The 71354-nt window shown below is 37.4% G+C and overlaps 5 protein-coding genes across 20 annotated transcripts; 2 read left to right on the forward strand and 3 right to left on the reverse strand.

Annotated features, from left to right (window-relative positions):
• The first annotated feature begins 23650 nt into the window (after nt 1-23650).
• Nucleotides 23651-25183, forward strand: LOC114298584 (EPIDERMAL PATTERNING FACTOR-like protein 2). The gene is made up of 3 exons (XM_028243188.2): nt 23651-24249; nt 24535-24569; nt 24668-25183. The coding sequence occupies exons 1-3, from the start codon at nt 24141-24143 to the stop codon at nt 24944-24946; spliced, it is 423 nt and encodes a 140-aa protein (XP_028098989.2). The 5' UTR covers nt 23651-24140; the 3' UTR covers nt 24947-25183.
• A 1364-nt stretch (nt 25184-26547) lies between these two features.
• LOC114298585 (uncharacterized) lies at nt 26548-34559 on the reverse strand. Of its 15 annotated transcripts, XR_014328253.1 has the most exons (5): nt 34300-34483; nt 34039-34102; nt 32949-33000; nt 30114-30217; nt 29605-30026 (listed from the first exon to the last, which is right to left on the reverse strand). XR_014328253.1 is itself a non-coding variant. In XM_082867365.1 (4 exons), exons 1-4 carry the CDS (start codon nt 34368-34370, stop codon nt 26750-26752), a joined length of 252 nt encoding a protein of 83 aa, XP_082723491.1. In that variant the 5' UTR covers nt 34371-34506; the 3' UTR covers nt 26548-26749. The 15 variants fall into 15 exon arrangements, 7 of the variants coding, with proteins under 7 accessions (XP_082723491.1, XP_028098997.1, XP_082723490.1 ...); XM_082867365.1 differs by lacking the exons at nt 29605-30026; nt 34039-34102 and adding an exon at nt 26548-26774 and having other exon boundaries at nt 34300-34506; XM_028243196.2 differs by lacking the exons at nt 29605-30026; nt 34039-34102 and adding an exon at nt 26548-26774 and having other exon boundaries at nt 32949-33003; nt 34300-34506.
• A 1596-nt stretch (nt 34560-36155) lies between these two features.
• On the forward strand, nt 36156-40056 carry LOC114298588 (uncharacterized). The gene is made up of 2 exons (XM_028243198.2): nt 36156-36607; nt 37737-40056. The coding sequence occupies exon 2, from the start codon at nt 37782-37784 to the stop codon at nt 39789-39791; it is 2010 nt and encodes a 669-aa protein (XP_028098999.1). The 5' UTR covers nt 36156-36607; nt 37737-37781; the 3' UTR covers nt 39792-40056.
• A 797-nt stretch (nt 40057-40853) lies between these two features.
• Nucleotides 40854-45391, reverse strand: LOC114298589 (cytochrome c oxidase subunit 6a, mitochondrial). 2 transcript variants are annotated; one of them, XM_028243200.2, is made up of 4 exons: nt 45179-45391; nt 43393-43499; nt 42604-42646; nt 40854-41167 (listed from the first exon to the last, which is right to left on the reverse strand). In XM_028243200.2, the coding sequence occupies exons 1-4, from the start codon at nt 45288-45290 to the stop codon at nt 41130-41132; spliced, it is 300 nt and encodes a 99-aa protein (XP_028099001.2). In that variant the 5' UTR covers nt 45291-45391; the 3' UTR covers nt 40854-41129. The 2 variants fall into 2 exon arrangements, with proteins under 2 accessions (XP_028099001.2, XP_028099000.2); XM_028243199.2 differs by having other exon boundaries at nt 40854-41200; nt 45179-45367.
• Nucleotides 45392-49536: 4145 nt separating this feature from the next.
• Nucleotides 49537-52884, reverse strand: LOC114298609 (uncharacterized). Its single transcript, XM_028243221.2, has 4 exons — nt 52577-52884; nt 51400-51856; nt 50879-51087; nt 49537-50759 (listed from the first exon to the last, which is right to left on the reverse strand). Exons 1-4 carry the CDS (start codon nt 52649-52651, stop codon nt 49938-49940), a joined length of 1563 nt encoding a protein of 520 aa, XP_028099022.2. The 5' UTR covers nt 52652-52884; the 3' UTR covers nt 49537-49937.
• Between the last annotated feature and the right edge of the window lie 18470 nt (nt 52885-71354).

A 71354-nucleotide genomic window follows, 5' to 3' on the forward strand; every position in this document is an offset into this window, starting at 1 on the left:
AGTTCACCTATCTTTCATTCATTTCCACTTTGTCCTTGCTCGGTTTACCGAAAAGCGCAATATTTAACGAAATGCAAGCCTCGGAACATCGTAGAATCATTTTTCAAAAAATGTTTTGAAAGAAATGATTTTAAGGTCTAAAATATTTTCGTTAAAATCATTTTGGTCCAAAAGGGGTATAAGGTTGGGATTTGAGGCTCTTCTTGCTAAAGAAACCGAACCTTTGCACTACACAACTTTCACCACCAAGTAAGCAATCAGTGGTGCCCAAGTCTTAAGGGCAGTCAAAAATGGGATGTCTACAGGAGGCAAACAGATAGTACATAGTACATGCAGAGGGACACGTGGCACCTTCAGCCTGGTGGCTCAAGGCAGAATATTCTATGTGATCCTTTAGGACACATGTCTTCTCTCTATTTGGCCACTTGGTGTCCTCTTGGCACCAAGGAAAAGCCTATAAATATGACCCATTTTCCAAGGTTCAAGAGTAGGAATTTTGGGGATTTGAGGGAGATGCTGCCCAATTTGGTACTGCCATACACTCATTCTTGAGCCACTTGCTTCGCCCTTATCCAGCTACACACTCTCCAACTCCCATACAGTTGCTGTTACTCATTCTCCAGCCACTTCCGCCATTATTGGACCATTAGCATAGTTTTGCCTCTCTAATCACCTTCCTAACCTCGAACCCCCCTACATTTCTGGCAACTCCACTAGGGAGGCTGCTTTGTTGATGGTTCATACCCGAAGTGGCTTACACACTTCGCTAGAAAAAATGACAGAAGATGAAGTTCAGCAACTCTCACGGCAACAAGGCTCTTCTAATGGCGGAGTAGCACATGCGGAAAACCATGACCACAGTGTCGTGGTTGAGGCAGTTCAGTCATTCCAGAATATGCAAAGGGAGATCCTAGCAGCTTTGCAAACTCTAACTGAGGTTATTATGGCCATGGCTTCTAAACTAGCTCCAGTGCACGCACTCCCACCTGTAGCAATTCCAAACCCAGCGCCTAACTTGTTCCCTGAGGTTCAAGCTCCGATCCAGGTGTCTCTGGTGGTACCTCAGGCGAACAGTACAGTCGCCGGTTCAGCTACCCAGAAGCAGACTGGACCATTTCAACCCACTCCCTTTGTTACTCTAGCCGATGTACAAGCTATGCTCGAGAAGCCCCTATACTCTCAAGAGATATTAACCATGCCCTACCTAACTTGGTATACAGAAAACAAGGCAATGCCAGAGAACACGTGGTCAGGTTCATTGAAACTCTTGGTGTCCATGGCAATGACCACTCTCTGCGCCTTTGGGAGTTATCCAAATCACTTATTGAAAGAGCTTACAGTTGGTATGTGAACTTGGCTCCCAACTCGATCAAGAGTTGGGAGGAGATGGTGAACAAGTTCCACACGAAGTTCTTCCAAGTCCAGAAGAAAGTTACAACCCTCACACTCGGGCGAGACGTCCAAAAAGAAGGCGAAGATATAATGAACTATGTTAAGTGGTTCCAAGACAAGGCGATTGACTGTCATGAACCAGTGGATGAAGCTCACTTAGTCAGCATATGTGTGGAGGGTGCCATACGCAACTACAAGATATTTTTGGTGAACCATAATCTGTCTACCTTTTCAGCCTTGATCGAGACAGCTAGAAATCTCAGTACCACTAGTCCTTTACACAGATCTTGTGACAGCCACCGCTACTCCTGCAGTAGTAGAGTTTCTGCAGTAACCTCCACAGGAGGGAGCCACTCGCAAGCAAAGGCTTCGTCCTCTCAAAAGAGAAAGAGTTATGAAAACAAGAATCCATATCCTTGCAGCCTTGAGAATGTTAAGGCCTTGGTTAAAGAATGGGTCGCTGATGGTGAACTTACTTTACCTCCAATTGATGTTACTCTAACCAAAAAGGACAAAGAAAGCCCAGATTACTGTGTCTATCACAGAACCACCAGACATCCTACCAGGGACTGTTGGACATTAAAAAATATCTTCAAAAAGAAAGTTGACGCGAATGAGCTGAGGTTCAAAGATGTCGGTAATTATGACGTACGAAAGGACCCTTATCCTAACCACAAGGAGAAGGGGAAGAATGTACACATGATCAGCTACCTTGTGCCTGTGTGCGATCAAGTGCACATGGCATCCTACTATGATGAGTTAGAAGAAATTGCAACTGGCCAGCTCCCTGAAACAACACCTGTAGAGGCGAAATTTGCAGAGGATACTCATGCTTAAGCGTTGCAAAATTCTTTGACCAATTAGGGTTGAGCCAAGCCACCAAGATGGAAGCAACAAAGGCTCTCATCAGCATCTCTAAACTGCACCATGCTGAAGTTGCTGAGGCCAAGGAATATGTGCCTCGGCGCATCCAGGAAAATTATGGGGCTATTACCTTTTCAGAAGCAGACAAAGCATACCCATTTCCCCATAACCATCCTCTTTTTGTCACAGCTTATATCAATGATGTAGAGTTCAAGCGTGTTTTCCTCGATGGTGGGGCATCCATAAACATCATTACCGCTGACACCTTCGCAAAGGCTGGCATCCCGGAATCTAGAATGGTTTGCCAACCCATTACTGTAACCAGTTTTGGTGGTGAGAAAAAAGTCACTAAGGGCAATGTTGTGGTGGACTTAGCAGTTGGCGAGATTCGTTCTGCGACTAAATTCCATGTGATTGAAGCAGATACAAATTACCACATGATACTTGGCAGAGCTTGGATGCACCGATATGGGGCTATCTCGTCCAGCTATCACCAATGTATGTAGGCAAAGTTAGGAAAGCGCACAGTTACCATAAACGCGTCTGAAAAGCCATTCAAAGTGTAAGAGGCACAGTATTCGGATGTAGTTTTCTTTACTGAGTTGTCAACGGATGAAGCTCCAAGGACTGGTAAAATTGTAGGAGTAAAATTGCCGAAATGGGAAGACATTCGAGATACAGAGGCTGCTCTGGAAAATAGTGGATAGAAAAGGAGCAGCAGATTTACAAGTCCTCTGCCCAAGATTGTCAAGGTGCGCGAGGGTGGAAAGACAGTTTACTACCTATGATGGTCTTGGGAGCCAAACTTCATACCCTGGGAGGATGGCCCCGAGAGAAATAAATGTGACGGAAGTGAGTCCCAAGAAGGATTGGTGGAGACGCCTAAGCCCACCCTTGAATGCATGCAAGATAAGCCCAAACCCCAACAGGAGGTACTCATTGAGGTCAACCTCAGTGACTTACCTAGGCAGAGCAAGCCGGTGTTTGTCAGTGATACAATGGCTCCAGCAGCTAAGGCAAAATTGATAACACTACTAAAGAAATACAGTAATGTCTTTGCTTGGACATATGATGAGATGCCTGGCCTTGACCCGTCCCTCGTCACTCATCATCTAGACAATTTTCCCAACTCTAAACCGATGAAACAGCACGCTCGAAAGTATCACCCTGATCTTGAAGCAAAGATTAAAGCAGAGGTATAAAAGTTGCAAAGGGCCAAGTTCATTAAGCCTATACAGTACCCAACTTGGCTAGCAAATATTGTTCCTGTGCAGAAGAAGAACGGTCAAATCAGGGTCTACGTAGACTTTCGTGACCTAAATAAGGCCTGCCCGAAAAAGTTTACTGCTGAGGAAACCCGCCACCTCTGTAACTTGGAAAAAGTTTTTCAGCGTTGCTGCAAATTTTTCCTCAAGATGAACCCTCTCAAGTGTGCCTTTGGAGTTACTGCTGGCAAATTCCTTGGCTTCCTTGTACACCAGCAGGGGATCGAAGTAGATGGGGATAAGGTCAAGTCAATTATGGAAATACCGTCGCCACGCTCTCAATAGGCTTTGAAGAAATTCCTAGGCAAGGTGTCATACCTCAGGAGGTTTATTCCAGCCTTTGCTGAGATAACCTTTTCGTTTGGGACACTACTGAAAGGGAATCACAAGTTTGAATGGTTGCAAGAACACCAATGGGCATTTGATACGATGAAGAAAGCACTTACCTCACCACTTACAATGATTGCCCCATAGCCTAAAAAACCTCTACTATTGTACATGACCTCTACTCATCGGTCTATTGGAGCCCTACTTGTCCAAGACATAGATGGAATTGAGAAGCTAGTCTATTACATCAGTTGCAAAGTCAATGGTGCCAAGTCGCGATATACTCCAATTGAGTGGCATTGTTTAGCCTTAATCTTCACAGCGTAGAAGCTGCACGACTACTTCTTGGCACACCCGATCCAGGTTGTAACCCGGAGTGATCCAGTCTGCTAATTACTGAGCAAGCCTGCTCTGACTGGGAGAATGGCAAGATGGCTTTTGGCTCTAGCAGAATATGATATCGCTTGTGTCACTCCTAAGGCTATTAAGAGCCAAGCACTCATAGACCTACTGGTACAGTTCCTTTCTGGTGAACATGAACCTGCAGAGGTACCTCTACCATGTGAGTTCCATGTCTCAGCAGCTGCAATTAAGACTTATTGGGACTTAAAGTTTGACGGAGCTTCTAGAGCTAGAAAAGGTGGAGCTGGTGTCACACTAACCAGTCAAGAATGAGAGAAGTTCCATCTATCATATAAGCTTGATTTTGAGTGTTTAAACAACGAGGCCGAATATGAAGCGTTGATACTGGGCCTGATAGCTACCTAAAAGAAGGGCCTTCGCAAGTTGAGAATCTGGGGCGACTCCAAGTTAGTTATTAAGCAAACAATGGGTGATTTCGCCTTGAAGGAGCCTCTATTAGCCCCATATCGCACTGTAGTCCAAAAGTTGCTTGCTCAGTTTAATGATGTCCAAATCCAGCATACCCCTCGAGCACATAACTGTTTTCCCGATGCCTTGGCTACACTGGGGGCAAAGGTGGAGATACCAGACTATAGTATAGCCATCGTCATCGAGAAAAGGACAATACTAGCGGTGCTAACTAAAGAACATACAGAGCAAGATACTGAGGGGTGGAAAGCAGATATAATCCAGCAACTGAAAACTGGCCAGAGAACAATTAGACCAGCAAAACTTGCACTATTTCTGCTCCTCAGAGGAGAGTTGTATTTTCGCTGTCCCAATAACTTGTTGGCAAGATGCGTTGGTAGGCAAGAAGCAACTGACAAACTTAAGCAGATCCATGCAAAGTCTTATGGAGATGGAGATATCAGCCTATACCGACGGGTACAGATGCAGGGTACTACTAGCCAGAGATGGAAAAGGAAAGTTGTTGAATTGCAGAGGCAATGCGCAAAATGTCAGTCCCATCCTAAGGAAGAGGAAGCCCATTTCTTAAGTAGTGAAGAATGGAAACAGCCATATATCGATTACCTTGGGAATGGCACACTGCCTGAAAACAAAGTCGATGTAATCAGGGTCAAAAGGTGAGCCCTCCGCTTCTTCCTTGACCAGGGTAAGCTGTATCGAAGAAGCTTCGAAGGGGAACCTTTAGCATGCTTATCAAAAGATAAGGCAAACGAGGTGCTGAGGGAAGCCCACAAAACAGAGCATCAAGGAGGACAGCGGTTATATGGACATCTCATTTACCTCGGCTACTACTGGCCAACAATGGAAGAAGATGCTAAAAACTTTGTGAGGAGATGCCAGTCTTGTCAGAAGTTTGGGAATTTGATACATGCACCAGCGGTTGAACTGCACAACATCTAGACTCCTTATCCGTTCCATACTTGGTAGGCGCTATACCAATGAGGAAGGCAGATGGGGCAGGGGTAACCAACTTTATCAGAGAGAACATAATCTGCAAGTTTGGCATACTCAAAATGATGTTGTTTGACAATGGAACTCCTTTTGTAAATCGTCATGTGGGAAAACTGCTGGAGGCCTACCAAATTAAGCATCATAAGTCTAGTCCACACTATCCCTAAGGGAATGGACAAGCTGAGGCGGCCAACAAAACCCTTATTCGAATACCGAGTAAGATGATGGATAAAGCATAAGGCACATGGTCTGAACAACTCCCCGTAGCACTTTGGGAGTATAGAACGTCAAAGAGGAAGCCAACTCAGGCAACCCCATTTTCCCTAATATATGGGTCCGAAGCTATGTTACCAGTTGAGTTGGCAGTACCCTCAGCAAGAATGGCTATGTCAGCACACTTAGTTCCAGATAGCAGGAACAACGACATAGAGGCAGCTGAACAAAGAAAAGATCGGGCCTCATAGGCAATGGAAAAGTATCATCAATCCATAACCCGTGCCTACAATCAATCTGTTCAACACAAAAAGTTTAAAGAATGGGGACTTAGTATGGAAAACAGTGGATGCAATCATGCGGGGGCAGCCAATTCCCAAGTTCTCACCCAGATGGGAATGCCCCTACAAAGTTGCTGAGGCAAGTAGCAGCGGGTACTACAAGTTGACAAGAGTAAATGATGGATTCAAAACTAGCTCTGTCAACACCAAGTATGTCAAAGAATATTTTCTTTAATTTCTTTTGAAAAGAGTTGTAAGTTTTTTTGTTAATACTTCTAAAGCAAAGTGTAAAAAAAGGGTCGTACACTTAGTAAACATGTTACTCTCATATACACTTAGTGTGAGGAAAGTTTTCCATACTTAGTGAAAGTTTATCCTTGTAAAAGCTTAGTGGCAATGAAATTTTACACTTGTAGAGAGCTTGCCTTATCTTTAAAAGCAATGTGAAAGCAATGTAAGGGAAGCAATGAAATGAAACTCAAGAGTACTACCAAGCATCCATACTTTTCATTAAAGTCAAACTTCCAGAACATGATTACAGTGTTTGAAAAAGAAGTTATGACAGAGAAAAAGAAAAGAACAGGCGCACCAAGTGTGATGTAACAACAAAATAAAGAAAAACAGAAGAAATCATAACAAAGTTACAAAAGTTACATCAAATCAAACCCTTCAAGAGGGAGTCCATCAGAGTCACATCTTGAGGCAACTGGGCAGCCAATGCAAAGTCCTTCTCTCTGAACCGAGCTAGGTTTTGTCGGTGCTGCTCCAGGGCACCCTCACACTTCTTAATAGTCTCCTCCAGGGATGCGATAATCGCCACATTGTCGGCATGCTCGAGGAACCTGTCAACCATCTGGAGCCTGGTCCTTATCTATGATAGGTTAAAACCACTCCTCTCAAAACCACTCAGATTGGCCTCGGCACCCTCTACGAACTTGCTGGGAGTGGTCAGGATCTGCTTGGTAGTAAGATCACGAACAAAGCCAACGAGTGATTCCAGCAGTGCCGTCTGAACTATTGATACGGGGACATTAAAGGTGGTAAAAGTGTCCAGATGCAGTGTTTGGATATGAGCAATGGTTGAAGCAGCTTCAGAGGAAACCCAGTAACTTAGGAAGGATACTTTCTCTGGGGGCCTGGGGGGCTCCTTCACATCACCGCCAACTTCAATCATTGGAGGGAGACTGGTGGAGCGACCAAAGGTTTGAGAGCGACGTACTTCCCCTGAAGAAGATTGCCCTACGGCAACAGAGTGGGTAGACGTTGGCTAGCGACCGAGCGAACTGGCCTCACGAGAAAGGCCAAAACTGCTTGCACCATCGCGTCACTCCGAAAAGAGGTCGTCCATCTGATAATCTCCAACATTCAAATCTGGAACCGCAGTGGTATCCATCCCAGTATAAAAATCACGGGACATCCCAAGGTCAGCTGGCACCTCTGGAAAATGAGTGGGGTACAAGTTTGCCAGCTATTCAGAGCTCGCCGAAGCAACTGGATCAGAGGCCCCAGCAGCAGTAATAACAGTGTGGGCGGCTAAAGTGACAGCTACCTCTGCAAGTTTGTCCAAGTTTAGAGGGGTCACAGCAGGGACATTAGAAGTAGCCGCTACACTTGCACTCTCTTCAGCTACTTGAATGTTTGGAAGTGGAGCTTGCTGAATTAGCGAGGACTTAGTAGATTGGGAGGAACAGCCAGATGCAGCTCCAAGGATAGGTTATACAACTTCCAGCGGCTCTCTCATGTCGCGATATTCTCTAGGGGTCTTAGGTATGAAGTTAACCCCGCCAACGGAGGAACGGCCGGAGTGCATAGAGTTAGAAGGATACAAAGGCTCTAAACCCTCAACGGCTATATCACCCGTTGCAACTTCCATAGTATGGGGAACTTGTATATTGTGCACGACCTCCACAACTGCTCTGTCTCGACCTTAGCGGTCGGATCGCCTCCCACAATTGGTTCCTCTTCAACGTCTGGAAGAATTGTCCTGCGAGTCTTGAATTTTGTCACCCTGGTAGCAATGGGAAGGTTGTCATCGTCATCTGAGTTTGAAGAAATGCCAATGAAAGTAGAAGAACCCCCTGGACTGGAGAGCGGTATGCTCCGTGGCACCTAAAAGAAGAAGAAGATCATGCAGTTATTATAGTAAACATGATAAGTACAAGGAGATAATACAGAAAAATACTTGTCTAAGTATGGATACCTGTTGGAGCCTTTTTCTACTGGGTGAGGCATGTGCCTTGGGAACCGATGCTGCTATTGCTTGGGCTGCCCTTAGCCTGGAACGGGTCATGCGTATTGTTGCACTCACTTCAGGGGGAGCAATCTGCAAGGGTTGAATAGACATCACCCCAGACGGGTGAGGCTCCTCCACAACGTGCGAAGACAGAAGCTTGAAGTGACAGAATATGCTGGATTGTTTCCCTCGACTAGAAGGTAGACGAAAAGAAAGGTCGGGCTATGGGATAAGTTCCATTGCAGGGACGACCAAGGCTATTGCAAAAATTGAAGAAGGAACTAAGATTGCAATGCCAGAATAGCCTATTGTTGGGAGTACAAGCACCCTCTTTCCCGAGTGAAGGAAGCTCCATGACTCCTAGGCCCTCCATAAGTAGAGCAGTGTAGTCTCGAGTAAATCGTTGAAAACTCCGATGGAAATTAGTCTGGGACGGAGGAGCATATGGGACGCCCTGATCCATCCCGAATTGCATGAGGACCCTGTCTGGTTGATAGACGACACTAGACATGCCTTCTTTATTCCACACGGGCAGGAATCTAGGACGAATCATGGCGGCAATAAGGAGAGAATTAGCTTGGATATGTCGAGAGAAAAATCAACGTGAGGGGACTCTGAAAAATAAAAGGGGACAACAGAAATGCCTGGGAGAGGCTGAGTAAAGGGGCGGAAGACACACTCCTCCATGTGGTCAACATAGTCTGAAAAAGGCCTGTTGGTGCCAAGGCCAGATCACCGAGATATGCGATGGCGGGACTGACGCACTTGCCTCGTGATGGGTCGACCCTCTACATCTAGGACAGGGTGGCCCTCCGCATCAAAGACTTCATCAGTAAAGAAAGGCTCGTGTTCCTTAGGAGTGGGGCCCATGGTAGGATATCTATCGTAGAAAAAGGCAGTCAGGAACTGGGTATGCACAAAGCTCCACACGTCATAGTGGCCCATGGATCGCTCCATGTCCGAATGGATGAGGTCAAGACGAAAATATAAGTTACCCAGAAAGAGGGGAGCGAAAGGAATTTGGTTACCGCTACAAAGCTTTACCGCTAAAGGAAATACCAGGGGATTGATACTTTCGGCAGGGTTACTAGATAGAACGAAGAATGAGATAAAATAGCTGATGAACACCGCCAAATACAAGTCAACTCGGTAGCCCGGACCAACTACAGAGTCACGGCTCTCCTCAGTGATGTCCCCTACGACTGGTTGCAAGTCCTTAAAGAAATGCTTCAGCCAAGAAAGATAGGTAGTCTTATCCCTTTTGGGCCTCTCTTGGAGCAGTTCCCCAGTTCTAAGATCATACCAGGAACCAAACTTCCGTGCCTCCCGAAAGGCGGTCTGAAGAGCAGTGACAATGACTTGCTCTGCAGGAGTCAAAGACTCTAGGTCAAAAGGGAGATCTCCACGGGTGCTGAGGCGCAAGAGGACGACAACATCTTCCAAGGTCGGGGTTATCTCCCCGCATGCCAAGGCAAAAGTGTGGGTGTCACAACTCCAACGGGAGACAATCATATCAGTGTCGGTCTGCACCTTATGCACTGATAACTCTCTTGAGATTAAAATGGCATTGAAAAGACACACATAACGCAGACGCTGCTCGAAGCCGCTATTCGCCATAACGTCATCGACCCAAAGGGACCAATCTACTGAAGGGCTTGAATGAGTACGATAGTAGATGTAAGAATATGAAAAGTCACCACGCTCTACGTGGAGCCGCAGCACGAAAATCGAGTTCACCATGTCCGCGTCTTCCAAGGTGGCCTCCTCAAAAGGAAGCAGAGTCTCCTCTAGAGAAGGGGTGTCAGGAACAAAGGAATCAACCGCCTTCCAAAAGGGGTCGACTAACCTTCCGAAGTAAGGGGCCCGCTTCCAAAGGAATCAACCGCCTTCCAAAAGGGGCCGCTTCCACTCAGTAAGGGGTGGGGCAGCCCTGTCAGCAAGAAACCTCGTACTGGCCATAAAAAGGAGTAAAGAAAGTTAAAAAGTTTTGGAAAGAGGGGACAAAGGAGAGAAGAAGACAAATGAGACATAAAGGTGTGTTGGGAAGAAGTGAGGGACCAGTAGATCCAACGGCATTATTTATAAAGAAAATCAGAAAAGGGTGCTAGCACACTGCCCTAGGTCCATTATGACCTGGCAGTCAAAAAGGTACCTTTTCAGAGCCGACGTAACTTCTGACCCAACCGATGCAACCCTTAGGCTTCCCACTGACGTCATGCACATACGGGAAATAGGAAGCGTATCTCCCACGCACGCAGGGGGCAAAATGTAGAAGGTCAAAAATTAAACCCCAAACTAAGTATGGACTCAAGCACTAAGATCACCCTGAAAAGGCGACCAAGGACAAGAAAGGAGTGTGGGCCAAAGCCCAAGGGAAGTGGGCCAACAAGTGGGCCGAGGCAAATCCGACCCGCCAAGGCTCCAGATGGACTCAGCGAGGAAAAATGCCCAAGTCAAGTTGCAGAGGCAACACCTGTAGCGGTGAAGTTTCCAAAGGAACATGTACAGCAGTAAAGTTACTGAGGCACTTGTCTCAGCGCCACAATTTCTATTAACTTTGGTTCCGCCGCCATTTGAAGTTACCGAGGGAACATATGCAGCGGCAAAGTTAAAAAGGCACTTTGTGTCAACGCCGCCATTCTAAGTATCTTCGGTGTCGCCGCCATTCTAAGTAATGTCGGTGTCACGATTATTTGGAGTTGCCAAGGGAAAGAGAAGACCGAGGCAAGTAAGTCTCTGAGGCAATGCTTGCAGCGCCCAAGTTGCGGAGGCATCCTGTCGATGCCGCCATCTCTAATATCTTCGATCATGCCGTCTGAACTTGCCGCAGGAAATGATTACTGCAGCAACTAAGTTACAGAGGGAATATCTTGCCAAGGTGATAACAGTCTTTGGGAGAGGCTTCCCTCTGAGGCTAATGCCTGGCGCTGACAGCAGGACCCAGGGCATTAGCTAGCCTAGGACTGATAGCAGGCCCCACAGTTCATTTAACTTGGCGCTGATAGCAAGCCCCAAGACTTATTGGTTGGAGCTTATAGCAGGCCCAGAAATACCAGTGTATCGCGACTACCCTGCGAAGATAGGAGCAGGGTAACCCGAACATAAGGGACTCCCTTTCCATTTCTCAGGCCATGGACCTGGCTTGGTCGCACAGGCAGGACTAAAGAAGCCCCCTTGGGCTTGGTACTAAGGCACAGCATGGTTGATAACAGGCTTAGCTGTGGCCTTCGCCCTGGGAAGCTGGGGAGTTTGTGGTTAGATGGCTAAGGGTGGAGGCTTCGCTAAGGTGAACACTAATGTAGACGATAACAGACTAATGGAGTCCTGGGGATGCATTTACTGGTCAAATAGAATTGAGAAGGCAGGTGCAGCGGCAAGGTTCACCGCTGTAAGTGCACTTGCTGAGGTTCAAGCTGAGAAGGCAAGCACTCCGGCTGTAACTGTACTTGCTGAGGCTCAAACGGGAGTTGCAGCGCCAAACACTCCCGTCGCAACTATACTTGCTGGGGCTCAAAAAGGTAGTTGCAGAGGCAAACATATAGTACACAGTACATGCAGAGGGACACATGGCACCTTCAGCCTAGTGGCTCAAGGCAGAATATTCTATGTGATCCTTTAGGATACATGTCTTTTCTCTATTTGGCCACTTGGTGTCCTCTTGGCACCAAGGAAAAACCTATAAATAGGACCCATTTCTCTCTCCAACTCCCATATAGTTGTTGTTACTCATTCTCCAGACACTTCCGCCATTATTGGACCATTAGCATAGTTTTTCCTCTCTAATCACCTTCCTAACTCGAACCCCCCTACAGGGTTCTAAGGCCATTAAAGGTTGAGGGGTGGTTCACATTTCTTTGCACCTTGTTTTGAAGGCCTTTACCCTTGTGTTTTCCATCCTTTTACTATCTATTTTTGAGCTTTTAAACACTATTTTTCAGAGTTATTTCAGTGGCCAAAATCATGTTTTGAAGTCTAAATTTGGAGGGGTTAGCCCCCCCTCCTTGTGTTTTGCTTACTAGCCTAACTTGTGTTATGTTTTGGCTTATTAATCTAGCTATTTTTGTCTTAATTTCAACATGTTTTAGGAATTATTTTAGACTATTTTAGCACTGTTTTTGGTTGATAGTTGCTTTTGAGCTTTGTTTTGCATGCTTGTAGTGTAATAGTCCTCATGAGTTTGGTGTTCTAGGCCTTAGACACCATCTTGTTTGAGTTGATTGCATTTATTTGTGGTTTTCCATACTTGTGATCACTCTTAATCACCTCTGCAACCTCCCTCCTTTCTTGGCTTTTGTTTTGCTTTGAAAATGGTTTCAAACAATTTGTTTGTTTAAGCATACGATTGAGATGTCATGCTTAATGGTTTAATCCCTTAGGGGGTTTATTACCAATGGTATGATGTCTCTTTCATGTTTAAGACAACACTTAGTTTGAGCTCTCTTTCCATTTAGAGGACTTAAACTCATCATTGGACTCAATGAATTAAAGAATGGATGGTAATCTAAAATGGAGTAATAAAATTGAGGCTAAAATGGTGCAAGATAATAATTGGTTTTGTGTTCAATTGGACATTAATTGAACACATGAAAGCTTGAGCCATTTCATACTCATTAGTGATAAAATGATTCAAGTTTCCAAGTTCATCACTTCCCTTGATCAATTTATGAAAGGGATGAGGTTTGAGTCTTATTTTGTTGCATTTATTGAAATTGCACACTTTGGTTTATAAGCCATCATGCAATGAAATTGCTTGAGTTAGTGGTTTGTGAACCAAGGTTACTACTCTTTTGATTTGTTCATGAAAAAGATGGGTGATTCGTGCAAACAAATCCTTGAGAATACCCTGTGCATACTCTGTTTGTTCTCTGTTGTAACAGGGTAAACTGGACAGCAGTGGCCGGCAAGCCATTTTCCATGGCTGGCATGCCACCTTTGATGGCTAGCAGGCCCTCACCCCTGGCTGGTGAACCACTGATGCAAAATTGAGCAGAGTGTTCTTTGAGCAGAGAAGAGTTATTCTGGAAGTAGAAAAAGGTGTTCGTGTTCTACTGTGCAACAAAGACCTTCCAGAAGCAAAACAGTGGTTTTTCGAGTGAAAACTGAGCACATGCATGAGCATTCCTCGAATATCAAGCCTATTTATTTTAAATATTTAAGCTTAAATATTTGTTGTACTTAATTAGTTGTAGCTAGTTAATCTTACAAAGTGTTGTGATTAATTAGTTAGTTAACTAGTTGTTTTGATCCATTAGTTAGCTAGAATAGTTAATTCATTTGTTGTAATAATTAGTTAAGTAGTCTAGCTAATTTCATTTGTTTTGTAAGAATTAGCTTAGCTTTAATTAGTTAGTTAATTAGCTTAGTTCATTCAAACTTTCCTTCGTGAGAGCACAATGATGTAATAATGTGTATGTCTTCCAACCCCACGTCTTTCTTCCTTTTATTTACTAGCTCATGATGGTTAGTTTAGGAGCGTCATGCTTAGTTTAGCATACTCCATGTTTGCATCCATTTGTATTGCGTGCACCGAGGCTCGGTTTATCATTCTAACTGCACTGTTAATTTAATACTTCTTTGAATACGTGCTTAGACCGCATGCTATCAAATTGATTCATATGCCATATTAGTAGCTGAGCCTAGTAATTGCATATCGCATGTGTTGCATTAGTCATATCGCATAGTTAGGAATCATGCATTTTTCTAACTCATTTCTTTTTAGCTTGGAGTACTAGGTAAGCCTTTACTCGTTTTAGCATATCGCATGAGTGTGATTGTTGCCATGTTTAGCATGCTTGCCATGTGGCTAAGTGCTTAATTGATAAAATGCTTGAATGCCTATGGATTAAGGCTTATTGCTTGAATTGAAATAATTTGAGTAATGTTTATATGCGATCACTTTTTCAAGTGGTACGTATTTCGAAACAACTTTTAAAACAAACATGAATCAAGAGTATATAATGTAAATAAGATTCATATCATGATTAGTAGAGACCGATCTTTGATGGGGCGAGCTTGGGTGCTCAATTCATGAGCTTCCCCATTCGTACCGAGGTTCCCAAACTGAGACAATCTTGGTGATGACGGACACGTGGCCTTTGGCACGAGTCATGGGTTTCCTGGGTTTCCTAGATTTCCTAAAAATATTTAGGTGACGACTCTGTATTTGGCAAAGCAATCTATTTTTGGCATTTTTGATTCAAAATCGATTTTTCAAAAGATTTGCTGGATTTGGACTCTTTGGTGCTTATCTATTTCACATTACCCTTGTGGAATCAGATTCAGAACCGCAGAAGTCCGATACTATAGGGCTTATTCATCTTCCGAGATGGGGCGCGAGTCAAACTACAGTGCCATCAAATACGGATGCATGCTCCTAACATTGAAAAAACAGCTTTTCGAACGCATGGAGGCCACTATGAGTTTTTGGTCATGCCATTTGGCTTCACCAATGCTCCATTCACCTTTCAAAGTCTAATGAATGATGTGTTTAGGCCATTTTTGAGGAAGTTTGTGTTAGTATTTTTTTATGATATCCTCGTATACAGTAAGAGCTGGGCTGAACATATGTATCATGTGAACTTAACCTTGGAAAAATTGAGAATTCATCAACTGTATGCCAAGATGTCCAAATGTGCTTTTGGGAAGCAGTAAGTGGAGTATTTGGGGCATATTATTTTTGGTTCTGGAGTGGCTGTAGACCCTATTAAAATAGATGCTATGTCCACTTGGCCTAGATCTCAATCTTTGAAAGCTCTTCTAGGATTTTTGGGTTTGACTGGCTATTACCGAAGGTTCATAAAAGACTATGGCAAGATTAGCCAACCCCTTACTACATTACTCAAAAATGATGCCTTTAAATGGTCTGAGGATGCTGAACAAGCTTTCGTCCTATTGAAAGGAACTATGACTACTGCTCCTGTATTGGCTTTACTCAATTATGATAAAACCTTTGTGCTGGAATGTGACGCTTCTGATAAGGGGTTGGGACCTGTATTGATATAGGAGGGACAACCCATAGCCTATTTTAGTAAGTCATTGTCTGCCAGAAGCTTTGGGTTATCTACATATGAGAAGGAATTCTTGGTTGTAGTTCTAGCGGTTACCAAATGAAGGCATTACCTTTTGGGTAAGCATTTCCACATTAGGACCGATCACCAAAAGCCTCAAATTCTTACTGGAGCGGAGAATTGCCACTCTCATGCAACAAAAATGACTTTCTAAACTCATGGGTTTTGATTACGAAATTGAATACCAGAGTGGTAAATCTAATCACGCTGCAAATGCCTTGTCCAGAAAAGGTGAGGAAGATGCCTTATTGCTGTATGACCAAATGAGCAGTATGTTAGCTCTCTCCGTTGTTCTCTGTCATTGGGTTAAGGATCTTCAAACCAGTTGGGAACAAGACCCTTTTATCCAACAACTTATCGCAAATTTGACTCAGAATCCAACCAGTCATGCTCATTTTCTTTGGCAACATCAAATGCTCTATTACAAAACCAGATTAGTGGTGGGTAATTCACCTCAGTTAAAGACCACACTCATCAAGGAACATCATGCAACTCCCACAGGTAGGCATTCAAGAGGGGAGAGAATTTATAGAAGAATCAAACAAGGCTTTTATTGGAAAGGCCTTAAGTCTGATGTACTTAAGTTTGTGGCTAAATGTGACATATGTCAGCGAAATAAATATGAAACAGTGGCAGCACCTGGGTTGTTACAGCCCTTTCATTCCTACTAAGCTTTCAAGTGATATTTCGATGGATTTCATTGAAGGGTTACTCAGATCTTCCCATAAAACTGTGATCTATGTGGTTGTGGACAGGCTTAGTAAATATGCTCACTTCATTTCCTTAACCCATCCATATACAGCTAATGCAGTAGCTCAAGCATTCTTAGATAATGTGTTTAAACTTCATGGGATGCCTTTTTCTATTCTTTTAGATCGGGACCCTGTGTTTAATAGTAAATTCTGGAAGGAATTATTTCGATTGCAGGCACTAGCTTGTGTATGGGTTCTTCTTATCACCCCTAAACGGATGGCCAAACGGAAGTAGTTAATAGATGCCTTAAGGGGTACTTGAGGTGCTTAATGGGAGACAGACCTGCTGTATGGACCAAACGGCTATCTCTGGCTGAATGGTGGTATAACACTACTTACCATGTCACTACGGAAGTCACACCATATGAGGCCTTATATGGTCAACCCCCTCCCAGTTTGCCCCCACTATATTCTAGGGAATACTACTATGGCAACTGCTGATACTCTATTGCAAGATCGAGATGCTATTTTGAAGTTGTTGAAAGAGCATCTGGTTTAATCCCAGCGTCGAATGAAACAACAAGTAGATAAGCACAGGTCTAAGTGAGTTTTTTTAGTTGGGGATTGGGTTTTCCTTAAACTTCAACCTTTCAAGCAAGTTTCTCTGGCTTTATGGAAGAATGCTAATCTAGCTCCCAGGTACTTTGGTCCCTTTCAAATTCTACAGAAGTTGAGACCTATTGCCTACAAATTAGATTTTCTATCTTCCTCCAAGCTGCATCCAGTTTTCCATGTCTCCTTATTGAAGCCTAAACTAGGTCAAGGTATTACTGTGCAAACTTCCCTTCCACCTACCAGTCCTGATGGGCAGCTACAATTGGAACCCATTACGATTTTGGATAGAAAATTGATCAAGAAGCATGGCAGGCCTTTTACCATGGTTTTGGTCCACTGGTCTAATTTTATTCCTGAGGATGCCCCTGGGAGACTTGGTACTTTTTGCAGCAACGTTTTTCTCATTTTCAACCTTGAGGTCAAGCTTCCTTTTAAGAAGTGGGGAATGATAGGATTTGTTCGATTAGGCAATTGTGGATTTGTTCTATTAGGCAGTTGTGGGTTTGTTATTACGTTACAGAATTTGTACAGGAAAGTGGATTTTAAGTAGGGAAGGGAGTTACAGATAGGGAGGGTTTTTTTGGTTGTATCTTTTCTTTTTTTTCTTTTTCTTTTTCTCTCTTGTTGTAAAACTCCATGGAAGAGTTCTTCCTTTTGTTTGATAAGAATTGAATAACAAAATCTGAGTTTTTCTTTTCTAATCTCTGAGATTATTTGCTAGAAGCTTATCAGAGTAGTTCTCAAATAATGTACTATTTAAATGATAAAATAAAAACAATTCCCATAATATTTTATTGTTAATCTAATTATTAGGCCCTTTAATTTTTGTCAAAAAAAAGATATAGAAAATAATTGATAGTGCTCTACAAAAATTTTAAAACCCCTTTATATGAATACTTACCTTCTTTTTTATGGGTTGCTTCAAAAAAATATTTTGATTATTACCGTCATCCATTTTTTGATTTTGTTCAAACTTTCTTCTAGGGTTTAGGGTTTCAAAATAATAAAAAATAATGATGTTGATAATGATAGTGACTTTTGGTAGAGTGGATTGGAGTTTTGGAGGGAGGAAGAAGAAGAAGAAGAAGAAGAAGAAGAAATAACTTTGATCTCTTAAGGAAGAAGATGCAGAGATTTGAATAGAAATAACTAATTATGATGTACTATGGGAAAAAAGAAAATTTATTTTAGGATTTAATATGTGTTGTCCTTATTAATAAATTCATATTAGGATATAATAAGAATTAAAATTTATGAACTTAAATTGAAAATATTGAGACATATTTTGGGTTCAATAAGTCAAATTGGGCCCATGTTAGCCCAAAAAAAGTCCAATCATAAGGCCTCTTCTGTTTTGTTTTTAAGAGTTTGGACCTGAAATAATTAAAGCCCATAGACCAACTAATCAGCCCACTAATAACAACATAATGGGCTGGTCTTGAATTGGTTACATGGCGAGTGAATGAGTGAGTATCGAGCAATGCGAACTAAGCTTTCGTTTGATTTATTAGTCTTAGAATTGTAATTTCAATTAAAAAAAATAATTTTTTTTTAAATTTATAATTAAACATACAACTCAAAACTATTCAAAATTCAATTCAAAAATTATTTTCAAAACTCATAACCAAACACAACTTAAAACTCAATCCACAACTCTTTTTAAAACTTAAAATCAAACTCTCTTCAAAACTCTAGTTATAAAAAAAATTTAAAAAAATATTTTTTATTTTATTTTTTAAAATTATTTTTAGAATCAAGATTTGAGTGTGGAGTCGTGTTTTAAGTTGATTTTTGAAGAAAAAAAAATTTGTTTGGTTATAAGTTTTGAAAAGAGTTTTGAGTTATATTATGAAATTTTTTTGATTTATTTTTCTTAAATATTTAAAAAAAATTGTTAATTTTATTTTTTTTAGAGTAAATATTTATTTATTTTAATGTGCTCTGTATTTCATACATTTGTGTGCTATATTTTTTAAAAAATATTTTAAATATATTTTGTAAATATTTAAAAATTTTATTTTTTTATTTTAAATATATAATTTTTATTTTAAATACTTTATTTTATTTTATAAATATATTTTTTAATATTTTAAATTTTTTTATACTTTTTTTAAATATTGAATTTAAAAAAAAAATTGGATCACCATATATATCTAAATCATAACAAATTATTTGGCCAATACTTAAAAAATTACAAAAATTATTTTTTTTAAAATAAAAAATATATTTTTCTTCAAAAAAAATTATGTTTAAAAAAAATAAAAAATAATTTTAAAGGACAAAATTAAAAATATTTTTTTAATAGACTTTTGAAAAGAGTTTGGCTCTGAGTTTTGAGTTATGTATTTGCTTATGATGTTTGAAAATAGTTTTTAATTGAGTTTTGAGTTATATGTTTAATTATGATTTGAGTGTGGAATTATGTTTACAATTTAAAATATTAAAAAAATTAAAATATTTACAAAATAAAATAAAATATTTAAATAACAATTATATATTTAAAATAAAAATAATAATTTTTTCTTAAATTTTTTTAAATATTAAAAAAAATAAAGTCAAAATACAACTCAAAATTCAAAAATTCAAAACTCTTCTCTAAACTCTTTTCAAAATTCATAACAAAACAAATTTTCTCTTTTCAAAACTTAACTCACAACTTTACATTTAAATCACAATTCCATACTTAAATTATAATTCTAAAACTAAACCAAAAATGTTTAAAGCTGAAACTACAAAGTGAATTTTGCCTACTATATCGTTTTTTTGAGAGTTGTATGATACGTAGGGATGTAATCGGTTCAGGACAATTGGTGTTTAAGTAAAATTTTGGACCGAACCGATAAGGTTTTATTATATTGAAAACCGATAGATCGAATTTTTTTTATCAAATTGCACCGATTCAAACGTTTGACTTAATACGGTTTAATCAGTTTAAGTACTTTCAAAATGAGTCATTTCTTAAATTTATAGTATAATAAATAATTTATATAAAAATATTAAATTAATCATTTATACACAATTTTAACCATATCCAATCCAACCATTTACCAAAATACAAACAAAAATAAATAAATAAATACTAATGCTTGAAGAATTAGAAATAAAATACAATTTAAGAATCAAAGTCTCAACATCAAAACATAACCAAAACTTAAAACAATAATTTTATTATATGTAAACATCCACGGTCGATTTTGGTAGAAATTGGTATACAATATGTCAAAACCAGTACCAAATTAAAAGTTGAAAAAAATGATAATTTTCAAAGCCGAACAGACCAATTCGTATTAAAAAACTAACCAAATATGATAAGTTCGATCCGATTTAATTGGTATAGTCAGTTTTTTTTATTTTTCTTGCATGCATAATGATATATAAGTTATAATATTTCGTGATTTTGATACTATTTACTATTCTATCTTATAATCAAATCACTTTTAAAAACATAACCAAAAATTACTTAGATTATAATTTAAATAATAATTATAATGGATCATAATTATAAAAAAAATTTATCTCCACAACCACAATGAATCATACTTATAGCAGCGACATCTAACTTTTAAATAATAAGATATGACAGGGATTCACAATTTAAATCTCTAAATTTATCTACAATGATGTGACAATGAAGTTAAACTTTACAGAGTTTAATGAGTGACAAATTAAGAATTGGCATTTATCTTGCTACATCAATATTTGTCAAATTGTAAGAGTTTTTTAAGGATTTCAACCATTTTCTTAATCAAGGATTACAAAAGATCATAATCAGACACAGGTAAGCCAACCCAAAAAAAAAAAAAAAAAAAGTGAGTGTTGTGGAATTGAGTATTTGGGGTTAGCTTTTTTTAGTAATCTTACTTCTTTTTATTTTTAGTAAACTTTTTTAAAAAATTACGCTTTTGATTTTACTTGACTAGATAAATTGAAAAAGTTTTTTTAAAAAAAAAAAGGTGCATAAAGGACCCCCAAAAAAGCAAAAAAATAGTTGACGGTGTATTTATATGATTCCAAAAATAAATAAATAAATAAGAATGGTATAAAAATATAATATACGTATTGAGGTTTGATTAAAATATAAATCATCCTATGTGGTTCTGAAAATTACATTTCATTCTTGAGGTTCTAATTTCATAATAAATTGCCCATTTTATTGATAAATTATCGAGTCAATTAACAGTTTTTAATAATATTAAAAATATGTTTCAATTAATAATTTAAGCAATTTTATTATTGTATATGATAGAGCAATTACGAATTTCATTTTTTTAGTTAATTCTGTTAAATAAAAAATTCTAACAAATGAATACTTGTAATTTTCTAAACCACAAGAAACAATTTGTACTTTAATGCTGTGTTTGGTTGAAAGATTTGAGAAGAGATTTAGGCCTTGTTTGTCATAATCTAAAAAATTTAAAAAGTCACTATCCTATTTAAGCCACACCATCTTATTTAAGTTACATCACTTCTTTATTACACCACTTCAAACTCAACCCATATTTTATAAAAATTCAAAAAATGCACTTATTTGAATCATCTCAAACAACCCTTTAAAAAAAATGAAAAAAATATATGAAACATAAATATATTTTATTCATATTTTACCTTCTTTTTTCATTCTCCTTTTTAATTCCTTTTCCAAATCTCGTAATTAAACACAACATAGTAGTGTTTTGAAAAGTTGATAAAAAATTGACTTTTTGAATTTTTTGATAACTTTTTAATAAAAAGTTGAGTTATTTTAGATAAAAAAAATTAGTTTTTTTTGATTAAAAAAATTAAAAAGTTAAAAAAATCAAGTTTTTTAATCTCTTCCCAAAGTGTCCCATAAATAAATTTCGGAAAGTATATTTATTATTTATTCACAATATACAACAAAACATGATTGGTTTGGCAAATAATTACACGGTGTTAATGGCGGGGGGGGGGTGGGGTGTGTTGTTGCGTGAGAAGTGAAACCAAACAAGTACGAGAAAGGAAGATCCAAAATGAGGGACAAAAAATTATACAATACAAGAGAACAAGGATGAAATCCGAATAAACCCCAAATCAACCCAGCTGTAACTCTGATGTCCGTTATTGTTGTTTATCGCTGTCTCTGTCCCTTCCCTTGTCTCTTATCATATTGGTTCAGCAGTAAAATTTTCAAACCTTATCTCTTATCTTATTTGTACTTAATTATTTTACTACTCCAGAAACAGACACTGTGCAAAATTTTATGATTAAAAAATATTGATACATTTTTATTATATAATTCTGGGATAAATAATGATTTATTTAGATCAGGGTTGTCAACGTGCTTGCAAGAAGTTAATTTTTGCAATATATATCAAAAAGCAGCAAAGTATTTTGCCATTATCTAAAAAAGTATATAAATTATAAACACATCTTATGAGGTTTATTTAAAATATATATTATTCCTTATAATTCTGAAAATTACATTCTACTCTTTCAAATTTCTAATAATATAATAATTGATCTATTTTATTAATAAATCATAAAATAATTAATAATTTTTAATGATATCGGAAATATATTTTAATTAATAATTCATGTAATTTTATTATTGTATAGAAGAGTAATTACAAATTTTATTTTTTTCTGTTAATTGAATTAAATAAAAAAAAAATCTGATAAATAAGTATCTATAATTTCTAGAATCACATGAAATAATTCGTATTTTAGATAAACCTTATGAGGTGTATTTGTAATTATCCAGAAAATATATATCACCTCAAAAAAAATTTCACTTACAAAAAAAGAAAAATCCTCCTTCGGCATTTTCTAAACTCATTAATTTAAAAAACTACTAAAAAAATCAAAATGTTACTAAAATGCAACCCCAAACCTACTTTTAATGTGTTAAAATTTTTTATGGGTAAATTACACCCACCTCAATGAAATTTAGAGAAAATATAACTAGTTCCATATTTTTAATATAATTATACACACCTCCCTTGTAATAAGACCAAAGTAACTGAAATGCAGATGATGAGTAGACACTAAAATAAACAAAGTTAAATATATATTTCATTAGAAAAAGAGATAATAATATTATTTTTTTGTACTCATACAACTAATAAAAAAAACTAATGAAAAAGAGCATAGCAATTGTAGATTAGTATAATTATATTAAAAATGTAAAATTAACTGCATATTTTTTTTTTCTTCAAATACTATCAAGAGAGGTGATTGTAATTAATTAATTTATTTTTATATATTTGGCATAATTTATATTAGCATTCTTTTTCATCTTTTAAAGATCATATTATCTCTTTATTTTTTTTTATATTTTTTAATAAAAAATTAAAAAAATATATTTATTTACGTCCTTCGAGCATCCGCATCAATCTCAATAAATTTTGAATCAAATTATAACCCAAAGTTCACTTTCTTTTTTTTTTAGTTAGTCACCTTTTTAGTACTCACTGCATCAAACTCTCTATTCTAACTCAATCGTATTAAATATTAATTTCTTATTGTATTTGTTATTCTTTATTTTTTTTATTAAATTGATGAGGTGCCATCCAAATAATTCTTAAAAAATACAACAAAAAAAAAATTTGCCATTGACCAGCCGGTCGACCGGTTAGACGAATTTTCGGCATTTTTTCTTCTTCTGTTACAGGTACTCACGGGACATCCGGTGAGATATCTAGAACGACGTCCGGGTGAATGACCAGTTTAAAGATTTTAACTCAATTTTATTCCAGAAAATATAATAAAAAAACATGTAACTAATAGACAGTGCCTCAACAAAATTGTTGAGGTATTGTAATAAATTTAATAAAAAGTTAATATACAAAAAATTTATTATGCCTGATGAAGGAATAATTTTATGATACTATATTTTATCTTTTTTGTTATTTTGCCTATCCTTGATGCGGGTGCTCTTCCAAATAAACTCTTATTTTCCTCAGTTTGTTTTTGCAATCTCATCCCAAGAAGTACGGCTACACCACTGTTTTCTCTTTCTTCTATTATTATATGACTTCGCTGTTATAGAGAGAATTGAGAAGGGGAGGCTCAAGAAACGAGGTTGAGCCTATTCCCTTTTCGGTGCCTCCTTTCCTTCTCCCCTTTTAATCCTTGTGCTACACTCTTTTAACCATCCATGTTCCATCACCATCTCAAATCTCTCGCTAGTTGAGAAAAAACAGAGATATATATAGAGAGAGAGAGAGAGAGAGAGAGAGAGAGAATAGAGCTTAATATATATATATATATGCACAGAGTCTTTCACTTCCTGAACCTTTTTGCTCTTTAATAACCACAACCCTTTGCATATTTATTATATTTCACATCTCAATCACTACATCTCTCTCCCATCTTTTTCTCAAAGTTTTTCTCACCCTCTCTCTTTCCCTGAAATGGGCTCCAACCAAAAATTTATGTGTGGCCATAAGCTTCATCATCTTATCGTTTCTTTCCTCTTTCTCTTGATTTCAAGCTGGACCCAACTGAGATTCATTGCTGAAGGTAATTAATGATCTTTTTAACATCTTTACATTACATATATGAGGTGTCATCTTTTTCTTTAATTTCTTCTTATTATTATTTTTTAATTTGGTACTATGCTAGCGCATTAGTAAATTAACACAACTGAGTATTCGATTCAATACTTCTCTGTAAGCTCGAACCTGAAATTTAAGTCTAAAAATCTAGTCGTACAATTGCTTTGAGCTGCTCATTTAAAAAAAAAAAAAAATGTATTTTCAGCTAGAATTTCTTGGTTTTTTAACAGCAATTTTGTTTGTCACACAGGTAGAACAATTTTCAGACCAGTTGATCATTCCCAGGTCAGTTGTGTGTCTCTGTGTGTGTGTGTGTGTGTCATTGATGAATGTATTATGTTTTGGGGTTTTGTTTATTGAATTGAATTGGACATTAATTGCAGGAAGAGAAGGCAATGTTGAGAGGGCAAATTGGATCGAGGCCGCCAAGGTGTGAGAGGAGATGCAGTACATGTGGGCACTGCGAAGCGATTCAGGTGCCCACTAATCCCCAAACGAAAACTGGGAGTAGTAGAAGAGGGAACTCTTTTTCTTCAAAAATGTCATATTCGTCCTCCACAACCATAATCCACTATGACAGAGGTGGTGATGACAGTAGCTCCTCCAACTACAAGCCCATGAGTTGGAAGTGCAAATGTGGGAATTCCATCTTCAACCCTTGATGATCGTGATCGTTACTTCTACCACTATTTTACTATTAAAGTCTTTCAATCTTGTACCACCTAGCTACAGCACTTTCTCTGTTTGTTGTGTCGTTTTCTTTTCTTTTTTTTTTGGTTTTTTAATGTTGTGGCAAGCTATTTGATTGTATAATCGTGTTTTTCACTTTTGTTTCACATTGCTCCTGTAATTTTTCTTCCATTGTTGTTTATATATGAAAATTTATTCCTTGTGATTAAGTTCTGCCAGACTCAGTTGACCTATGATTTGAACCCATGCTTTTGCGCAGCTTTTATTTTATTGATTTTTTTTTTCTTATTTTTTGAACCGTCTGGATCAACTGTCTAAATTAAGAAAATGACAAACAGATATAAGATAAAAATAAAAAAGGTTTCAAAATCTACAATTTATTTACAAATTGTTCCAATATTATTAGTAGGAGAAAGAGGAGAACCAAAATATTTGGAGTAATTTTAGAGGTGTAAGACCATCTCCAACGGTTCATCAAACTTGGTATTAAATTTAAAATTTGATGAAAAAGTCACTTTTTTGAGCTCCAACGGTTTCACCAAATCGATATCAAATCCAGAATTCAGCAAATATTTTACCAAAATTAGAACAGGCGAAGCATTTTACCAAATCACTGTTCCTAACCGTTGGGAGAGACTAACCGGTCAACCAGCCGGTTGCCCGGCCGATTGACTAACCGGTCGACCGCTTAAAGGTTCAAACGGTTCGAAGAAAAGATTCAAACAGAAAAAAAAAAAAAAAAAAAAAAAAAATTTGCCTAACCGGTCGACCAGCCGGTCGACCACTAAAAGGTTCAAAAAGTTTAAAAAAATAAAAATAAAAATAATGCTTAGGACCCCCTTTTGGGGGTCACCCCCTCACCCCCCTTTGCCACGTGGCGGGTGGTGATTGAAGGAGCAGGAAAAAAAAGAAAAAGAAAATGTAACTAATGAGAGAGAGAGGGGGTCAAAGAGGGTGGGAGGAAAAAGGGGGATGAATCATTGTTGAAAAAAAAATCAAAAAAAAAAAAAAATTTCGCTTAACCGGTCGACCAACCGGTTGTCCCCGGCACAAATTTGATGAAAGTGCACCGTTGGAGCGAGTGGTATCAAATTTGGTAAAATGGATCATTTTTTACTCAAATTTAGTGAAAAATTTGATTCACCGTTGGAGATGCTCTAATACTATAAAAATAATTAATCGAAGATGATTGTGTCCTTAATTTTGACTTTGGGGATTGGATATTTTCATCAGCAGATTCTGCCTCTGGAACCGGGCGTGCATATATATGCATAGATAGATGATACATACAGGCACCGTTTGGGAAGGTGGGTTGGAGGTTTTTTTGGTTATTTTAGTCACAAAAAATAAAATAGGCTATTTTAGTCATAACAAACAAAACATCACATCCAACCCATAATCATTACATTCTTCTCTCACAAAAAAACTCAAAAAAGCCAAAAAGCCAAAAAGCCAAAAAGTCCTTCCCAAACCAAGCTTTTAAGTCCAGGCTAAAATAGCCAAAAAAGCCAAAAAGCCAAAAAGCCAACCCACTTCCCAAACGGAGACACAGTCATATAGATACGTACAAAGCTTGCAAAAATCAAATACTCATACATAAATACATGTGTTTATCCAAAGAAAATTATATATATATGTATATATACATTGTGTATATTGCAGTACAAATGCGGAGAATCCTCGAAGTGTCACAAGAAAAAAAAGAAGATGGTGGAGTACACCCTGACCCTGATACCAGATTTGATGACAGTAGTTGCGGATTTTGTGCATAGAATTTAATATATCTGCCCTGTTATTTTACTGGACCCCCAAAAAACAAACTCACATTAGATTGTACTCAAAATCATTATCTTTTTTTCCCCTAATGATAAGAACGCATTACTCTTCATGAAGGCACCGTTGGCTAATTCCATCAACACTAACCTCAAAAAGTAATAATAAAATAAAATGCTCATAATCAATTTGATGGAGTTGTGCTTTTTGCACACCACCATTCTTTGTTGTTCACACTTCCTAAAATTTATTCAATTATCTTTAAGCAAATTACAACTAAGGACAAAAACTTTCCAAAATTTACTCAATTATAATTGTCTTTAAACAAATTACTACTAGGATAAAAGCCACACACATTTCCTCCCAATTCCGCCACTACTAAATACCGCTATGAACTCCTAGCCACCACTACTACTGTCCCACTAGATTTCCAACCATTTTGACGACCTCCAAGTTCCCGAACTTTGCCAGCCCCTCCTTAACTCTTACCAAGAAGATTAAGGCGGAAAAGGGACTGGGGAGGGGACGATTTAGAAGTCGAATGTGGGTGCTACGGGAAGGGGCAATGCAAGCGGTAATGAGTGGCAGGCAGTGTTGACAAATCGGTTAAGATTAAAGTTAAGGCTTTGTTTAATTAGCAAAATTAACAATGAGAGGATTAATAATATATGAGATTAGTGTATGATTAGTTATATAGTTAGATTAGTCAATTTGGGGTTGTTGCTGTGCATGGTGCGCAACAACAATTGTTGCACGCCTTATTGGGTCCATTTCAGGGTCTAATTCGATAATTTAAACCGTTCATATTTTAGAAAGTATCGAGTAGAATATACCTGTAAAAAATCACGTCAATCGAATATCGTTATCTTTTTCATCGAATCACATTTGCATTAAAGAGTTTTATATTTCAAATTACATCTATCTTTTTTTTTTAAAATACAAATGTGATTCGATGAAAAGGCCAACGATATCCGATTAACGTGAATTTTTACAGGTATATTCTACTCAATACCTTCTAAAATGTGAACGATTCAGATTATCGAATTAGGCCCTGATATGGGCCTAATAGGGCGTGCAATAGTTGGTGCGCAGTAGCAACCCCAAACTCTAGATTAGTAGGATACATAATTCCCTCTTGTCTATGTTTGTTTTGTGATAAATATGGAGATATATAATATTAATTATATGTTTGTTTTGCATTATTATAGGATAAAAAAATCAACCAATTTCATTGGATAGAATGTCCATTGAAATCTAATTCAGATAACAAAAATTACAATCAAATAATAGAATGTGAGCCTTATGAATTAATAATCTCAATCCTATGCTATAATATGCCTTATCAAACAGGTGCTAACAGTTTACAACAATGTTACATCTTTTTAATTTATCATCCTTAACTGACCATTAATGATATAGCATTGAGGTTAGATCTCACATGATAGAATATTTAACAAATCAAAATTTGACACTGATCAGACACATCATTAGGGTCGTTTTTAGGGCTAACAAATTAGGTGTCTCTAGCATTTTCCAATAGCTTAAATGTTGAAGATCAAAATATTAGGCGAATTATCAAACACCACACCCCCCCTCCAAAAAATATATATATATACATATATATTCAAAATTATATGTTGTGTTAATGAAAAAGAGAGGTGTGAGAATAGAAAGCTCGCACTTGAAAGAAATCTCCACTAGCATAACTCCCTCCGTATTAATGGCCCCTTCAAACTGTTAGTGTGGGGTACTGGTGCTGCTTTGCTGGGGTACGGAGGCAGAGTCAGGGGGGGGGGGGGGGGGGGGGGCAGAGCAGAGCAAGGCAGCTGTCATTAGTTATTGGTCCAAACCTGACAATCTTCAGGGAGGAAGGAACAGAAGTTGGCAGATATGGCCTTGATTTGCTATTCTCAGAATATCATATTGTGTTATCATTCTACATCACCATCCCAATCTTAAATAAATAAATAAAATAGATTAAGAAAAAAGAAAAAGTAAAAAAAAAGACACTGATATAATATAGAGGGCCGGCAAAGAAATTGATCGAGCATACGTTAGAGCTACTATAAGCCTACATTTTAAGATATAGAGTCCAGCTTTTTCAGCTTTACAACAACAACAAACAAATCTCAACTCCAAACTGAAATGGTTTTTGAGTCTACCAAGAAGAATAGGCACCTCTTTGCTTTGGTGCTCATCACCAAAATAAATATTAAGGGTGTGTTTGGATCATGAATATGAGTGAAGATTTGAAAAGGAAAAAAAAAAAAAAGTGAGTGAAATATAAATAAAATATATTCACATTCTGCTCACCTTTTCATTTTCTTTTTCCAAATCCTTATCCCAAATCAATGCTCCTAGGGGAGAAGAAAAAATCATATAGAAAGTGAATTCATGGGCAACAATGGTTCTGTTTTCACTTAAAATTTCATTTTGGTTTCATAGTCTGAAATGCGTCTTCCATCAACATATAGCATTTTAAGCTATGTTTGGAATCACACATTTCGGAGTGATTTTCTTTCACAAATATTTCCTCAAATTCTAAATCCAAATACAACCTTAATATATCCTTTGGCCTCTTTTGGGAAGCCAAAAAAGAACAAAATCAATTTATGAACTTATTGACTTATTTGGATCACATCACCCCTCTACTTTTTGTACGTCTTTTCATAATAAGTTAAAAAACCACCTTATAAGCCACTTTCCAAAACAAGCCTTTATCCTTTTACATCTTTGTATTGAGATAATATTTATCACCGAGATGAGTTTTCTTGATTTGTTTTCGCTCATTGTTTTTTTGATATGATGAGTTCTATACTCGTACATATGCATTTGTTGTGTGAATCTATGTACAATGTGACAAAAAGGGGAAGAAAAATTACATTAGGAAATTTTCTCAATAAACAAACACTTCTTAACATTGTAAAAAAAATTACCTTAAACAAACACTCCTTAACAGTTCTATTGAACTACCCAAACACTCAACAAACACCTAAAACACAAAAAGGTACCCAACTTTTACCACTTTTATCAAGTTATAACACAACACACAATGTTGACTTATGGATTGAAGATCGTCTTAGAGATGTCTTCTAGAGTCTCAACACCAGCATGCCCCAACTGGATCAGTCTGTAAACTAAAGACAATTGAAAAGGCTTTGTTTTGAGGTGATGGGGCTGTTTTAAGCAAGACAGGTGATGGGAAATATCATTGGATGTTCCTTTCCTAATGTGTATAAAAAAGTGCATATTGCTGCTGCATACTTATAATCAAATACCCTACAAATGCATGGCGTGGATATAATTTTCTTGCAGACGTTACTAAAACAAAAGAGTAGTAGTAGTTCATAACGTGCAAGTACGTACCTGCATTTAGAATCCCACCCACCTCTGATCTGATCCTTTGAATGACAAGTCATATGAAACCTGCATATGCCAGATGGAAGGCCCCATCGATCAGTGACCAATTCCTAAAGACAGAAAAACAGGGGAAGATTATCAGATGAAACAATCACAAAAAGGAAAAATTGCATTTCAGTGGAGCAATAGAGAAATAATTTCATTGTCATGGTGTCCATATTTGTGTTTGGTATAAGTCTTTTCTGTGTGTCAGAGTTACACAAAAAAAATATTTCTATTTGTAGTGCAATTATTTTGTGACTGTCCCCCTATTTGCAATTTGTCCTCAAGGTAATGGCTCTTTTCTAAAAAAAAAAAAGTTACAAAAAAAAAAAAAAAAAGAAGAGAGGAGAAAGGTTTGGCACCTACTAAAATCAATTTGAAGGTCTGTAATATAACTGTTATGATTAACCAAAATAGCTATCCAGTTTCTATGACCATCTTTCCCAGATCAAATAAAACACATGGACAAGTATGTTTAATAGGAATAACAAACCTAAGGAGTCCAAAGAACTGTGTCTGAGGCTGTGATCAAGCCATTGTAAAGATAAATTATACACGTGATACAAAAACAATGAATGCAAAGTCAGCTATTCAATTTAATATAAGTACAAAAATTGGACTTCTTGGTGCCCCAACTAACAGATATTTTATGTTTGTTGCAATAAAAGGGATGCTACATGAAGAACAAATTAACAAAACTACTGATCTGAGATCTGGCTTTAGGTTTTACAACACACTTTCAAATCATACTCCCTCAACCAAACAGTCATCAGTTAGAATTGACGCATATCTGCAACATGTTCCCCTTAGCATGCCACGGCACGGCAAGAATGTTAGGATCAAGTTACATGAAATTTCAGAATATCAGCAAATTCACTTTGTCTCCAATGCTTAAACAGTTGAATCATCATACAGAAACTCTGAGCTGATCATGAAAGAAAGAAATAAGTCCAAAAAATGAAACCTCATATCAACTTCAAACTCAACAACGAGGAAGACTAGATGTGAGCTAAGACATGAAAACTTGGAATTTCTAAATGTTGAGTTAGAAATGGTGATCACGAGATACTCTGTTTTATCTTCTTTCCCCTATAATGACACAAGAATAAGGCTTCAAGATTGTACACTCCAGCTTACACCAAGTAGAGCAAAGGTAGGAAAATCTCATGCCATGATGACGCTAAATCAATAAAGAAATTTTGTTCGATAGTTCCCCAGCACATACACAAACTTAACTTCAACGGATTCTTGAGAAATGCCAACCAAAGTGTTTGCATGTTTAGAAATAATCTATAAAAGAGATGGGCCTGAAAACATTCCACTGAAGGTTTCCACAAAATGCCATACGCACCACACAAACTACTTTTATTGGACCAAATCTGAGCGATCAAAGCCAGAACAAGCTTTGACATATCTGACAACCTGAGGATTTTGAAAACTATTAAGAATAAAACCATTCCACATTTTTGGTTAACCAAAAATAACAGAAAAATGTAACATCAGCGGTTCTGGCATTAGACCAAACTTGATCCACATACAACATTTTTTAAGAAAGAAGGAATTATTTAACAGTACCACAGCCGAGATGCTTCCAACAGTTGATCAAGCATGACAAAGGCAGACTCGAGCAAGAATTGGAAATTCTTGATAAACTAAGGAAAACCAGGACATCAGACTTTGGATCTACAAGTGGATCCAACTGAGCCAAGATAAAATGACACTTGAACTTTCTAAGAAAAATCAAATGGTAATACAGAATATGTATATCTACTACTTGATCTATCTAGTCCAAGACAAAGTTTCAAGATTCTTGAAACAAAGTACAACCCTGACGTCAAACACTCAACTGTTTAATGCATGCTTCTGATCCCTCCTTCCACAGCTTCAATCCACTTCATTTTCAGCTTTCTCCTATTTTTGTCTATATGGCCGGCACTTGTTTGTTTGCAATCTCTTTTTCTCTCTTTCAACTCATCTCAAGTTCTCTTTACAAGGGAAACTTTATGTAGTAAATGGCCCATTTCCAATCTTAAAGACTCTCACCATCTGTTCCTAATCTGAATTCTGAAGCCACATAACTGTACTCAATTCACACACACACAGCGGAACATGCAGCAGTGGTGATTTCCATTTCTCTCTTCTTTTCTTTTCTTTTCTTTTTCCTTTTTTAAATTTTATATCAGAGCAACAAAAAGATAATTCATTAATACTGAAAAAAGAGGTACAAAGAGAGGACAAGATGTCCTCTTACACAACATAAAAAACCACGATAAAGCATATCAAAGAAAAGATATGAAGATTCACAAACAGCTTTCCAATCTTCGGAAATCAAAAAAAGTGAAACCCCTTCAAACAAAGGAGAGACATGAGCCTAAAACGAAGCCAAATGACACTCTCTCTCCCAAATTGAATCCAAATATGCGACCACAAAGATTCTCACATTCCTTTCCAACCAAATAATCCAAAAGATCGCAAAGACAACACAATGCCGCAGCATTTTTGCTTTCTTGTTGCTGCCAAAACCAAGGAAATCAATTAAGAGCATATTTAACATTTTGTTACTGAATCCATTGTCATGATATATTCACCCTTTCATTGCCTGAACTAAATGCAAGACCTTTGTACTGCAAATTTTCTCAAAGGATCCGGCAACAGAGCAAAAACTTAAATTAGTTCGGGCAAGCCAAGTTCAACCAAAGCTCATGAAATTCAACATGGCTGAGCCTGAGTCTGAGCATGAGCTTATGAGCTTTCATTGAAGATTGGATTGGGATAGGCTTCAGGCAAATGATGGTATACCTCAGGGTTGCGCCGGTTGACCCCACACACCCAAGCTGCCCAAGATGCAGCTCTACTAGTAAGAGAAAACATACAAAGGGGTTGTCAGAGGAGATGTAAGGTTATTTCCTATATTTGCTTCACATAGACTAACCAGGATAATTTTATAAGCCAACTAACTTTCAAAATCAGGATACTCTGTATCTAGAACTTTAAAGGAATAAATGAATGTGAAAATGTTAAAAATGTTTCAGTCTTTCTTGCCATGACAAGAGGAGCAATATGCAAGTGGTCAAACAGATATGGTAAAATGCTGAAGATGTAAGTGGAATTGTAATGTGTTCGAATAGAGAGATTTGGTTTCTGCTTCAGTTCTAGTAGGTAAACCAATATAGTATTTCTCAAAAGTATACCACAACTAAAATATTAAAGAACAAACAAAATCAACTATTAGATCTTCCAAATTATTTACAAGTGGGTTACTTAAATTATAATAACAGACCTTGTTAGAATGTCACAACTATCGAATAATCAAGTGGTCATGTGACTTTCAAGAACTCATACTAACTGTAATCATGATTAGTGTCGAAGAAAGGTTGGTAGCCCCCAAAATCTATCCTTTAGAATAACCTGTTTCTTAGTGGGGCATATATAAGTATGCGTATTGGGTTTGCTTCTCTTCTTGTTATATAAATATTCAATAGAAAGCAAGATGACAAGAAACATAGTGCATCAGGACTCTCATCCATCAAGATGCGAAAATTCAAGACTAGTGCTTTGTGTTTTCATTTTCTTCTTGGGTCACATAGATTTCTAAATTTGTAGTCATCTATCAAACATAATACTTACATCATTATCTAATTAAAAAATAAAAAATTATGAGAACTTGACAAGCAATACATTCTCAGCATACACTAACACTACAAAAGGTAAAAATTCCATAAAAACAAAATGAATATTGATGACCAAAGGAGAAGCATGATCCAACTAATTGAACTTCCATATGACAATTCCACATCGATAACAAGAGAAACCATGGTTTTGCAATTAATTTAACTTCTTTCCACTAATTTGCAATTCCCAAAAAAATTATCCACACACATCAACTTACAAATGGACTAGACCTGCACAATATTGTAATTACATTCATCTCTTCTCACTGAATTGCAATTCCCCTAAAATAAAATAAAAAAATTATCAATCTACTTGCAAAATTTACTAGTAGAATAGCCATTACAAGTTTTCAAAAGCATGTACAAGAATAAACCCCCCCCCCCCCCCCCCCCAAAAAAAAAAAAAAAAAACATGGATTAAGAATCTCTACTGCAAAGGCTCAACTGCAATTATCGTCAAAATCAGAGTGTTACATTACATTGCGAAAGGTCTATGGATCAGTGGATGCTCTTCAATCCCCTCCTTCACCATCTCATAAAGCCGGCTCATTTCTCTCCGACTTCGTAGGGTTCTGCCGTGGGTGGCGGAGTTGGAGCGACGGCCGCGGCCGTGGAGAGGGATCGGAGGCGGAGAGTGGTGGCGATGAGCTTCTTCAAGGCCATGGTGGTTTCGTCTGTGATCTCACTGTCTTTTAGCTGTTGGTCCAGTGGGGCCACTTCGGGATTCGATAAATCGAACGTCTCACATTGATCGATATTGATAGTTATTTTATCGTATTAATTTTTTTGTTAATTATTATTTTTTATTTTTTGTACTTTTTTTATATATACTAGTGGGTGACACACACGATGTGTGTGCAATTTAAATAAGTAGGAATAAAAAAAAATAATAATGAAATTAGTATTATAATGTGTACTTAGCTTAAGTGGTATGAGTCCTCGTACTTAAACCCATGGTCATGGGTTCAAGCCTTGCCCATCTCTTTGTTTAACTTTTTTTTAAAAAATAAAAAATACTGCCACATGGCATGAGGAGGAGAGTAAAGCTTCAGGATACCAAAATTCCTATTCACTTTATAATAGTATAGATAATTTATTCGTAATTATCGATATTTTATTCATAAAATTTTTTAACATGATTTTTTTATAAATATATATCCTCGACGTTTACAGATTATACAATTTAAATTATTAAAATAATATCCATAATAAATCTTCACAGATTCAATCCCATCCGCTAATCCGATCTGATGTTAAAAGGGAATATCCTCTAGTCCGATCTGATGTGAAAAGGGTATCCAGGCCCGTAAAACACTCATTCTAGAGAGAGAACGAGTCACCGACGGAGATCTGAGATGGGGAATCTTTATGCGACACGTGGCAAGATTGAAGCCTCTGACCAAAAAAGAATAAATTACACTTTGCCCAAGTTTTTTACTAGTATTTTCAATTTGGCTTTTTATACTATTTTAAGTATTTTTTTTTAAATTAAACAAAAAATATCAACTAATATAAAAAATATATTATATTAAGATTTAATTTTGTATAAGAGTGAATTATATACAATAAAATATTTTTATATTACATAATTATTAATGTGTCATTTTATGTCTGATTTTAAATTTAAATTATTTTAAAAAATTTAAAAGTGAAAATTAAAAAATAGTCAAACAGGAGGGAACGTATAATGTTTGGATTAGATTATTTTATTGAATCTGATATTTATTTTTTTACTATTTAAAAAAAATTAATAAATAGAATATCAATAAAAATTATATAAATTTATTTTAATTTTTAGTTGAGATTTTTTAATTTTATTTTAATTTAAATTTTTAATTAAATAAATTGAATAAATTAAACTTTTAAAGGGGGATTATAATTCATTGAACAGTTAATTTAATTTAATTTTTAGTTAAAAATTTTAAATTTTATTTTACTTTACTAAGCATAATTAAAAATAATATAAATAAATAAAAATTGAGTCCCAAAAATGAGGGCTAAAAATATTATTTTAACATTTCAATCCGCAAAAAGAGTTATCTCATTTTTTTTTAATCCCCCGCACAAATAAGAAATTGATAATTTGATTAGACTATTAATTCAGATTTATATTTTTTAAACCAAACATAAAACTATTACGTGCAATGGACATAGTGATGTTTTAAAAAATTGATAAAAAATTAATTTTTAATTTTTTTTACCAAAAAACTAACTTTTTAAATAGTAACTTAAATAAAAAAAAGGTTAACATTTTTAACTAAAAAAAATTAAAAATCTACTTTTTACTAACTTGTCAAAGCAATCTATACCTCACTCTAATCAACCCCAAACAAACACTCCCATAGTGTCATTCTTTTAACCCGCAATGGAGCGCGTGGCATCAACAAACGACACTGAAAATATGGGCGACTCTCTCTCTCTCTGTTTCTCTCTCTACAATACAATACACAAATACATATACATAGATACATACATACATACAGTTCGCAGGATCCAATCTGAGAGAGCTCGAGACAGAGACAGAGAGAGAGAGAGAGAGAATAGAAACTGCTCACCTCTCTTTGACAATTTTAGCTCAACTTCCAAATTAATCTCCTTCAAACCCAAGAAACTCTTTATTTATTTGAAGTAAACTATATAATACTTTAAACTATTGTCATTCTTTGAACCTCAAACAAAGTCCTAGTTTTCTTTTGGGTTTTCATTTTTAGCCAAAGTTTTATATATAAAAGGGTTAATCTTTTTTCCATTTTCATTGGGCGATCTGGGGTGGCTCCTTCGTACCAGGTATGGTCTTCTCAGACCCTTTTTTCTTTAGATCTCTCTCTCTCTCTCTCTCTCTCTCTCTCTCTCTCTGTGCTTATATTGCTTTATTCAATTCTTGTTATTTATGATCAATTTTCTTTATGTGTAAATTTTATTTTATTTTTTTGGATATTTTGTGGTTTAATTCAGATGGGTTTTTCTTGTGGAGGTCTAGATTTGCAGATTCACTATTTCAATTTTTCATTGAAATGCATATTGGGTTTTTCTTTTCTTGTCTCTCTTAGAAATGGATGTTATGCTTTGATATCTGGTTGGTAGTTAAGGTTGGTATAGAATATAGGTTAAAAAGCTTTGTCTTCATTAGAAAGTAAAGCTTAATTTCTAAGGGTAGATTAACAATACTTACAGTAACTGTATTGCCATTATTAATGCTAGTTAACTGTGTTACCATTATTGATAGAGCGTACTTATTTTTCGATCAGGTTGAGCAAATGTGTATTTTAAGGATTTATTATTTGCAATCATAAAATAGCGAGATCTAGATTGTTTGAGTAGTTTACTTATTAGGTCTCAGAAAAAGTGCTTTATTCTTGCTAGATTATTTTGTTTCTATCATGTCATGAACACAGAATATTTTCACAGATTGGGACATAAATGTCAGATAAATGATGAAATCCTCTCTTCACCTAGGTTTACTCTTTAGAATTCTTGTTATTATTGTTATTACTATTATTATTTCCTTTTTGCCCGGTATCGCCAGGCAAGTAGAGAAGGGTACCTCTTCCTGTACTATCGGTATATACCTCAGTTTAGGACTTTACTGTGAGTGGCAGTATCTCAACTTGTATATCCATGACCAACCGGTTGCCCTGAGGTAGTCGTCTTATCAGAGGCGTGATGTCTCGATTTGAGTCTTATGCAGCTTCTGTATGCTTTGCCTTTTGAGCGCATATTCTAGGTTGTTTTTGGTTTTCTTTGGTTATTCCGATGGAGATGTTTAAGTATGCCAATGAATTGGCAGTGGGTCTTATTCTTTTCTACATGATTTTTAGTCCTCTTAAGCGAAATAATTTTTTATCATTAGTTCCTCTAATGACATTCTTCTTCAAAAGGCGGAGAGTTAATAAAGATTTCATTTTTTTTTTTTTAGGTGCTTATCTGTTCTAATATAAGGTGATATTTAAGGAAATCCATCATGTTCAAGTTGTCACCACGAAGGAACCAGAGATCAAAAGGTTTCAAGGTGAAGCATGCTCTGCAGCTAATCCTGCTGGCTGGTGTTTGCATATGGCTGGTTTACCAAGTCCAGCACTCCAGTAACAAGAAGGCTTCATTTGAAAGAGGCACAAAAATCTCAGAGAAGGTAAGCAACGGGAATGAATTTCTAAAATTAGGGAGGAAGGATCTCAACCCTCGAGTGGAGGAAAAAACCATCGATGATCAGAAGCACGAAGAGGAAGAAAAAGAAGAAGAGATCAAACATTTCCCTGAAGAAATTAAGCCCGAAGAGGATGAGGGTGAAGGAAAACAGGGTGCATTGGATGAAATACATGAACATGATCAAGAGAAATTAGGAGAGGAAGGTGAAAATGGGGGGAATTTTATGGAGAGGGAAAAGGAGATGGAAGAGAGGAAAGAGAATGAGCTGAAAGAGGAGGAGAGGGAAGAAAATATAGAGAAGGAAAACAAAGAGGAGGGTGACAATGACAAAGAGAGAGAAAATGAGGTGATTAAAAAGGATGAAGAGGAAGAGAAGGTAATGGGAGAGGGAGAGAGAGAAGACAACAAAGAAAAGGCTAGCGAACAAAATGAAGGTGAACAGAAGGAAATTAAGGAGGAAGATAGAGAAGAGAACAAGGAAAATCAAGGTGGGGAGGAAAGTGAACAAAACAGAGAGAGCGAGACTTTGGAGGAGCATGAAGGGAAGGAATTTAAAGACGAGAACGGAGAGATCAAAGGGAATGATAGTGGAGAGACGAAAGAGAATGAGAATGAAGAAAAGGAAAATAAGGGAGAGGAGAAGGATGAGAGCAGAGGGACTGAAAGAAAAGAAAGAAAGGAGATTGACACTGAAGAAAAGGAGAGAGAAATGGAGAAAGCAGAGAAGGTAGGTAATACTGAGGATTCAAATCCATCAGAGGAGCAAATTCGTAATGGAAATGATGCAACCAATGAAGAGGCAAAAGGGGAAGATCACAATGGAGACGGGTCTTCCACTGAAATAGTCAAGGATTCTGAAAATAAGACTGAAACTGAGAGAGGAGATGTAGAGAACTCCAACGGGGAAGAGCTGTTAAACAACAAGGAACAGAAGGAACCAGAGGAGAACAATATTAGCAACACTGAGGTGACCAACACGAATCAGAATGAGTTGAGCTCAAACATGAGAGAAAGTGAGACAGTTGAAAAGAGTGATCCTTTAGATGCGATGGACAACGAGGGCAAGAATGGTAATGAGACTGATCACAATGCAACCGAAACAAAAGAGTCTGATGAACACAACCAAGAGAACAATAGCTCCACAACAGCATCTAATGGAGAAACTACATCTGATTCTACTCAACATCAAGATGAATCAGCAGATAAAGCAGTTTCTAAAGAAGATGACATGAAGCAGACTGATTCGAATGAGCAAACTGAAACAACCGACACGGTTTCCAGAGATGAAAAAACCACAAAAACTGAGGATACGGGCGGAAATACAAATTTGGATTCAACTCAGTCCACTACAACTGAGAATGTGGGTGAAAACTCGTTTTCAGACTCAAATGGGGACCCCTCAGATTCTTCTACTAAAAACGACTCTAGTACTTCTTCAGATGGGCAGAACATTGACTCAAGTACATCTACAACCACAGAGAATGGTTCTGTTTCTTCATCAACCAATGAGAATGATAACACGGTTCAGAACAAGGAATCCGGTAGTGCAGAGGAAAAGGCTACTACATCTAATGAAAATGAAAATGCAAATGCAGATCCTACCCAGAATGAATCAGTTAATTCTTCTTCTGATTCTTCAGCCTCCAAAGGTGAGAAAGAGGCTTCATCAAACAAGAATGACGATGCTGATACCGCTCAGCACGATCCAGTTGATTCCTCTGATTCATCGATCCCTCAAGAAGAGAAAGATGCTCGCACGGATTTAGGAACTTTGCCAGAGATCCAAACTGAAGGGAACAACAATGACGATGCAGTTGCAAAGTGACATCATCTTATGAAGTGGTTATGAGGTTGTTTTAGAAGTTCGCTGTTTGTAGCAATTAATTTCATTGTCTTTTACTATTTTTTGTCTCGCCACCGTCTTCTTTCTTCTTTTTTTTTTGGTCATTTGCAGAGATAAACGAGCAAAGCAAATGTGTAAAATGTGTAACCTTTTGTTGTTTTTCTGCTCTGTGCTCTTTGTTACAGCCCCGGTTTGTAACTTTGAGAAAAATGTTCAGTTTTTTATGACTCAAGTCATTTGTTATTTATTGATGCAGCGCTTAACCAGTCCATAAAATAATTTGACCGTTTCACGGCAAAATGGTGATATGAAATGTGTTTCAAGGTTGTTGAATCAGCCCAAAGGATCCAGAGTTGATCCAAAACAGCCCAACCAGCACAACTCACTATTGTCCAGTGACTGATTAAATTTTGGCCAATTCCCTTTGTCTAAGCCTTTAAATTTGAAAATTTACTATTTTTGAAAAGATTTTTCACCACTAGATTTAGAATTTCAATAAAAATTTATTGGTTTGAGTTGGGTTTTCTCCTAGAAGTTTCTTTTTATCATAGATTTTAGCTCAAATTTGCTACTTTTGATTACTAATAATAATTAATTTTCTGTAATCAATTGTAGCGTGACTAACAAGTAACTTTCCCTATAATTAAGGTTGTAAACCATGGAAACTAGTCAGTCATGGACGGTAGTCAAGTTTTGTGATTTTTTTTTTTTAATTATGTATTCATTTATTCCATAAGGTTATCTGCATAAGTAATATTACTACTTTATTATTTGGAATATTTGGTGGGACACACTAATGACATAACATCAAATGCAAATAATCTATAGGCAAATATGTTATGGTCTAACATGACAATCAGAGTTACAATATAGAATTCCTTTCCCATGTCGATATCAGTTGGTAAAATGTTGAGCATCCAAGTGATTGCTACCCTGCCATGACATTCGAGGGATGACCGCAACTCAGAGAGAGAGAGCCAATCACAAAAATACTCATCAAGGACATCTAAGCATCTCAAGAATAAGAAATTGGAAGTATCAACGTAAACCAATGAACTCAAAAGAGCACATCCTAATCATAAAACCTTATTTCGCAGCAAACAAAATACGAAAAACAAAGTGACAAAAGAAGAAACACAAAAATAACCAACAACCTGCAACACGCAGCCCAAAAACCATGGTTCCATAATGGGAAGACATTAAACAGTCATGGAGATTTTCAAGTTTGTCTCAAAAAGTAAATTTCCGGATTGCACACGCTGAATTGAGCTGAACAATCATTATTCCTAGATACATCCTCACAATCTTGGCCTTCGAAGATCAATGATGATGCTTATTCTCAAAAAGGCCATCTGGACCTGCACATATCATAAAAGACTCAACAAATGACACTGTTAATTGTGTCCGAAGAGTTTGAGTCAAAAAAATGCTGCTAAAAATAATTAAGAGAGAAAAGAAACAAAGAAAAGGCTGCAACCTCTCACAACCCATGCAATTAAGTGGAACAAAAAAAATTCTTAATGCACGATATAAACCCACATGCAAACTTGCTGTTTGAACTTTAACAGCATCATCTAACAAGCAGCATGTGCACATCTTTCCACATATAGTTAGCAGTCACAGAAAGGAAAGTTCAATCACCATTTACGCTACAGCTACAGACAAACCAGGCTGAACTGAGTATCCAGTTGTCTGAGCTTAAGATCAGTTGAAAACACGGCAGTTTGCAAGCCTAGGTCAATCTCACACCAAGCCAACACAGCACAAAGGTCAATCTGCAAGCTCATTGACTGTGTAGGCACGGCTCTTTTACCCAAGAATTTCAAATAATAAATAGATTAAAAAAATGACAAAAACAAGAAACGAGTGCAAGGAAGGCAAGTTGACAGGGGTCACCTGAGGCCCTCCATTCATCGCACTTATGTGCAGCAGGACTGAAAGAATTGGAATTGATTTATTTAGGCTTATGTAACCTTTATTTTTAGGACATTTTAACTTCAGGAGTTATTATGTAATTTTGGTTATTTTGATATTTAATTCTTTCCTTATTTATTCTGTTTTAGTTTATCTATAAATATTGGACCTTTAAGGTATTGAAAGACACTTTTAAAAATTGAGAAAACAATTAAGTTGAAAGTATATACTTCGTTAGTTTTTTAAGCACTATATTTTCAGTCTCTTTTTTTCGCCTACCGTCTGGCATCACAACAAGTGCATGGTATTTCAAATGAAATCCCAGATATCTTGGTACTCAGGCTTCACAAAACTTTAAAAAATATTTAGTATCTTCTTTATGAATATTGCAAACACCCATACATTTATAGTTAGTATATATTCTAGTTGACTACGTATCTGCTTCTAGCTACGACGACATGACGAACACAACTCTTAAACCAACTACCAGGCTAAATGTCGGTGCCTTCAACCTACAATTCTACAGCATAATACTTGCAGTATGAGATCATTAACAAAAATAAATTTAAACCATGGTCCAAGTTGAAATTTAAATCTAAGTGCCCCACTGGTAGATCATTATTCCATGTAATCTATCCAATTGAAGACAAAGCAATGATATTCAAATTGTTGTGTCAAATGCAGCGATAAACACAAATAATCCAAATAAAAGAACTCTTTTTTTAACTTAAAAAGCAATCTCTTGAGTGCCAAATTAAATATGGTTAGAGCCCATATAAACCATTACCAAAAAGGATAAAATCAATTGATCCAAATACCATTAAGAAGAAAATTAAATGACCATTAGATTTAAGGCCTCACTAAGGAATAAATAACATACCCCAAGGGAACTCCTTGTTGCGAATGTGCAAATGCGGGTACGGCTGCATTCAGAGATATGAATTGTAAGCAAACATTATTGAATTCATAAAATGAGACAAAAAAACACAAGATATATATCAATGAAGGTGGAAGAAGACAAAAAAAAAATTATTTATTTATTTTTCTCTCCTTAAGATAAGAAGGCAAAAAAATCTTCGGTTGTGTTTGGTTAGACTTTCAAAAGTCAATTCCATCCTTTGGTTTGAGTGTGGTGTTCGGTTACGGTTTTCAAAAATTAATTCAACACCCACTTTTCAAAACACGTCTACCCGATCATCCTCCCAGATGTCCGGCCGGTTGATCGGAACAGGTTTTTTTTTTTTTTTTTTGGGTATCTATTATTTTTATATTTTAAATAAAAAATATTTTGGGAATTTTTTAAAAATTTTTTATGAGCTTTGAATAGAATTTTGGATTGTATGTTTGGTTATGAGTTGTAAGTTTTTGAATCAAATATCATATGTCACATCAAAAATTTCAAACTCAACTCAAAACCTTTTCAACACTCTTTTTAAAACTCATAACCAAACAAACTTTCCACATTCAAATCATAATACCAAAACTCACAAACTCAAAATACAACTCTATCTCAAATCATAATTCTAAAACTCTACCAATCGCTACCTTCAATGTCCAATTAGGCATGTTCATTTCATGCACCTCAATATGAGTAATAGCGGGGGTATCTACACATAAATGGCACATAGCATGAATTAGAGAAATTTAGATGGGCCCAAAGAAAGCTTACAAGTGGCTCTTCATAATGAGCATGGCCCTTTGAAAGGATATAGAAGGCCAAAACAGAGCATGTAACAATACCAGCATAAGTAATCTTCTCCCACTTGGCCGTTTCATCTGAGAAGAAAACAATTGATCAAAAATTGCATAATCAATCAGATCCAATGGATCAAGCCACCCACACAAGCATAATGGAGTAAAATTTGTCACATAATATATCACAAATGCATGAGATGTGCTGGAAACAATATTTTGATGGGATCTAGAAAATCAGAACCTAACATAAGTATATTGCAGGGTGTAGTGATATATTATATTGATAGATGCATTGCATAGGACATGCTGCATAAATTTCAAACAAAACACTCATGGCATGAATGAGAATATATGGTGCATTATAAATAGCATTAGCAATATAGCATGAATATAAAGAAAATTTCATACTATTTATTCATATACATGGACATACATGCCACGAATGGTCACATACATAGTACTTACAAAAATGAATAGCAATATGGATAATATTATGAGCCTCACAAAATAGGGTACATACATATAATATATGCTGTTTGTACATCAATGACTGTTGAGTTTTAGGCAAGACTCTCTATGTCGAACATCAGAAAATATTTATGAATAATTGGGGTCTAACTGACCCAAGTGCACCAAGTAGGAAGTAATAATAACTGATCACATAGAAACTCCACATGATCGTAACTGTAGGGTTAGTTATGTCACATAGTTGGTGTATTGTGGACTTTATGTTCACATTTGAACTTTATTTTATAATATTTTATCCGAAACAATACTCAATATAAAATGAACAAGAAAACTAGAGTTTGGCAAAAAAGAAATGCAGAAAAAAAGCAGCAACAACAAGAGGAAGATCAGCACCCAAAAACAGAACTTCTGTAGCAACACACCGCTTAACGGAAATGAACAATTTTATGAAAATTCTCATCCCTCTTTCTTCTAATCCTTACTTCTACTTACACTCATCTCTATTATAGCAATACAGCTTGCTTAACTAACCTAACAGTTTGCTAACTCTATGTGACAGCAACACCACTTGCTAAACTAACTAACACAACAGTTCAATCTAATTCCAACTAATTTGTTGGCATGTCATTGATCCAAGCTCCTTTGTTCTTTAGTATATTTCATCGCTAACAGTCACTCTTCTTTCACCACATCATCAATCCATTTCCTCAACATTAACAGCCACTCTTCTTCCCTTTACCAGTTTCTTGATCTTCATTTACTTTACACCACATTTCAATTCACATTTATACTTGTATCAACATAATAATACAAGTAAATTCTACAGTGCACAGTGATTGGAGCTCTTTACATTTACAAAAGCACATAATTTTTGTATCCTATGCTTCCGCGTAATCATCGAATATAAATTCTATTTGTAGTATTCTGAATTGGAAAATTCGAAATCATGAACTAGTAATTTTATTAGTATTTACTTACAAAACTTTCTATTAAAAAAAGGCAGCATTTTGCAATTAAGGTCCATCATTTACTATTAAAAAAAAAATTTGTATTAGCAATCTGGGCTTGAGAGAGATCCTATTTATCAGCATTCTAATCAAAGATAATTAACATTTTATTCTTTTCAAATAGGCAATCAGATATTCAGAGCAATATGTAAGGAAACAAAAGCCATGGAAGTCATATGTGCTAAAAAAACCCTAAATATAATGTAGATTAATGGCTCTTCGAATCAAAAACGATTTTAAGATATTCATTGAGAATCAGATCGATCAGAGAGAGAGAGTAGATACGGGCATCGTCGTGGGCAGAGGAGGCAAAGGATCTCTTGGAAGCTGGAGTCCGTGCCAATGGCCCACCGCGGACTGCCGTTCGGAGTACAGATCTCGCCATCGCCGTCGCCATTTCTCTCTCTCTCTCTCTCTCTCTCTCTCTATATCTGCCTGTTAAAATGATGACTTCTATACGATGATTAAAATATGATTTTTTGGCTTTTGATTGGGATTGTTTGGTGCGTACTAAATAAGCGTATTTGTTGGTATTTTAGATTAAAAAGTACAAAAAAATATATATATTTGTTTGGGATAATTTTTTTAAAAATTGTATAAATTATCGTATAGGAGAAATTTTTTGACGAGTAGGCAGTACGGTGGGCAGTACGATGGCAACATTGGGCAGGGTAGTGTATAGGAGATGTTTGTCACCTTTTCGGACATTGAATTAGACGGTGTTGTTCAGTCCTTGGAGGCCCACCATGGGTCTTGTTTTGCTAATCGAAACCGTTCAATGTTTAGAACTTATCGAGTATTATACGCTTGTAAAAAATCACGTTGATCGGATATCGATAGCTATCTGATCAGATTAGTTTTTTGTCAACCATTAATTATAACACCATCTATTTTTTTTTATATAAAACTGATTTGATCATATAGTTAGAGATATCCGATTAACGTGATTTTTTTATAAACATATATAGTACTCGACGAGTTTTACACATTACACGGTCCAGATTATCAAAATGAGATTCATAATAGGCCTCCACGGGCCAAACAACACCGTCTTGTTTGTGCACCTACCGGTTCCCTTTGTCCAACCAGAGTCAGCTAAAGTAAAACTCATGTAAGAAGTGAGTTATACTTTTTTTTTGTGTAAAATTAATTTTTTTATATTTTTTTTGTGGATAGTGATAACTTTTTAACTTTTTTAGTAACTTTTTAATTTTTTTAAATGATGTCAAACCAGAGTTTTTTCGATTTTTTAAGAAAGTCATTTGAGTGTCGGTAAAATGTTACTTTTTGATTATTATTATTTTTTAAATGTTTATTTATGCTGTCACATTACATTTAAATGACTAAAATATTTCTACCCAAAAGATTTTGCCCTAGCTTACAAATGTAAACATGGAGGGTATAATTGTAATTTTACAGGTAGTTTTTAGCTACCTTTCTAAATAGTTTTGATTAGGGCTGAGCGAGTAATCCGTGCAATCCGTAATCCGATCCGATCTAGTCCAATCCTGTAAATTTGGATTAGTTTTTTGAATCTGTAGTTTGGTTCTTGATTGAAAAATTAAAAATATGTAATCCACAGATCGATTCTGTATTGAATTCCACGGTTTCGAATTAGAACCAATCCGGACCGTATACAAATAGCTTATATTTATATTATGCACTCTCCGCATAATATTTTTTCTTATTCCATATAAACCTAAACTCGCATAGTATCTTATTTTATTACTTTTGTTTGTTAGTTTTTAATTTTAATTTATAATGATCTAAATACTTATGATGGACTAGTTTTCTTATGATTGTTTAAATTCTAAAACAATACGTGGCTATTATGGAAAGATATGTTATTATTGTGGAACTAATATTATGCTATGTTTATGTTTTTATAAAATTAAAATATTTTATATTTTTTTTTTGTTATTTAATTTTGTGAATATGTAGTCTTAAACCGATCCAATTCGTATTTAAATAGATTGGTTCTACGATTTAAACAGATTGGATTGGTTCTAATTTTTCAAGAACCGTAAATAAACGGATTGGTCCTCATTTTACTCCAATTCGAACTAATCTGGACCATGCTCACTCATAGTTTGATGCTAAAAGAGCTAATTTTTAATTTTTTTGACAAGCTGCAAAATACAATTTTTATTTTTATTTTCTCAAATGACACCATACTTACAAAGATTTTTATTTTTAATAATTTTTTAAAAAATGTGTTAAATATTTAACTGTTCAAATCAGTATTGAATAGTTAGAAAAAAATTCAATAATTATAACAAAAATCACAATGACAAAAAAGTAAGATTTTTTTTTTGTCTTTCTTAAAAAAAAAAATTAATTTTTTATTATTATTCAATTTACTATTTTTGAGTCCGTGCAATTTAGTTGGATTTAAAATAGCAATTTTTTTTTTTTTTTTTTTTAAGAATCAAAAAAAATAATTCACTAAAAAATAAAATAATAAAATTGTAAAATAACACTTGTCAAACCTACCTTATCAAATCTTTTCTTTTTCTCTCATTTGTCAAGGTAAAGGTCATCATTTGGCTCAAAAACTTGTAGTTCGATTTAAATTCACCCAGCTTGACAAGTTTTTATAGGCTCGAGCTTGTACCTTGCTTGGGTAGGTTGACTTAACTCAAATGTGGCTTTGTCTAGCCTTAGTGTTTGAAGCTCAATCCAGCCAGTTAGGAAGTGAGCGACAACTTGTTAATTTGTCAAAAATATGAAAAACTCTTAACCTGTTCAGCTAAGCATGTGAACCTCAACTCATTGACCTACACATCGACAGTATGTCTTACGAGCCCACCTCTGGCCCCATCTAGGCCAAGCCCATTGCATAAAACTTGATCCTAAACTTTCGATCCGCAAGCTCCATTTTAGCAAGTCAACCTGAATTATGGCCAGGTTTCACATATCCCAAATAATTTTAAAAATTAAAAATTATCATTATTCACAAAAAAATAAAAATAAAAATTTTACACACAAATTATTACAACTCAATTTAACGTCCCACAGATTGTTGTTGAGTTTTTCGGAAAAATTGCACAGGCGGGGTGCCAAACAACACGATGTTGTTCGGCCCGTGGGGACCCATCACGGGTCCCGTTTTGATAATCTGAACCGTTCAATGTGTAGAAATCGTTGAGTACTATGTGCTTGTAAAAAATCACGTTGATTGGATATCGCTAACTACATGATCAAATCAGTTTTGTATAAAAAAATAGATAGTGTTATAGTTAACGGTTGAAAAAAAAACTAATCCAATCAAATAGTTATCGATATCTGATCAACGTGATTTTTTATAAGCATATAGTAGTCGACGCGTTTTACACATTGACGGTTCAGATTATCAAAACGGGACCCGTAATGGCCCCACGGGCCGAACAACACCATCCAATGCAATGTCGGAAAAGTAGACAACCATTTCTTATCATCAATTCACCCTACCCAGACGGTACAACGGTATTGCCTACTGTCCTTATCTTCTCCTACACACTAATTTATACAATTTTTTAAGGGTGAATTACACTAATAGTCCCTATAGTTTGGGGCGTGTGTTACTTTAGTCCATGATTTTTCAATTGTGACACATTTGACCTGAATTTTGAATCTTTTTCCAAATAAGGATAATTGAAGATATCATGAGATTTTTTAGGGGTAAAATCGTCAATTTGATAAAATATAAACTAATTTGACAAAAATAAATGTCAAACAAATATTTTTTGAATTTTTAAAAATTATTTCTACCCACTAAAAATAAAATTATGTAAAATTGATAAATCCTTTAGAAATTTATTTACTTATTTTTTTACCAAATTAATTTTTATTATGTGTTTGGATGATAATCATGTAAAATTAATTTTTTAAAATTAATCATGTAATTTTTATTAATTTTTATCAATTTTACATAATTTTATCATTGGTAGATAAAAATAATTTTTATAAAATTAAAAATATTTTTTTGACATTTATTTTTGTCAAATTAGTTTATATTTTTATTAAATTGACGATTTTGCCCTTGAAATTAAACAATGGTATCTTCAATTGTCCTTATTTGGAATAAGATTCAAAATTCAGGGATAAATATGTCACAATTAAAAAGTCAGGGACCAAAGTGACACGAGTCCCAAACTATAGGGGCTGTAATTCACCCATTTTTTAATACACATTTTTTCGTAAAATGTCAAAAAATTAACCCAAACAATTATCTTTTTTTCCTCAACTTTTTAATCTAAAAAGTCAAAAAATGTACTTATTTAAAGCATCTCAAACACCTCTAACTGTAACTCTTAGTTATGATTAGTGAGCTACTAAACGTGGTTCACACTATTGACACTAGTGAAGGGTTTGATGTATAGGGCATGTAGTTTTATTCATGTTTGGTTTAAAAGCTTATTAGTCTCAAGGTGTATTCAAGCTTTGTTTACCTTATGAGCCAATCTCAAGCACCGAGGGATCAATGAACTTAAATATTTCAGATATCATTTTATCCTTGCAATTTATTTCAAATTTATCAGTTTACCTTAATTAATTTAAAATTTTGTTTATTAATTTAGCAGAGTTTGGGTTGGAGGTTTTTTTTTTCTTTTTTGGATACAACGGAAAGAAGGTTGGAGTTCTGTATAAGCATACCAATGAAACTCAAAAACAAAATGTGTACAGATATCCAACACTAAAATGAAAATAAAGATAACAAGAATGATATACACTGTGTCTGGAAATGGATGCTTGCACTAAAAAATTTGATACCATTATCTCTTATATTTTGTTCACAACGTCAAAAAAAAAGGATCAAAATAAATACAGAAATCCTGCTCTTTCGCAAAATTTTGGGTCGACCTCTTTCCTCTCTACAGGAAGAGAAAGCCCAACTGAGCCAGGAATACACATAATCAGCTAAAACTAACGTGATAATCCAAAATTGGAAAAAAGAAGAACTAATGTAAGAAACAGTGAAATTCTGTCACTAGCTATTCAACCGAAGCAAACCTCTTGAACTTAAATTCTTTAGGAGCATAATGCTGTAACCACCCTCATCTTTTCATGCAATATCTTCAGCGCCCAAGCTATCATCATCCTCCTCCATCTCTTCATCTTCATCATTGGCTGAATCTACTGCAGCATTTTGAAGACTCCGAGGAGCGGCCTCTTCATTCCCAAAGCTCCATCCGACAACAACATTCCTCATTCCTTCTCCTGTAACATTGGCATCAGCATTGAAATAGCCTTGAGTGCTAATGTTTATCAAATCTCTTCCATATTGCCCAGATGGGATATTTGAAGTCGACACAAAATTTTCATTATTCTCAGAAGCACCTTTTGGTTCAACCCCCTTTACCTGATGTGAGAACATTGAAAAAACAGTCTTGGAGTCTCCATTCTCATTGTCAATAGCTTTTAATTCAGAAGAACAAAGGCCGACACTGGGAATATCATTATGAATTTGATTGGGAAATAAGGGATTAGGTCCAGAAATCTCTATTCCACTACACCACTTAGTTAAGACATTTGCATTGTTTCCACCATTGGGCTGCTGAACAGGATTTTCTTTCTGTTCAATTTTCTTTAGGCTTTTCTTTCTGAAACCTCGTTGTTTTGCCTCATCTGCTTGAACATTACATTGCGCAGGCTTTCGACCACGAGGACGAGGTAAAGCATCAACTGAAGAAATTTGTTTCTTTGGTCTCCCTTTCTTTGATGATTGTCCAGCTAAACAAGTCCCACTGGCAAGAGTGGTGGGCTCGTGTATTGTTGGTTTTTCAGAGAAAACCTCTGACTCGAGCTTGATTAAGCGGCTTTTGTAATCAGCCAATTCAGATTGCAATTGACCAACCACAGCCCATAGCTGAACATTCTCTGCTGACTACATCCTCAAACAGCCGAAAATCCAGCGATGTTATTTCCACTATTGTGTGATTATAAAATCATAGTATAGACAAGACAAGAACTTAAAGAAAAATTAGAAGGAAAAAAATTCCATACTTGAGCTTCCCATAGTAATTGGTGCTTCTGAGAAAGTTTTGGTGGTGGCTGAATGGTTCCTCTCTGAAAAAATTGAGTGGAGTCGGCTGAGCAACCAGGCATTAGTGGTGACCGTGAAGAAAGATAGCCACATGCTCCTGGGAAAGAATAGGCACAATGATGCAGTGATTGTTGCGCTTGACCCCACCAAGATGTGGGATCCCAAGGACCTGTGAACAAGAAAAACTTCAATAACATATGATTCAAGTTGTATAAGCTTGGCAGTATTGTGGAAAATTTGGAATTAATCAAGCACTTGTAGTTAGTAAATTCACAAGGCCTATGGAGAAAAAAAGCCCCATAAAATTTAAGTATCATCCACAAGTTACCAAAATTTACCACATGGGATCAAGAAACAACACCTATTGCAGAATAATCCAAGGAATTTGACAATGCTCAGACATTTTAGCACACAAAAATTTGAGATGTTTCAAAGAGGACTTCAAAAAAACAACGAAGATACTCAATACCGGTGCACTCACCTGGAAAGCCAGGATATGGGTAATTAACATGGTAGCAAAAGCTTGGAATCTGAGCTTGGTTTGAAATTCCTCCTCCAGTTGCAGGACCTTGCCAACTAATGTCGGTTCTTCCAACAGGAGCAAACGGCGCATTGGCACCACTTAATTGGTAACCAGGCTGTTGGGCCAACCAAAAGGGCATGGCTGGTTGTGTTAGATGTGGGGGTGGTTGGTTTGGTTGCTGATGCTGTGATAGTGGCCATTGGCTTAGGAGGGTGGTGGGCGAGGGTGATTGGATGGTTACACAAGGTTTTGAGTTTAATGGCAATTGTTCCATTGATTGGGTTGTTTGTGGCCATTGAACAACGGGTTGAAAATGTTGATTCGAGGGAGGTGCATTGTCATCTGAAGAGGTACTAATTGCAGCATTCTTTAGAGCAGAAAGTCCCACATTAGAATGGTTTTGGTCTTCCTTTCTCTGTTCATGATTAAATTCATCAATAAAGTATACCAAGAAACTAATGCAGTCTTGTGTTCTAAGAAATCAAAGAAAGTAATTCAACGAAATCATCACAAGCAAAGTCAGGTTACAGATTGCAATGATGTCAAACAATCTCATCATCATCAAAGCCATGTCTTGAAACAGAGAGAAAAATGAAAGAACTACTACTTGAAAATGGCTGTTGGTTTGTAAAATGCACGAAACTATCTGAGCTCAATTTGTGTTTGGCCGGTTAATAATTTTTTCAGGATATGCTCTGCTCATTATGTAAATAAATCATAGTTTAAACAAATCGATTCTTGGCTCGATAAGCTTATAAGCATTATCAAAAATAAATTACTCGAATTTGGTTTGACTTTAGCTTGTGATATCGACTAGAAAGCTAAATAAATCAAAACTAAACATATTTTGAAGGTCGACTAGACACATTTTCACATATTTTTGCTACAAATATTGCTACACTTCGATAATAAAATAAATAGAATCTGCTCCATGCAAATTATCTCAGTTTTTCCTCGATTGTTTTCTCAAAATATAGCACCCAAAAAGTGAATTAGTAATAAAAAAAAAAGAAAAAGAAACCTATCCATTCTCGTTTTTGGTAGTTGAAAGGGTTTAGTAGAAACCCAATAAATAGGAAAAATTAAGAGAAACCCATTTTTGAGAAAGAAAAAAGGAAAAAGAAGGGATCGTTACCAAGAGTTCATTCGATTTAGTAGCTTCATGAGACGTATAATCAGTCTTCTTCTTCTTCTTCTTCTTCTTTTCCATAGCATTACACTGATTTGATTGCAAAAGCTACCCTTTTTCTTTCTTTCTTTTTCTTCTCTCTTTCAAGGTAACAACATTTTTGTTTCGTGGAGCAACCGAACCGATGAAGCTACATTACCCTATAGAGAATGAGAGACAGAGAGAAAGTGCAGATACAGAAGAGACATTAAAGATCAGAGCTGAAAACATCTTTTAATGCTTTCTCAATTTTTTTTTGGGTCAAATTTGAATAAATATTTGGGTGAAAGTTTTATATCAAACAATTAATTGATTCAAATGTAAGATAAATTGATAGAGAGAGAGAAAATAAATTGTGTATATATTGATTGATATTGAATGTTGTTGATTGATTGATATTACAAAGGTTCAGTTGAACTCCTCTATATAGGAGAGGAGCCGAAAGTGACACTAATAAAGTAAAGTAAAAGGAAAAGAAATATACCCTACTAACAGCTGATATACATTAACATAGAATAATATACTAACAGCCCCCCTCAAACTCAAGGAGGATAGGTACTAACCAACTTGAGTTTGAAGAGAGTAACAAATCAGGAAAGTAAACTGATAAATAAAATAAAACAGGATAGGAGACACGGTATGGTCGTGTCAGACCGTTGTAGGAGACACGGTATGGTCGTGTCGGACCGTTGTAGCAGACAGTTTACGGGGTCATGTCGGACGGTTGTAGCAGACACTGTGTGGTCGTGTCAGACCGATGTAGAAGACAGTTTATGGGGTCATGTCGGACCGTTGTAGCAGGACAGTTTACGGGGTCATGTCGGACCGTTGGAGAAGACAGTTTATGGGGTCATGTCGGACCGTTGTAAAAGAAGTTGTGGTGGTGCACAGTGCGCCATGAGCGACTTATACATGATACTGTGTATAACCCCCCCTCAAACTCAAATAGGTTGGAAGATAAAAACCTATTTGAGGTTGAAAAGGGATTGATAAAGCTGACTGGTGTAGAAGACACTGGATGAGTGTGTATATAGGCTGCCCAAAAAATATACATGGATGTAGATATCGAGCCCTTAAAAGTTGTGCCCTCAAAAGGTGTGCCCAATCTGTCAAAAGGCGTGCCATCAAAAGGCGTGCCCGATGCATCAAAAGGCGTGCCAAAATGATGGCGAGGCACGTGAGTGCCTTGGCTGGCGTGCCTATTTGTCTGGCGTCAAGAGGCGCGCGATGCGCGTGGCTGCCTCGGCTATAAGACGGAGGCTGAGGCTGAGGCAAAAAACCTGCGAGAGATATTCTGAGAGAGATTTCTGAGAGAGATTCTGTAACACTCTGTTTTCTGAGAGAGATTGCTGAGAGAGATACTGTGTAACACTCTGTTGCCTAGAAAATGGCTGCATCGTCTTCCCGCGGGCTGCTCACCCTCTTTCCCGAGCTCAACGAGTCCACAGGAGAGAGAACTGGTGCGGTGTCCCGTGAACCTCAACCAAACACCACTGGGTTTGCTCCGTTGAACTTTCCGATGCAGTCGGTAGAGCAAAAAATGGCAGTGCAAACGGATGTGGAGGCTAATCAGTATACTTTGAAGGCATGTGTGGAAAGCATGACGGCGGTCACAAATTTGTCGAACCGGCTGCAGAGTAGAACAAATGAGGTGCAGCATTTAAACGCCCAGCTGGCTCTGCTCCAACGCATGTATAAGGATGCGCGAGCAGAGATAAGCGTGCTAAGGGCAGAAAACAAGGAGCTGAAGCGGAAGGCCACCGTGATGTTCCGATTTGGAGGTCCTCCATATGCTGCAGTGGAGGAGTATGGGGGAGTGAACGTGCTCGGCGGCGTGGAAAACACGGAGGCAGCACCGTCAAGGGCCGCGCAGGATGGAGGCAAAAAGAAGAGACCAGCGGAATAGGCGAAGAAGTGAGGTCGGTTGGTGGCCGGCTGCAGAAAAGAAAACAAGGCTGTTGTTGTTTTTTTTTTTTTTGTGTGTGTGTAAAATTATGATCGGGGGTGATCCCGGAGATGAATAAAATATGGGTGTTGTGCAAAGTTGTAAATTGTTTTTTTTTTTTTTTTAATGATTTGAAAAACCAGGGATGGTGTGTGAATCGGATAAGGAAGTGCTTATCCAGTGGGTCCTATTGTGCTTGGGTTCTGCATATTTGTGGGCATTGGATCTTCTGTATTGCAGATAATCCGGACAGCAACAAGTGGAGGCATGGCTTGAATGACCGAAATAATCATGGAATGCTGGGTGTGGATGTTTCCTGTGAGTGAAGGAATGACCGAAATAAAATATGAAGAAGTTGTGGAAAGGAAGAGAGAGAGAGAGTGGGGTGAGTAAAAAAAAGGTTTTCATCAGAAAAAGGGTGTAGGCGATATTATATTCGCCAAGAAAGGAATCCTCCAGTGGTGTAGCCTCTGTCAGTGAACCTTGTGTCACGCATGCCTTGTGGGTCAGATTTAGTCACATATGAATCCTTATTGTTGGCATGTCGGCTAGTGGAGGTAATAAAAAAACAAGAAAAGGGGTCTCTTTATGCAGGTGCATGTCGGCTAGTGGAGGTAAAGATTAGTAAAAGAAAAAGAAAGGAAAAGAGAGGGTGTAAAAGGAGAGAGAAACCGAGGAATCTAGAGAGAGAAGAGAGCTGGGTTCGGTGGGTGGAGGTAAAGATTAGTAAAAAAGAAAAAGAAAGGAAAAGAGAGGGTGTAAAAGGAGAGAGAAACCGAGGAAGCTAGAGAGAGAAGAGAGCTGGGTTCGGTGGGTGTGTATGCATGGTAGTGGTGGTGGTGTTGTTCATGCCGAGAGGGAGGGAGGTGGAGCTTGTGTGTGTATGTGTGCAGCGTGTATGCATCTGCTGGGTGTCCCTCTTGGGTGTGTGAATGTGTATCAATATGTATGCATGTGTGTGTTAAGTGTGAGAGAGAGCTGTGTGTTGTGTTGGGTGTGTGGAGTGTGTGTCCTCTCTCTCTCTAAACCATGTGTGTGTGTTGTGTGTCTGCTGTGAGTGCCGTGTGTGAGAAGTGTATGGTGACTGGGTGTGTGCATGGGTGAGTGGCGTGTGTGAGAGCCGTGGGTGAGAGAGAGGTGGCTGAGTGTGCATGGGTGAGTGGCGTGTGTGAGAGCCGTGGGTGAGAGAGAGGTGTGTGTTAGCTGGGTGTCATGTACATGGTGTGGGAAGATCTTGGGTGTGTATGGAGTGGGTGTATGGTGCTGGGTGTGCCGTGTGCGTGGGTGGCTGAGTGGGTGTTGGTCGCCGGTGACAACGACGGCGCCTGGAGTGGAGGACGGACTGACTTTTGTGTCCGTCACGGTGGGATTCCTTCATCAGAGAAGAGAGAAGAGAGCAGCTATGGAATTTGTGGCAGCGGAGTGAAGGTATGTGTAGAGGTCCGGCGGGCGGCCAAGGCGAGGCTGCCGCCCGCCGGTGAAGCAGAATGACTAGGTTGTTAACCTAGCTCTGATACCATGTAAGATAAATTGATAGAGAGAGAGAGAGAAAATAAATTGTGTATATATTGATTGATATTGAATGTTGTTGATTGATTGATATTACAAAGGTTCAGTTGAACTCCTCTATATAGGAGAGGAGCCGAAAGTGGCACTAATAAAGTAAAGTAAAAGGAAAAGAAATATACCCTACTAACAGCTGATATACACTAACATAGAATAATATACTAACATCAAATTTGCAAATTTCACCCAAATATAATATTTATTCATTTCAACGTTAATTTTTTAATTTTTATCAAACAATTAATTGATTGAATTGATGTCTGGAGAATATCTGGGCGGTCGTTCGCTTGTGTAAATTGACGACATCATGAAATGAAGAAAATTTGCAAGCTCAGTTTATTTGTCAGATGTATGGTACTAACAAGTATTTACAGTAAAGAAAAATGATGCAAATCACTAATTAGTAGTTGACTCATTGTTATATGTGATTTGTGTCTTAATTTTTTTTTTTGACTTGTCACATTATTAGTGGTGATGTTTTAATGGTCTGTATCATTATTATTACAGTAATTTGATGAAACCAAAAAGCCGTCTTCAAATTGATAAAAATTTTAAATTTTTTCTTATTTAATATGTGTTTGATGTCATGATTAAAATAGTAAAATTAAACTTATTTTATCAAATTTAAATTTAAGACAAAAAAGTAAATTTCGGAGAGCTGTCAGGTGTCTTAGGCCCACATAGATCCTGCAAATTTAGAGATTGTTTGGGATGATGTAAATAAATTTATTTTTTATTTTTTTAAGAAAAAATGTACAAAAAAATAGAGAGATAATGTGATAAAAAAAAATAAAAATAAAAAGATAAATTATTTTGTATACGTCAAACTTAACCTTAATAAAAAAGAGTAAATTTTGGAGAATCCTAAGCCCGCATAGATCGTGCACGGAATTTCACTTGTGATTTTCTTCCTTTTTTTTTTTTTTAGTTATAATTTTACTTGGGTCATTTTTTACTAAATTATCTTTTTAAGTGTTTTATTCCATCTAATATATATTCTTTTTGAGTATTTCATTAAGTCATGTTTAATGTAATATAATCAAATTATCATTTTTAATTTTTTGCACTTGTTTCTATTTTGAAACTAATATATAACAATAGTCTCTCATTTTATGAAAAAAATTTCTCCCTTATTCTAAAAAGACATATTTACCTTATTTCATAAAGAAAATATTTCACTTATTCTAAAGAGAAAATCTCTTCCGCATTTTATAGAGAAAATTTCAAATTATGAATTTTGAACATTTTTATAATTTTAAAAATAACGCAATAAAAAATCTAAATGAAAATCAAAATATAATGTGAATGTTTACAGTAAATAACAACCATACAATTAACTTTTAAAAAAACAAAAGACATACTAAAGTATAATATGAATGATCACAACAAACAACAAACATACAACTAACCTTCAAAAAAATAAAATTCATACCAAAATACAATGTGAATGTTCACAATTTATAATTAACATGTAACTAGTATTAAAAAAATAACTTATACCAATATAAATATTTATACTACAACGTGAAAACATAAAACAAAATTGAAAAAAGTGAAAATCGACTATTTTAATTGTTCAATAGTAACAAAAATGATTTTTCATCTAACAAACATTGTAATAAAAACAACAAATATACAATTAATTTTCAAAAAAAAAAAACAAAACTTATACTAAAATATAATGTGAATGCTTACAATTTACAATTAATATACAACTAGTTTAAAAAAATAATAAATTCATACCAATATAAACATTCACACTGCAACGTGAAAACATAAAATAAAATTAAAAAAATAAAAATCGACTATTTGGATTGTTCAATGTTAACAAAAATGATTGTTTAACTAACAAACATAGTAAAAAAAAATAACAAAATACAACTAATTTTCAAAAAAATTTCAAAAAAAAAAAAAAAACTCATATCAAAATACAATGTGAATGTTCACAATTTACAATTGACATGCAACTAACCTTAGAAAAATTAAATTCATACCAATGTAAACATTCACATAGCAACATGAAACAAAATTGAAAGAAAAAAATGACTATTTCAAATTGTTTAATGATAACAAAAAAATGATTGTTCAAACAACAAGTATAATAATAAATAACCAATAATATGTGAACATTCACATTTTGCAAAATATATAGGGTTCGTTTGGAAAATAGGTTGACTTTTTAATTTTTTGGTTATTTTAGCCTAGGGCTAAAAAGCCTAGGTTGGAAGGATTTTTTGACTTTTTTGACTTTTTATGAGAGAAAGAATAGAATGATTATTGGTTGGATGTGATATTTTGTTTCATTAGGTTAAAAAGCCTATTTTATTTTTTGTGACTATTTTAGCCAAAAAAACTCCCAAACTTCAACTTCCCAAATGAGCTCATAATTACGTTTATATTTATATTTCAACACTTATTTATCAGATTTTCAAACAATGTAAAAGTGAACATTCGCACTATTGATTAAAAAATAGAAATAATGACAAAAATAGAATTAGAAATCCAAAAAGCACTCAATCACTCTGGGATTGTTTGGTTTTCATATTGGGCTAAACAATCACAAAAGGACAAAAAAAAAGTCCACAATTCCAAAGCTAAAAAACCAATCAAAAATACCAAACGAACAAAAAAGACACAGCCTAAAAAAGTTAAAAAAAGTCAAAAAGCCAACTAAAAAAGTCATTGTCAAACGAAGGCTCTAAAAACAAAAAAATATCACCCACATCTTCATCTTCATCTTCATCTTTATTATTATCACTATCATTAACAATCTATGCAATTTCACCATTCCACCAATCCAAATCAAACCAAACCCACATTTGAAGAATATGCTTGTAACAAAATTGACTAGATATAAACAAATTTTTGACTTACAATAATGCAGAAACATAGAGTTTCGAATACAGAGTAACAATGGACGAACACAAAATTTCGAACACAGTTTCACTACAACAATGGAGGGACATAATATTATTTTACTGTTGTGGGGATATATTTTCTGAGTACCAATACGTGGCCAAGGTGACGCCGACATGTCAGCCGAGGTGCCACGTGTCCTGGTCGTGACGCCTAGGTGATCTCAACTAGGCCGAGGTTATCTCCGAAGATATCGAAATTCGGGATAAGCGGATAAGAGACAAGAGTCCTAGAATGAGGAAGAGCTTCAGCCTGGATAAAGATAAAGCTCTTAGGGAGTTTATCTTTATCTATTGAAGAGTCCAAGATAAGTATTGAGCAGAAGTCCATTTGAGCTAGGTTTCTATTGGGACTAAGATTGAATTAGCTATAAAAGAGGGGCACCCTCATGTGTCTAAGGTACGCGATTTATATTCTGAACAGTGAGTTAAGCACTTGATCTATCTTTGAGAAATAACTGACTTGATCGTCGGAGCACCCCCGAGTGAACGAACCACCGTTGGAATCACTTCTTTCTGTTGCAGGTCAATCAGGCGCCATTTATTCTGTTAGTGCTCTCCAGCTGAATACTGAGTTGGTAGTGTGGTAAAAAATTCACTCACACAATTTGGCGCCGTTTGTAGGAAAGAAAGGAGAATAGATGGCCAACAACGGATAGAAGGAGAAAGTTGGGGACGAAATCCCTGCTGGGAATGGTAAACACATTGACCCTAACATGGAGGAAGATGGTTACAACGAGGAGACTCAGGACCAAAATCACGATAAGGAAGACGTCGGCCAGGAGGGCGACGTACCAAAGAAGTCGGATCGAAGCGGGTATTACAATAAGAATGACCTCCAGGTATGGAAAGATAGATGCTTGCGAAGGGACGAAGAGGTAAAATAGATGGCAAACAAATTGGCTGACCTGCAATCGGTCGTCAATTTTCTGATGCAAAACAATGTCATGCAGCCACCGTTTCCGCTGCAGGACACGCCGATTCCAACAGCCAATGCCCAGAAGGGAGGGCAGAAAACAATCCTTATAGCCCCCTAACACACCAGGAGCGAAAGACACTCTCACCGGCCCTCAAGGGAGGTCGGGCGAGGAGAGTCGAAGAGGGAAGAATTTCAAATGACACATCGCACAAAGGAGGCAAACCCCAAAGAACATCGGCATGTTCAAAGGCAGGCGTTGTGCTTCAACACAAGTAATGGAGAGAGGTCGAAGAGGGCTTACAGTGAAACTGAAAGTAGTGCACCAAAAAGATTGAAATCAGGAGATAGCCGAGCTCATGGGCGGATAAAGGAGGACTTGAGAAATTACCTCAAGAGGAAGCAACAAGATGCCGAGGTAACTTCCCCTATCAAGCCAAGAACACCATTCTCGGTAGAGTTGGATAAATTTGAGGCCTCAAAAAGATTCAATATGTCGAGGTTCCAGATATACGACAAAAAGTCGGACCCCAACTTTCACGTCGGATTATACCTGAACTCGATGGCACTATACATTGGGAACGAGCTGTTGCTCTGTAAGGTGTTCCTCACATCCTTCAGGGAGATCGCATCAGATTGGTTTCACAAACTGCCAAAGGGAAGTGTGAAGACTTAGGAAGGCCTGGCCGAGATGTTCGTGGCTAGGTTCGTGACAAACAAACTACAACCATTAAGGGTAGACGCCTTGATGGCTCTGAGAATCAGTAAGGATGAAGGCCTTAGGGCCTACGCTAAAAGCTACTATGAAGTGTTTAACAGAATACCCGAGTGCAATCAAGAGGTGGCGGTCGTATCTTTCAAGAACGGCCTAAAAGATGACTATCCACTACGAAATTCTTTGGCAAAGACATTGCCAAAAAGCATGGAAGAGCTCATGGCCAAAATTGAGAAGTATGCCAGAGCCGAGGAAGACACGTCAGGAACTAAGGAGACAAAGCAAGAGAAAGGAAATGGCTCGCCGAAGCGAGGTCGAGGTAACAGCGGATCCAATAAGCAAGAGATAGGACTGAGGGCTGCACAGGCAGTCACAACTGTGTTCCGAATCCGAATTCATAAAGTCCTGGACAAAATCCAATCTCAACCCTACTTTAGAGCACCAGCTAGGGTGCCAGGAGAATTTATAGGAACAAGCCTTGGTAAGCATTGTGCTTACCATAACGAAGATGGGCATATGACTCAGGGTTGCAGAGCCCTGAAGGCACACCTGGAAGACTTGGTAAGGTAAGGCCATTTGAGGAACCTTGTAGATGAGGCCAGGACAAAGGAAGAGCAGGCAAGACTGCCTCAGGCACCAGCAGTTCCGCCTCCCCTAGTACAGCAATCTCAGGCAGGAGGACCTCAGGTAATTAATGTAATTCACTCGAAGGTCAACGAGAACGAAATACGAGGGAAAACCCAGAAGGTAAAGCACTTGCAGCACGTGTACCAGGTCAGGGAGAAACGACGTCGGGCCGAGGATTGCCAGGGGCCAGTAGTGTCCTTTACTGAAGCCGACCTTGAGATGGTACAACATCCACATACGATACCTTGGTAGTATCCCTCCAGGTTGGGGAGTGCCAAGTGAAGCGCATCCTAATTGACCAAGGAAACTCTTGTGACATCATGTATGTCAGGTGTTATAAGGAGCTCGGCCTTCACCCAGACGATATGGAGCAATCCAATGGCCCAATGGTCGGGTTCAATGGAACGCCGACGTGGCTACTAGGAGCAACAAGCTTGGAGGTGCAGGCTGGCACCAGGAAGATAAAGACAGAGTTCACAATAATCGACACACCCTCCCCTTACAACGCTATCCTGGGAAGGCCATGGTTGCATGCAGTGGGGGCTGTTCCCTCAACATTGCATCAACTATTGCGGTTCCCAACGGAGCATGGGATAGAGGAGGTCAGAGGAGATCAGCTGCAGGCAAAGAGCTGCTCCATGGCAGCAATGAAATCCACCTGCAGCATACGAGAACCAGAAAGGGCAAAGATCAAAGACGAGGACGTGGAGGTCCTAGAGGACGTCGGCAAGGAGCCAGCCGAGAAGAGTGAAGAAGCATTGAAGAAAATCCTCATCCAGTAGGGGGATGAAGAATGCTTCTTCTTTCTCGGCTCGAGCTTAGCCAAAGAAGAGGAAAAAGCGTTAGAGGCTTTCTTGAGAGCAAACACTGAGGTGTTTCCCTAGACACCTTACAAAATGCTTGGCATTGACCCCGAGGTCACTTGCCACAAGCTGAACGTAGACAGGTTGGCCAAACCTGTAATCTAACGAGCAAGAAGACCAACATTGATGCACATTGAAGCAGTGGAAGAGGAAGTAGACAAACTTCTAGAAGCCAGAGCCATTCGAAAGGTAAATTACCCGACATGGCTATCGAACACAGTGGTGGTGAAGAAAAAGAAGGGTAAATGGAGGGTCTGCGTGGACTTTACCAACCTAAACAAGGCCTGTCCCAAAGACAGTTTTCCTTTACCCAAGATCGACCAGCTGGTGAATGCCACTTCAGGGCATGGAAGGATGAGCTTTCTAGATGCCTACAAGGGGTACCATCAGATAGCCATGTACCCCCTAGATGAAGAGAAGACTGCGTTTATCACCCCAAAAGGGCTGTATTGCTACAGAATGATGCCTTTTGGGTTGAAAAACGCAGGAGCAACTTACCAAAGATTGGTAACTAAGATGTTCAGACACCTGATTGGCCGAACAGTGGAAGTTTACGTCGATGATATGGTTGTGAAGACTAAGAAACCTGCAAGTCATCTGGCCGACCTAAAAGCAGTCTTTGATATACTTAAGACATATCGGCTCCGACTCAACGCATCGAAGTGTGCATTTGGAGTTGGATCTGGTAAGTTCTTAGGATACCTGGTGACCAGAAGAGGCATTGAGGCCAACCCAGATCAGATCAAGGCCATCCTGGAGTTGAAGAGTCCGACGTCGGTAAAATAGGAGCAGATGCTGACTGGAAGGGCAGCAGCCCTGAATAGGTTCATAAGTAGAAGCTCAGACAAGTGCAAACCTTTCTTCAACTTAGTGAAGAAAGCCACAGAATTCTTATGGACCGAGGAGTGTGAAGCCACCTTAGCAAACTTGATGAAGTATTTAACCACGGCTCCAATTCTCTCAAATCCAGAACCTGGAGAGGAGCTGTTCCTGTACTTGGCAGTTTCGGAACATGCGGTAAGTGCAGTGGTAATCTAAGAAGAAAAAAGGAAACAAAGGGCTGTTTACTATGTAAGCAAAACCCTGGCTGATGCAGAAACCAGGTATTTACCCTTAGAGAAGTTGGCGCTAGCTTTAGTAATGGCTTCAAAGAAGCTGAACCATTACTTCCAAGCCCATAAAATTGTGGTGGTAACTGAACACCCTTTGAAGTCCCTGTTGCAACAGGGAGATCTGACAGGAAAAATAGCCAGATGGACAGTGGCCTTAGGCCAGTATGACCATGAATACAGACCCAGAACGGCAATCAAAGGCCAAGTCTTGGCCAATTTTGTGGCTGAATTCACTATAGGAGCCACCGTATATCAGGCTCCGTTGAGTCAAGATGAACGATGTCATAGCGAGCAAAGAGGAGCCTAGCCGAGGGCAACAGAACGAAGGAAAGAAGAAAAACTCAGGCCCTGCAACATTTGCATCGGCGACTTATTTCGATTATTTGTTAATGGGAGTTCAAACCGACAAGGAGCGGTGGCAGGCGTAGTATTGGTATCTCCAGATAGACAGATAGTAGAACAATCCATTCGTTTAGGGTTCAAGGCCTCAAACAATGAAGCGGAGTATGAAGCACTGATTGCAGGACTAAAACTGGCAGTAGCAGTAGAAGCAGATGAAAGTGATAGTCCTTTGTGACTCTCAACTTATAGTCAACCAGACAACAGGCGAGTTCGCAACCCGAGATGAACGTATGTCGGTACACGCAAAGGAAGTAGGTAGATTGGTGTCCTTGTTTCAGAATTACCGACTACAACAGGTTAACCGAGATGACAACAGTCACGCCGATGCCCTGCCCAACCTGGCTAGTGTAATACAACCTGGAAAGGCAAGGACGATAATGGTCGACTACTTGTCGGGCCCGAGCATTGAACCACTGACCACAGAGCGTGAAGCAATGTGTGCGGACATGGGACCGAGCTGGATGGACGCAATAATAGCATTCTTGAAAGAAGGAAAACTGCCAGATGATCACAAAGAGGCACACAAGATCATATTGAAGTCAGCAAGATTTAGTCTGACAGCAGAGGGACATCTTTACAGAAGATCCTTCACTGGACCCCTTTTGAGGTGTATACATCCTTCACAAGTTAAAGATTTTCTATACGAAATACATGAAGGAATATGTGGGAGCCACGCAGGGGGCAGATCACTTGCCTACAGAGCCATTACCCAAGGGTATTGGTGGTCCTACATGCAGAAAGATGCAGAAGCCTATGCCAAGAAGTGTGAAAAGTGCCAAAAATTTGCACTATTGATACATCAACCAGCAGTAGACCTGAACCCAGTATCCAATCCTTGGCCGTTTGCCCAATGGGGCATGGATCTTGTTGGAAAACTGCCCCAAGCAACTGGGCAAAGGAAGTACCTGCTAGTAGCGACAGATTACTTCAGCAAATGGATAGAAGCTGAACCCCTTGCCAAGATCCGAGATGTGGACGTGAAGAACTTCATATGGAAAAACATCATCACCAGATTTGGGATTTCAAGAGCAATAGTTGCCGACAATGGAACAGAATTTGACAGTAAGCTAATCAAGAGCTTCTGTGCAAAATTCAAGATCAAGAACTATTTTTCAATCCCAAGCTTTCCTCAAAGCAATGGACAAGCAGAAACATCCAACAAAGTCATCTTGGATGGGATTAAGAAAAGGCTGCAAGCAGCAAAGGGGAAGTGGGTAGATGAACTACCAAGTGTACTCTGGGCATATCGAACTACGCCGAGAAGATCAACTGGGGAATCGCCATTTGCTATGGCCTATGGCACAAAAGCAGTCATTCCTCTCAAAGTTGGCATCCCAGGGATCAGAACCCAGGGAGTAGAGAACGGAACTAATGATGTATTATTAGCCTGAGATTTGGATCTGCTAGAAGAAAGAAGGGAGAGAGATGCAATTTAGCTGGCGACATACCAACAACAGCTTGCTAGGGCTTATAATAAGAAGGTCAACCCAAAGGAGTTTCAAATCGGTGACCTCGTCTTGAGAAAAGTCGTCGGCAACAAGAAGGATCCCAAAGAGGGCAAGCTTGGCCCATATTGGGAGGGACCCTATAGAATCATCTCGGTACTAGGCAATGGGGCATATCGGCTTGAAGATAATGAGGGCAAAGAATTGCCAAGGCCCTGGAATACTTGTAATCTTAAGTTTTTTTTATCATTAAATTTTCTTGTTCTTTGTTATTATCCGAAGTAATAAATAAAACTTGATTTTTCACATTTGTGACTGATAGGATAGTTGATGATGTTTCTGGAATACATGCATAATGAGAACCCAAGCAGAACTTAAGTTCACATTATGGGGCAAGGAGTTGGACAATGGTTTTAACACTTGTTAAAATTTGAGAAAAATTTACAAGTTGAAGTTAAACAAAGATCATGTTTAACACTCGTTGAAATTTGTGAAAAATTTACAAGTTGAAGTTAAACGGAGATCATTGTTTAACACTTGTTGAAATTTGTAAAAAATTTACAAGTTGAAATTAAACTGAGGTTATGTTTAACACCTGTTGAAATTTGTGAAAAAATTACAAGTTGAAGTTAAACTGAGGTTATGCTTAACACTTGTTGAAATTTGTGAAAATTTACAAGTTGAAGTTAAACCGAAATCATGTCAAATACTTGTTGAAATTTGTGAAAAAATTTACAAGTAAAGGCCAAGGTTGTATTAAAATGAGTACTTATGTACTTGACGATATAAAACCGTTGGCGGGTATAACCGAGATATTTCATCCCGAGAAAATTACACAGTTAAAGTGTGCATTGAAGATATGCAAAATATTCTAAGTATGGAATCATACAAGAACAGTAAAGAGAAGACAAAGATACAAGCATTCAGGAAATGAAGATTGTATTAACATTCAAAAGATGACATGTTAGCCAAAGCTTACAATTGTTCCAAAAAGAAGAAGGACATCAAAATTAAGACTCTTCGGCAACACCAGATGGTTGGGTTTGAAGTTTAGAAGACTGCTGGGAGGACATCTTGGCAGCCTTCTCAGCCGCGAGCTCGGCATCTATTTCTTGAAGGGTTTGATCGAGGCTCTTGTCGGCGAGAGGCACGTCCGATAATGCCTTCTCAGGAGTACATCTTGGCAGCCTTCTCAGCCGCGAGCTCGGCATCTATTTCTTGAAGGGTTTGATCGAGGCTCTTGTCGGCGAGAGGCACGTCCGATAATGCCTTCTCAGGAGTAGCATCCTTGGGAACCTCCTCACCCTCCTCATCTTGAGTCAAGTCCAGGACCTGCTCATTTGGAGTATGGGACTTGGCCCCAACAGCTTCCTTTGACTTCCTCACCAAAGTTTCCTCCTCAGACTCAGAATCGTCGTCGGATTGGCTTGGAGTTGGAGGGAATGACAGGGTAAGGACGCCGGTGTTCTTGAGAGGGGAGTCCTCGGGGATTTCAAGCTTTTTCAGCAAAGTCATCCAACCAAGGGTGAAAACCTTGTTGCATGCCTGCTTCACCTGTTTCTCGTAATCCGCCGTGACATCGGCCACCCCCTCATTGTATCCCTTCTCGTCGGCGGCTTTGCTTTCGGCCTCTTTTGTGGCCAAGGCATCTTGAAGTTATTTCTGGGCCTGGGTCATCTTTTCCTCAGCCTCTTTCTTTTCAGCCTCGAGAACCTTCTTGATGGCCTCAACGGCATCCGTTTTTTCTTCGGCGTCATCCTTAGCTTTGATAGTAGCCTCGGTCTGATCCTCTAAAGTCTTCATTTTTGCCTCGGCCCTTTTATTGGTCTTCTGCAGACTAGCAACCTCCCTAGTCTTGTTGACCAGCGCCTTCCTTGTCTCAAAAGATTGCATTGAGAAGGAGTGGGCGTGTTGGATTGCCTGAAGAAAAAATGGACAGAGCAGAAGTTATTAGAAAATTTTCTAAGTATGAAAAAGAGAAAGAAAGAAAAATTACCGAATAAAGAGACTTACTTGAACAGAGCGCTGGAGCATCAGAGCAAAGTTTTCATACTCGCTCATCTCGGCGTTTCGGTTGAGATCTCCAAGAAGGCACAAAGCTGTGCTAAGGGCAACACCGACGTTAACGTCATCGGTACTATCACCAGCTCTGACCGGCCTGTCCTTTAGTGTGATTTGGGGGGCCCAAGGGGAGTCAGACTTCATGGAGCCCGAAGCTGTTGCAGAAGACGACCTTGGCCTCTTTGATCTTGTGGATTCGGATGGTTGGGCCTCGACAGGTCTCTTCTCGGCAGCAAATGGGGCCTTATCACTCTCAGCCAATTTGGAAATTGGCAAGGTGTCCTCAGTATCAATCTGAGTCACCGTTGCCTTGGGCTGAGCTTTTTTCAAACGTTTTGGCTTTGGTTTAGGCTGAGGCTAGGCTTGTGTTAGCTGAGCATCAACTGAGTCAGGAATGTTGGCCAAGAGATCTTTGGAAACTTCTTTCTGGCAGCCCATCTCGGTGGCAAAAATAGTTCGTCGTCGGCGTTGGCATTGAGATGGTGGGATCAGATATGGAGCCGAGGTTGACGGCTGCTCTGCTGGATCAAAGGTCGATCCTTGATCTGGCCGAGATGTGAAGGCATCTTGAAGAGTTGTGGCAGAAGGTGGAGATTGGCTTTTCTTCCTCTTTGGGACGTCGGGGAGTACCGATATATAGGTTGGGATGAAATTGAGGACCAAAAGGGCTCTACGCTTGTGGACCGGCAAGTCTAATAGTTTCTTCAAACCCTTGCTGGGGAAAAAGGACTTGCGGAACCCTTTTTCTGGTTGAGGAAGAGCTGCAAGAAAAACATACATTAGAAACAAACGAAGTATTGGAGACTTTAAAAAACAAGTAAGTATAAACACTGGGCTCTTACCATTACCCTCTACAAAAACTGTTCGAGGAAGAGGGTAGAGGTGGAGGTCCTCATCCGGAACGAACTCCCAGTTCCCCGAGGTAATGAAATAATCATCCCCAGCTCCCTTGTTGGAGTCTGGGAGGTCGGCAACAATTTTGTACTCAGTGGACCTCGGTTTGAGGTAGTAAATATAGCATGTCTCTTTTTTGAGGCCACACATGGTGTCGCAGTATTGGATGTCGGCTAAGGTAACCTTAGCATTCTCTTGTTTGGTTAAGGCTATTATACCATTTATGACTCGATAAGAATTGATGGCAAGGTATATTGGGTTGAACTTATAGTAGTGGATTATCTCACGGAAGATGATGTCGAGTGGGAGCCTAAGGCCACACTCGATAAAAGCTACAACAGGGAAAGACATAGAATCAGTTGTGGGCATGATAGAGTCGTCCTCCCCAGCCAATCACAGATGGACATCGGCAGGGATGAAAAACTCTCGCCTAAAGTATTCTAACTTGGTCGGGGTGTCTACCATATGCCTCCATATACCCATGACGTCGGCTTAAGGGGACGGTGTACGAATTGGAAATAAAGGTTCAGAAGACCTCGGCAAAACCTAAGATTCATGCTGGGGTAAGAATTCGTGAAAATCAGAGGGGGATTCGTTTCAGTTTTTCCTAAGATTCATGTGTTCTAAGGCAAATCCCAAACCTAAATCTATAGAAACAAAGATTGAGGGCAAGAATCTGAAAACAACACGGCAAACAAAAACAAGAACAATGATTCAGAATCAAGAACAATGATGAACTATCAAGAACACTATGATGAAGTGTGCACAAGGGTGTGAAGCTAAGAACAGTGGCAACAGTGAACAAATTTGTGAGCAATATGTGTATTCAAGACATGAATTGGGCAAAAGCAAAATCGTAATGTGCTCAAATACGTGATTTATGAATCAGGAACTTAAGCAGAACAACAATAACAACAAATAATAAGGTAAAGCTTTCTCAGAAACTGAAACCAGGAAGAATAGTAGCTTACCAGAAAAAGTAAGGCCGGTGTAAGAATCGCCGAAGTCAGACAACGGTTGCAAAAGTGAGAAAGTGGAAAAAATCATGCCGGAGGAGATGAATACAGTAAGTTGCAGAGCTAGGAAAGCTTGAACAATGGCAGATCTTAGGAAAAAAGCTAGAGAGAGAAAAAGCTTCAGAAATGATGGTGAAGAGTGAAAAGATAGGGGGAAAGGAAGGAAGTTTTGTCAAAACTCGAAACGGCGGCAAAAAGGCAATTAATGTGCCTAAAACAACGTATGCGTCAGATGGCGCACGCAAGAAAAATTCGACTTACAGGCGCGTATCGAGTACGATCCAGTAAGAGGAAGACGAGTGGCTAAAACGGTTGAGTTATTATGCATGACAGCTCATACGCATGAAGGAGCTCTTGGAATTTTTGTTCTTTAGAAGACATGTCGGCCTGTATGATGATCTCGGCTGAGAAATTTGAACAACCTTGGTTAGTGGTTTTGAGGCATTAATGGAAGTAGACTGTAGGACTTGGCCATACTGAGCCAACGAGTTCTTACTTCGGCAATAAATGAAGGAGCGAACTTAGCCGATGTTCTAGAAAGAAGTACTGATATAGGTTCCATTACCTCAGAATGCCGAGGTAATAGAACCTAGGGGGCAGTTGTGGGGATATATTTTCTGAGTACCAACACGTGGCCAAGGTGACGCCGACATGTCAGTCGAGGTGCCACGTGTCCTGGTTGTGACGCCGAGGTGATCTCGGCTAGGCCGAGGTTATCTTCGAAGATATCGAAATCTGGGACAAGCGGATAAGGGACAAGAGTCCTAGAATGAGGAAGGGCTTCAGCCTGGATAAGGATAAAGCTCTTAGGGAGTTTATCTTTATCTATTGGAGAGTCCAGGATAAACACTGAGCAGAAGTCCATTGGAGCTAGGCTTCTATTGGGATTGAGATTGAATTAGCTATAAAAGAGGGGCACCCTCATGGGTCTAAGGTACGCAATTTATATTCTGAACAGTGAGTTAAGCACTTAATCTATCTTTGAGAGATAACTGACTTGATCGTCGAAGTGTCCCAGGGTAGACGAACCACCGCTGAAATCACTTCTTTCTGTTACAGGTTAATCAGGCGCTATCTATTCTGTCAGTGCTCTCCAGCTGAATACTGAGTTGGTAGTGTGGTCAGAAATTCACTCACACAACTATCATGTATAAACTATAGTTTCTAAATCCTACAAAATAAAGAGTTTCGAAACCCTAACACAATGAAACAATACCACAAATGTGAATGAGAAAATCGTGAATAATGATAACTACTAAAATAGAGGTAGAAACAAAAAGAAAAATGTGTATATCATTTTCTATGTAATACATATCAACAATAGATATAGAGGTATAATAGTTTAACAAACAATATAAATTAGGAAAAAAAAAGATATCATGGAATAAAAGTATAAATATATGAGACCAACTAAGTTATACATTTTCTTGATGGACTTATTGAGTTAGAACATCTCTAAATGAGATTTATCAATAAAAAACTCATTTTACTTTTATTTCTTATAGTATTTTTTTTTATTTCATCCCCTACAAAAATTAATTTCTTTATTAAAATATATATTTATTTTTAATTATTTTTGTGTTTACATATCATATGATTATGATAGTTTTAGCCTACATAAAAATAAAATAATAAAATTATATTAAGGTCAGGTTTGACATCTTTAATAAAAGTAAAAAAAGTTAAAAAGTCACTATTCTATTTAAGTCATATCATCTTTCTACCACATCACTTCAAACACAATTCATATTTCATAAAAAGTCAAAAAATGCACTTATCAAACCCAATTCATATTTCATAAAAAGTCAAAAAATATATTTATTTAGAACATCCCAAACAACCCCTTGTAAAGTTTATTTTATATATTTTAAATCTCACAAGTGGTTATTGCAATGGAGGCAGTTCCGCCTTGTTTGAACTTGTGAGGTTCATTATTGATCTTATTTTAATAATTTAAACTATTAATTTTGTTAAGTATTTTGTATATTTCATTGATAAAAAAATTTGAATTGATTCGATAATCGTAATATATTTAATTTATCATATTTGTCCAAAAAAAAAAAATTATTTTTAAAAATATATAAATTTGTGCGGTCTCACACTAAAATTTCACACCCAAATTGCTTCTGGATTTGGGTAACAATAAAAAGAAAATGAACAATACATATTATTTGATTGGTTCAAAAGTACAAATTTTATATTCAAAAAGAATATTGACTCGACTTAAACTCGTAAATTTCACAATTTCAGTCCAATCAAAACACTTGT

This window comes from Camellia sinensis, chromosome 4, assembly GCF_055761805.1.
Source record: "Camellia sinensis isolate YWXY chromosome 4, ASM5576180v1, whole genome shotgun sequence".
Classification (NCBI taxonomy): domain Eukaryota; kingdom Viridiplantae; phylum Streptophyta; class Magnoliopsida; order Ericales; family Theaceae; genus Camellia; species Camellia sinensis.

Excerpts from the sequence above, each read along its gene's own strand:
- LOC114298584 (XM_028243188.2), top strand. The coding sequence starts at position 24,141 with ATGGGCTCCAACCAAAAATTTATGTGTGGCCATAAGCTTCATCATCTT. Across the intron at positions 24,250-24,534 it reads ACTGAGATTCATTGCTGAAG|GTAGAACAATTTTCAGACCA; the intron begins GTAATTAATGAT and ends TTTGTCACACAG. Across the intron at positions 24,570-24,667 it reads GACCAGTTGATCATTCCCAG|GAAGAGAAGGCAATGTTGAG; the intron begins GTCAGTTGTGTG and ends CATTAATTGCAG.
- LOC114298589 (XM_028243199.2), bottom strand. The coding sequence starts at position 45,290 with ATGGCGACGGCGATGGCGAGATCTGTACTCCGAACGGCAGTCCGCGGT. Across the intron at positions 43,500-45,178 it reads CTCTGCCCACGACGATGCCC|ATGAAACGGCCAAGTGGGAG; the intron begins GTATCTACTCTC and ends TTTTCTTCTCAG. Across the intron at positions 42,647-43,392 it reads CTCATTATGAAGAGCCACTT|CCGTACCCGCATTTGCACAT; the intron begins GTAAGCTTTCTT and ends CTCTGAATGCAG.
- LOC114298588 (XM_028243198.2), top strand. The coding sequence starts at position 37,782 with ATGTTCAAGTTGTCACCACGAAGGAACCAGAGATCAAAAGGTTTCAAG.
- LOC114298585 (XM_028243191.2), bottom strand. The coding sequence starts at position 34,370 with ATGAGCCGGCTTTATGAGATGGTGAAGGAGGGGATTGAAGAGCATCCA. Across the intron at positions 30,218-32,948 it reads TCAACCGGCGCAACCCTGAG|GAATTGGTCACTGATCGATG; the intron begins GTATACCATCAT and ends TTCTGTCTTTAG. Across the intron at positions 30,027-30,113 it reads GGGTGGGATTCTAAATGCAG|GGTATTTGATTATAAGTATG; the intron begins GTACGTACTTGC and ends ATGCATTTGTAG.
- LOC114298609 (XM_028243221.2), bottom strand. The coding sequence starts at position 52,651 with ATGGAAAAGAAGAAGAAGAAGAAGAAGAAGACTGATTATACGTCTCAT. Across the intron at positions 51,088-51,399 it reads CCCATATCCTGGCTTTCCAG|GTCCTTGGGATCCCACATCT; the intron begins GTGAGTGCACCG and ends TCTTGTTCACAG. Across the intron at positions 50,760-50,878 it reads AATTACTATGGGAAGCTCAA|TCAGCAGAGAATGTTCAGCT; the intron begins GTATGGAATTTT and ends TTGAGGATGTAG.